Raw genomic sequence first — 72,089 nt, forward strand, 5'->3', positions numbered from 1 at the left:
AGAATATTTCTTTGAGGATTATTCGGTTCAAAGGCGTGGATTTTTAAAGAATATTTCTTTGAGGATTATTCGGTTCAAAGGCGTGGATTTTTAAAGAATATTTCTTTGAGGATTATTCGGTTCAAAGGCGTGGATTTTTAAAGAATATTTCTTTGAGGATTATTCGGTTCAAAGGCGTGGATTTTTAAAGAATATTTCTTTGAGGATTATTCGGTTCAAAGGCGTGGATTTTTAAAGAATATTTCTTTGAGGATTATTCGGTTCAAAGGCGTGGATTTTTAAAGAATATTTCTTTGAGGATTATTCGGTTCAAAGGCGTGGATTTTTAAAGAATATTTCTTTGAGGATTATTCGGTTCAAAGGCGTGGATTTTTAAAGAATATTTCTTTGAGGATTATTCGGTTCAAAGGCGTGGATTTTTAAAGAATATTTCTTTGAGGATTATTCGGTTCAAAGGCGTGGATTTTTAAAGAATATTTCTTTGAGGATTATTCGGTTCAAAGGCGTGGATTTTTAAAGAATATTTCTTTGAGGATTATTCGGTTCAAAGGCGTGGATTTTTAAAGAATATTTCTGAGAGCATTATTCGGCTCAAAGGCGTGGATTTTTAAAGAATATTTCTTTGAGAACTATTAGACCAAGAGGCGTGTATTTTTAAAGAACATTTCTTTCAGAATCATTCGGTTCAAAGGCGTGGATTTTTAAAGAATATTTCTTTGGGGATTATTCGGTTCAAAAGCGTGGATTTTTAAAGAATATTTCTTTGAGAACTATTAGACCAAGAGGCGTGTATTTTTAAAGAACATTTCTTTCAGAATCATTCGGTTCAAAGCGTGGATTTTTAAAGAATATTTCTTTGAGGATTATTCGGTTCAAAGGCGTGGATTTTTAAAGAATATTTCTTTGAGGATTATTCGGTTCAAAGGCGTGGATTTTTAAAGAATATTTCTTTGAGAACTATTAGACCAAGAGGCGTGTATTTTTAAAGAACATTTCTTTCAGAATTATTCGGTTCAAAGGCGTGGATTTTTAAACAATATTTCTTTGAGGATTATTCGGTTCAATGGTGTGGCTATTTAAAGAATATTTCTTTGAGGATTATTCGGCTCAAAGCCGTGGCTAGTTAAAGAATATTTCTTTGGGGATTATTCAGTTCAAAGCCGTGGCTATTTAAAGAATATTTCTTTGAGGATTATTCGGTTCAAAGGCGTGGATTTTTAAACACTATTTCTTTGAGGATTATTCGATTCAAAGGCGTGGATTTTTAAACAATATTTCTTTGAGGATTATTCGGTTCAAAGGCGTGGTTATTTAAAGAATATTTCTTTGGGGATTATTCGGTTCAAAGGCGTGGATTTTTAAAGAATATTTCTTTGGGGATTATTCGGTTCAAAGGCGTGGATTTTTAAAGAATATTTCTTTGGCAATTATTCGGTTCAAAGGCGTGGCTATTTAAAGAATATTTCTTTGAGGGCTGTTCGGTTCAAAGGCGTGGCTATTTAAAGAATATTTCTTTGAGGGTTGTTCGGTTCAAAGGCGTGGCTATTTAAAGAATATTTCTTTGAGGGTTGTTCGGTTCAAAGGCGTGGCTATTTAAAGAATATTTCTTTGAGGGTTGTTCGGTTCAAAGGCGTGGCTATTTAAAGAATATTTCTTTGAGGATTATATGTTCCAAATATTTTTAATGAATTCCCACAATTTTTATCCCATCCCTTTCTCATAGAGGTGGCCTGCGAATGCGTATAAATGTTGCGTTTGAACAAAATTATTAAGATTTCATGTTGGTACAAAGTAGACAAAGTGGTTTCATTATCGGCATAAATTACTCGTGTGCTACTGTTTCGGTTAAGACAACTTCCGTCCGCAGCCCGTTCATTTGTGTAACTAACCGATCGTCTGTGTTTCTTTCTTTTCATCGGACAGACGGACGAACGGTCCGACTGTCTGTCGGAGTCTGTGGCGTGTGTAAATACGTGGTTTATGCAAACAATTATCTTGGCAAGACGTTATTTGAGCCAGGCATGGCTTAGCCATCCGAAGTGTTGCTGATGGTGCTGTTTGGAAATTTGTCGGCCGGTCGGTCAGTCTCTTGGTAAGAATAAGAATGGTGATTAGTATCGGTGATTTGGCTACAATTCTGCCACAAAACATGTCTTCCTTGTAAATTTCAAAAGGTGAGGTGTAAATGTTATACAATATGGGTCTAGGCTAGAAGAAGGTACAAATGTTCTTACACATGTTGCCGGACACTTCATATAACAATTAATATTTTTCTTTTTTATTGTTGTTGTGCTTATAAACGTTTTTTTCAGCATCTTGTTACCATGGCCTGTGATCTTCATTACAAAGACGTCTGCATTTTATTATGATTTGCTACTGTTTTGTTTTGTACTGGTGGCCCAACCAGGGCCACCTTGACTTCCCTTTCCTTTTAGCTGATCCCTGGCTAAGGTTGGTTATTTAATACCAAATTGCAGTTAGCCCATTCATGTTTTGCATTTCACAGGCCATGAAGTGGAGATGCAGATTATAGAGTTTCCCTATCTTCTGTCATCTGTCAAATGTTAAAAAGGTATTTCCTTTTGTTTACTTAACGCCGCACTGCCGCTACTTCTGCTGCTACTGCGTACTGATGTTATGTTGCCACTTATGTAATCAAATCTCCAAATCGGTATCATAAATGAAGATCACTTTGCGTGTTATTTCTTCAAGAGGAATATTTGGGAGCGGTCTTTGTTATCTTAGATTTTCTGTTAATTCTCAAAATAGAATTTGACACTAAGCCAGCCCTCAGGGTATTCTAATTAACTGAAAATTTGATTTTAACTGTCAAAATATTTATCGACCCTTTTCATAAGAAAAGAGATCAGATACAGATAATCTTTTAATTATTGAAATGATAATATTAAATCTTGATATGTGAAAATTAGGTCAGGAGCTACAACTTAACTATCGACATCAGTAATGATTTTCATTAAAATTTTAAAAATAATCTGGGTTTTTTGATAAGAAGAAGGCTAGTAAGCATATAGTTATATTCTCTAAAAATCCACGCCTTTGAACCGAATAATCCTCAAAGAAATATTCTTTATAAATCCACGCCTTTGAACCGAATAATCCTCAAAGAAATATTCTTTATAAATCCACGCCTTTGAACCGAATAATCCTCAAAGAAATATTCTTTATAAATCCACGCCTTTGAACCGAATAATCCTCAAAGAAATATTCTTTATAAATCCACGCCTTTGAACCGAATAATCCTCAAAGAAATATTCTTTATAAATCCACGCCTTTGAACCGAATAATCCTCAAAGAAATATTCTTTATAAATCCACGCCTTTGAACCGAATAATCCTCAAAGAAATATTCTTTATAAATCCACGCCTTTGAACCGAATAATCCTCAAAGAAATATTCTTTATAAATCCACGCCTTTGAACCGAATAATCCTCAAAGAAATATTCTTTATAAATCCACGCCTTTGAACCGAATAATCCTCAAAGAAATATTCTTTATAAATCCACGCCTTTGAACCGAATAATCCTCAAAGAAATATTCTTTATAAATCCACGCCTTTGAACCGAATAATCCTCAAAGAAATATTCTTTAAAAATCCACGCCTTTGAACCGAATAATCCTCAAAGAAATATTCTTTAAAAATCCACGCCTTTGAACCGAATAATCCTCAAAGAAATATTCTTTAAAAATCCACGCCTTTGAACCGAATAATCCTCAAAGAAATATTCTTTAAAAATCCACGCCTTTGAACCGAATAATCCTCAAAGAAATATTCTTTAAAAATCCACGCCTTTGAACCGAATAATCCTCAAAGAAATATTCTTTAAAAATCCATGCCTTTGAACCGAATAATCCTCAAAGAAATATTCTTTAAAAATCCACGCCTTTGAACCGAATAATCCTCGAAGAAATATTCTTTAAAAATCCTCGACTCTTTGTCTAATAATTCTCGAAGAAATATTTTTTAAGAAATCCACGCCTCTGAAACTAATAATTCTCTATGAAATATTATTTAAAAATCTACGCCTTTGGATCTAAAATAAATCTGCGGGTCTTTTTTAAGCATTGGTAAATATTTAATATTTGTGAAAGCAAATCTGAATCCGAATTCAAGTGAATCGCATTGTTTCACTAATTATTTGCTTTAGCCATACATCGACCAATCCAATTAACCTTTTAAACACTTTCACACAATGCCAATACTGAGATTGTGAGATTCTGTTGCATTTGGAGGATGGAGATTTTCAGCAGATTTTTATTCCGTTGTAATTGTTTGGCTTGGCTGCAAAGCAAATGCAGCACAGTGGCTCTATAACGATTGCAGGTTGTCAGATGTTTGCAAAGAGAGAAACCGCTTAATATTTCAGATGCTGCACCCATTGTGCAGATCAAAAACTGCAGAATAATAGGCAGCCGCACACCAAGAAGTAATGAAAGAAAAAAATAAAAAATAAACAAAAAATCAAATGAAAGTATTAATCCAATTTTGTTCATTTGTATTTTTTTTTTGGGAGGCTGCTCTTAATGAGTTCGGTAAACAAAAACAAAAGGAAACCAAGCCACAAATTCTCAACACTTATTGCAAACTTTCAGATTTCGGAACGTTGTAATAATTGTTTGTGTGTGTGTGTTTTTCGCATGAAATGCTGCTGAAATGATTCACTCACGGAATTACATATCGACACTTAAAAACATCAGAGCTTGAGATGTAGTTGCGGTCCATCATAACGCCTTTTGCGGTGGTGTTGATTGACAAGGGTGCTTTGTTACCATTTTCTTTTTGGCAGATTAATTGCTGATGTTTGTAATTGTGAATGGATGTTATAAAATATTGGGTTACAAAAATGTCTTTTATGGAAATACATTACGAATTGGTGTTATTGCGGATGATTGCTGTCATGTTAATGTTGGGAATGCGATTTTGTCACCGCACTTGACATTCCAGTGAAAAGAGGCGATTCATTAATTCAACGCTGAATGCGGAAATGAATTACGAATTCAAATTAATTAAACAAATCTTAAACATTTGAAACTTTATGAACTCGAATAGTTTCGACATCGTTTTAAAAGACTTTCATTTCAAAAATAATATTAACATGCAAACAATTGAAAATGTCGTTAAGTTCGGCTGGATCAAACTATGTGTTGATTTGTCTTTATAAATAGCCTGTCAAATGTTTTTATCCTATAGAAAAAATCTGCTAAGACATTATACAAACCTAAAATAGTGATATACCCGGATCACGAAATTGCAGCCACATCGGTTGCGCCTAGTATCATGGCAATATCTAAAACAGGATTTTGGGCGTCACTTACAATGATGGACCGATATTGATGATGTCTAGCTTGAATTTGTCGCCAAAATATTCAATTAGAACCAGTTCGGCTAACAAACGTTTATGAAATCTTGGGGATATACCTAAAAACATACATGAGGGCTATACCTAAACGTACTCTGATATATCACATTTTCTATACCAATACAAAATGCCAACTCTCCATCTAAAATATTGCAAGATTTGTACTAGAACAAAAAATGGACTTAAACTACTTTTAAAATAAACAAATAATATAACTATCAGGATATTTTATCCTCTGAGTAAATTAAATACTAAATTGCAGACAATTAATTTTGAACTTTCAACAAGGACCTTTAAGATTCCAAAAGAAGGGCTGGGCTTTATATTAGGGTAATGATATATTTTGCCTCCAAGAATCTGGTCTAATGATTTATTGTCTCTTTGTTGAAAATATGGCTACAGCCTTCAAAATACCGAAATATTACCCGTGTCCAGTTCGGGCAAGATTCCAAATATCCAAAATGAGACACCTTCAAAAAATGTGGTTTTTAAAGTTTCGACAGCATGTTCTGGCGACGATAATCATTGGCCACGAATTTTCTTGATGTGCGGCAATTAAATGAAGTCATTGAGTGCCAAGTCAGAGCTGTCGTTTTGACCGATCAAAAAAGGAATTGGTTTGAACAAATGTTTGAGATCTCGCATTGTAATGGAGCGCAGTGATTTGACTTAGCCTCTTTGGTTTTCGAATATTTTTCTCAGCAAAACTTTAGGCAGTCAAATTCGTTGTAGTTGGATTTTTTGGGTTCTCATTGGGTGAACATTTTACTTTGAGGATTTTGGAGACATTTTTCATCGCAGTTGGTTGTAATTTCATATTTACATTCAGAGTTCTTGGAGGGTGAACAACTTCTCTGGAGAAAATTTTCCATATAGATTCATGGTTTTACATAGTCCCTATACAAAGTTCGCAGGGACGTAGCCGTGGGGGCCCGGATAACAATTCTGTGCTATGTAGGGTATCAACTGAGAATTTCGAGTACAGAATATCCCCCCTACTATGGTATATGGCTATATTGGAGGTTATATAGGGATTTTTGAAAGGGAGATTTGTTATCATATACGACTACAAAATACCAAATTACAATGATTTCAGTTGAAAGCCGAAAATTGGGGCGTACCCTTATATGGGGACTACAAAATACCAAATTACAGCGAATACGGTTGAAAGCCGAATATTGGGTCATACCCTTATATGGGGACTACCTATTTACCTTACATGGTCCTATATTTATAGTTTTTTTGTGGAGAGATTAGTTACCCAATAAAAACGCAAACTACCAAATTACAGGGAATTCGGTTGAAAAAAACTCTCAAAGTACCGAAAATTTGGTGGTACCGTTATATGGTGGATACCGAAAGTTCCAAATTTAATTGAAATTCGGTTGAAAAATGAACTCAAACCCCCCAAAATACTGAAAAATGGGGGCACTCATATATGAGGGTCACCCGAAAAATGGACCTATATTTACGTAAATTACCGAAAAATGGGGTACGGTTAAATGGAGGCTACCAAAAAAAGTGGACCTATATTTATATTTTTTAGTGGAGAAATGTAATACCCGACAAGAACCCAATCTATTAAATTTCAGCGAATTCGGTTGAAAAACACGTCTAAGAACGCCAAAAAACCAAAAATTTAAAGTGTAACCTTATATGAGGACTATGCCTTAACATGGATCGATGTAGCCCATCTACGACTTGACCTGCCTGAAGACAACATTATGCAAAATATTGGTTATATATCTCAGTTGGTTTAGAGGCTAGAGTGATTACAACAGGCAGACGAACCTATTTTAATCGTGGTGGAATCATCATCAACGCTGAATCAACGCTGATTATTTCGATGTGTTACAAGCGGAAAAAAAACTTAAAGTACCCTCCACACTATGGTGGAGGGTAAAAAAATCAAATAAGTTACTAGAGGACATTCGTGATAGTGTTCCGTTTGTCTGGCTTCAAGTATTTATAACGCCATGAAATATTGTTTCGAAATCCACCTTTTAGTTACGGAATGATTGCCAATGAATGAAAGAGGAATGATTGACTTTAATTTTATATTAATTCTATTGGAATAAGTACAAAAATGTGTGAAGCGGTCTACATATGTAAGGTATAGTGTCAACAATTCAGGAATCCTGATCTTAGCTATGCTACGACTACTCGTATTAGTTGCTTCTACTCAGCTGCTATAGGTGGTGGATGGTCTCTGAATATATAAATCATTATTCTACAGTCTGGGCTACTGTATCTGTAAAAATTCTCCTTCGCCATGTCACTCTCTACAAACTGCGTGGCAACTCTTGGGATCTGTCACATTTCCATACCATCCCTTGGTTCACTCGCCAATACTGTCGCGAACTGCAGCTGTTGTGACGAATAGTGTGGCATTCAGATATTATGAAGTCGGGATACAAGGGAGGGAGCATGATCCGAGGGAAATTACGAGTTGTCATATATTAGACCTGGTGCCAATATTGTGATGTTTGGCGAGCAGTGACAATCTCCCCTTATCCTTGTGGGAACATTCTCATTTACCGTGCAAAATGATGAGCTATAAATTTACTTGGCCAGCGCTGTAACCCTTTGGATATTACCTAGGTCAGAGTGGCATAATCAGTTACTTTCTAAAAGAGGACTAATATTTATTAAAATACGTTCGGTACAGATATGTATTCGGCGGTTTGTATTCATAAGGCACTTCTATTTTGACAGTATCGCACTTGACTACTACACCAATTAGATACTTTCATTGCAAAAGAGTGGTGTCCCCAGCTCCGCTTCTGGCAAAATCCTTCCGCACCACGTTGTAACCATGGCAACGCTGTGAGCAACAGTTCTTATAGAGACGTTGAAAAGCTATATGATGTGTGAGATACTGCGTATATTGTATTTGGGGAGACTGCAGGGGTGTCTCATATTCCGACGACAAGTCGGACAACTATCACAAACGAAATTTCTAGTCTATAATCATATTTTGTATTTTTTTAGTAATTTCCACTTATTTTCATTTTAATCCTCGTATACCTATATGCCTCAACTCATCCTACACACCTAGTTAATTTATCGCGCATTATCAAATTCAGCATATCCTTATAATTAGTATGTTCAAATAAAAGAACAACAATCGGCTAATTTGTTCATGTTGAACATTTTCATGTCGTCTTAGTTATGACTGCTACTGTCAGTCAGACAGTCATTCACTCACTTAAATCTTATGAGTTTTTTCTAGTTTGTCACGAATTAGTAGACAACAAGGTAACGTTTACAGTATTTAGACAATGAAGACGACCACGACGACGATTGCTAAGTCATAAAATTAGGCAGCACTCTGCGAACACCTTGTGCATGATTTCTGCAGATGGGAAAGTGCCATCATGTCTATGAGAATTTTACACCATGGGTGGTGGTGTTTTAAATTATTAAAATAATTATTATTGTGGTTTAATGGCGAAGAATGTTATGGTTTTCTTCGGTATGTCCTTCATGGCAACAGATTTGTAATTTAACAAGTATAAACTTCGTTAAGTTCGGTTTGACAGAATGTGATATACCCTCTAAGATCAAAATTCAACAATTAAAATAATATTTCGGATTGTTAAATAAATTCAGCGAGAACCTGTGGACCCATTCTGAAATGTTCACTTAGCTTTGGAAAATATGAGGTCAAAATATGTTTTCGTGGAGCTGTAGTACCACTTGCGAAATTTTAATGGTTATTTATAGGCACTTCGGTTTGGAAAATTCGGTTATTCAGAGAGATTTATATTTTAATATTTTTAAAATTTGGTGACTTTTTGTACCTCATAGAATTACGTTTATTATAAAAAATTCACCAAATTTTAAAAAAAAAGTGTCATTAAATGCACAGTTGCTTTTGTACTTGAAATTGGAAAGCGGTCAAAATGACCGCCTTCGGCGTTCTAGTGTTAATGCAAAAGTATATCTTAGATTCTGGAAAACATCCGAATTTTAGATGACTTCTCTTCTCATATAAACCAGACACATGTAGGATATACACAATTCGAATAGACCACCAAATTTGTTTCTGTATCGTGACCAATTAATAAATATAAAGGTTCTGCATATTTTTCTTAACTTTTCTGTGAGCAAAACTTTTAAAGCCATGCTTAAGCAGAGACTCAATTGAAATTGAAAACTTCTAAGTTTAGCCACGAACATTCATTGGCCAAGAAAAAAATCAGCAGAACAACAAAAAAGAGTTTAAAAATATTTTACTTATTATTTGCAGTATGTAATTAAATATGCATCAAATCTGCATTTGCAAGAAGTTGCTCAGACGTTGTTCAGAAGTAAAGCTACCAGATTTAGACGCCAGATATGCATGTTTCGAATGTTGAATGCAACAATTGTTTTTGTAATTTCTGTTGTTGTTTTTCTCTCACTCTCTTAATGGATGGCATTAAACTAATGTTGTCATTTGTGTAACAAGAATCTTGTTGAAATTTTTATCGCCGATTTTTTTAATTATTTTAATTTACACTTTGTGCGCGCACAGATAGGGAATAACCGCTATTCGACATTCTCCAATAATACATACGGGTATTTGATCAATGGTGTTATCGTGGTACGATTATTTTTTCATAAATGTAATCATTTATATCGGATTTCTAATGGGCCTGAACTTTATGCTAAAACCTTAAAAATACTGAAAATTGGATGGGTATGTGATATTGGAGCTGCACCAAAACATGCATTGATACATAGACGAAAGCACTCCTTGTCCCGATAATATAGAAGCACAATGACAAAGAATTGTCCACTCCCTACAAACTGCAGCAAAGCAACACTTGGGTACCAACACCATATATATATATATATATATATACTATATCAAAGTGTCCATATATATATATATATACTAGCAAAGTTCGTATGCGAAATTTAGTGCATTTGCTATTCTATTCACTATTCGAACAAATCAATTCGAGTTTTCATAGTTATCTCTAAAAACCAAATTGTACCAGATTTGCTACCATTCTATACTGTTCGTACCCATATGCCAAACTTTATCAAATCTACACTCCCAAAGTAACCTAAGTTGCAACTTTCGGGATTCGAATTCTACCTGTTCACCAATGTCCAATTTATACCAAATTTTGTGCTTTTCGTACCCATAAGTACGAATTTCCAAAACTACCCCAGTCATGTTCTCCAATAATAACCTTTAGTCCACATTTAAGGATTCCAGGTCTATCCGTTCACCACATTCCTACAATAATTTTAATCATAAATTTCAGGATTCCAGCCCTATCCGTTCACATAAATCCAAATTTTAGCATATTTAGTACCATTTAGTACTTGTCTCAATCCTGTACTCTAACAGTAATTTTATTTTCAAATATACGTTTTTTATCTCAATCTAAATAAACTTAGTACCATTTAGTACACATAATCATTCATTTTCAAAACTACCTCCATCCTACACTCCACCCTTAATTTTGATTCCAAATTTTAGGGTTCCTGCTCACACAAAACGAATTGTACCCTATTTAGTACCATTTAGTGCTTCTCGTATCCAACATTACGAAATTCCAATACTACCTTAATTCTGTGATTTGCATTCTAAATTTAAGTTTTCCATCTCTATCCATTCACTCTGATCTAAACTGTACCAAATTTTCAAAACTACCGACATATTTCAATCCTGCACTCCAACAGTAATATTAATTTAATGAAAATTTCAGGATCTCAACCAAGTTGTACCAAATATTGTACCATTTAGTACACATACGTACTATGCTTCCATACCTTAATTCTATATTCTAAAATCAACCATTATTCCAAATTTTAGGTTTCCAGCTCTCTGTACCATATCTAGTGCCGTTTAGTACTTTTCGTACACACAAATACAAATTTCCACAGATGTCTCTATAGCTCAATCTTCATCCGTTTAAGCAAAATCCAAAGTGTACTATATTTAGTACGATTTAGTACTTTTCGTACCAACAAGTGCGAATTTCCAAAACTACCTCAATTCTACTCTGCAACTGCCATTTTAATTCCCAATTTCAAGACTCCAGCTCTATATGTGAACCGAAATCCAACTTGCACCAAATTTAGTACCATTAAGTACTTTTCGTACACAAAGGTACAATTTTTTAAAGCTACCTTAATCCTGCATTCCAACAGTAGTCCTAATTGCGATTAGAACTAAATTTAGTACTTTTAGTACACTTATAGGTCGAATTTCCAAAAACCCTTTTGTACATCTTTCTAACTTTCCATCAGTGACCCACATTCCAAATTTTAGAATTCTAGCTCTTCCCGTTCGCCTAATACAAAGGGTATTTGGTACATTTTAGCACTTTTCGTACCCTTCTAGTACGAATCTCCAAAAACCCAGCCTTATCTCATGCCTACACACCAACAACAACCCACACTTCTGGCTTTAGTCGTTTCGTCTGGGCGATGATCTGTCAGTCAGTCACTCACTCACTTAACACTAAGCTCTTTTATATATATAGATATATAAGGTTAATTATCGACCTTATATTCTGGGGACGACCCCAAGAAGGGGGCGAATATTAATCATTTCTGGTAGGGAGATTTGTTACCATATACGACTACAAATTACCAAATTGCAGCAAATTCAGGTAACAACGCGCTCAAGACCCCCCAAAATACGAAAATTGGGGGTACCCCTATGTGGGGGCTATACGAAAAAATGGACCTATATTCATAATTTTTTGTGGGAAAATTTGGTACCTATTAACAACTCAAATTACTAAATTACAGCTAATTCGGCGGAAAAATACGATCAAACCCACCAAAATATTGAAAATTAGGGGTACCGTTATATGGGGACTACCAGAAAAAGTGGACCTATATTAATAATATTTTGTGGAGACATTTAGTACAAAATAAGAAGCCAATGTAGCAAATTCGGCTGAAAAACGCGTTAAAGAACCCCAAAATACCGAAAAATGAGGGGTACCGTTATATGGGGGGTACCAGAAAAAATTTACCTATATTTAAAATTTTTAGTAGGGAGATTTGCTACCCAATAAGTATCAAATTTTAGCGAATTTGGTTGAAAAACACGCCCAAGAACCCCAAAATACCGAAAATTGGGGGTATCATTATATGGGAGCTATGCCTAAACGTGGACCGATACATCCCATCTTCGAACTTGACCTACCTGCAGACAAAAGACAATTTTATGCAAAATTTCAGCACCCTATCTCAATTCCTTCAGAAGATAGCGTGATTACAACAGACGGACGGACATGGCTAGATCGTCCTAGAATTTTACCCTGATCAAGAATATATGTTACAAACGGAATGACAAAATTAATATATCATCCATACTATGGTGGAGGGTATAAAAAGAACAAGAAATGAAGTCCGGAAGTTTTAACAACGAATAAAACACCAAACAGAAGGCTTTGGTGCAGGCACATCCTCCTTAGAGATGAAGAAGGAAACCTGGTGACAGATATATATAGCTTGTTGAGGATCTGGAAGGTGCATTTTGCAAATCTTCTGATATCAAATAACAGCGATGGAGAAGATACCCTAGAACCAACAAGAGATACTGGTATATATTGTATACCACCTAGCCAATATGCAGTCAGTGTAGCAATTAATGAACAAATATAATGCAGCAGGTGCCGATGGATTACCAGGCAAACTATTTAAGACCGGTGGTCAGGTGCTGATCAGGAGCATGCTCCAGCTGATTAGTACAATTTGGCTAGAGGAACTCATGCCCAAACTCAATATAGACAAGTGTGTCCGTCCGTCCGTGTCCGTCCATTATAATTTGTAAACACGTTACAGGCCACAGTTATGGACCAATCTTCATGAAATTTTGCATGTAGGATGGGTTCTGCCCAATGAAGACCCTTATTGTTTTTGAAAACGATCAGTTAATATTTAGGGCATGAAATGGACCAAATACTTAATTTTTGTCTGATTTTCTGTCCGCTCCAGAGGCCGTAATTATGACCCGAACATCGCAAAGTTTTGCATGGAGAAGGGGGTCGGGCCAAAGAATAAGCATTGCTGTTTTGATAAAGATCGGTCAATATTTAGCGGGTCAAATGGACCCTGACTTTTGTGTGAAAAATTACAAAATTTTTACTCTATTGGGTATATATTTGCAGCTGAAGGTCCTAGACCCGAGAGTTGATAGTATGTTCAAGAGGAGTGGTTGACCTTTAAATTGATACGAATTATATTGTCGTATGTACTAGGATGCGGGACTTACACATACATATTTACAGTTGCTTACGTATTCATATATTATTTAGTAACCCATTACCATACTAGAGGGCGGAAATATAGCGCTGATCGCTTTGAAAGTTTCCATGAGGTTCAAGTTATGGTCACCGACAACGCCTATAATTTTCGGTGATGATCAGATAATAATTTGGGGATGAAGTGGACCGAAAACTTATTTTTTGGTGTTTTTTTTTTTGTGCCGATCTATAGGCCAAAATTGTAAGCCGAACATCACAACACAACCCACGGTGAAGATAATATGGACAAGTGATTAGAAGGGCTGTACGGAATATTTGTAATATTTGTTGACCTCTAGTCGGTCAAGAGGGTGCAAATATCGCGAAATATTGCCCAAGCTCAGAATATAGAACCACAGAAAGTTATAGTTTCGTGGAAGTTGTGTAGGGTATCATATGCTCCGCTCACTGGTTAAAATGATATTTTTACATAGACTCGAAGTCCTCAAGGCGTTGATTTTTTAAATAATATTTTGATATGGACAAGTAGACCTCAGGGCGTGGATTTTTTAAATAATAATTTGTACATGGACCAGTAGATCTCAAGGCAAGGATTTCGGAAGATTATTTTTATATAATATTTTTAGATGTGGATTTTTAAATAATATTTTAGTTGGAATAGTTGATCTCAAGGTGTAGATTTTTTAAGATTATAGTTTTAGAATCAGTTGACCTCAAGGCGTGTATTTAAAAAAAAATATTTTAATATGGACCTGTAGACCTCAATGCGTGAATTTTTTAAATAATCATTCCTACATGGACCCAAACACATCTAGGCGTGGATTTTTAAATAATAATTTTTACATGGACCAGTAGATTTCAAGGCGTAGATTTTTTAATGATAATTTTTACATGGACCAGTACAAATCCACCATAAGCCAGATTTCCACACTGCGCCAAATTCTGGAAAAGACCCACGAAAAACACATCAACACATTCCACCTATTCGTCGTCCATAAACCCACATCTGACAGCCCTATCAGCTCTAAGATGTTTAAAACCATGTCTTCGGCATTCCTATAAATTAATACGGCTATGCAGGATAACTTTAACTGACACAAGGTCAGCGGTTATAGTCGAAAAAGACCTCTCGGAGCCCTTCAATACCGAACGAGGGTTCAGACAAGGTAACAGTATGTCGTGTGAACTTTTTAACATCCTGCTGGTCAGATCAGGCTGTTCTTTGAATGTTTGAGAAAAAATTATCCGATCTACGCGTCGATCTGCGTCGACAGTAAATATTGGCGTCGAATTAACCACGTGGTATAACATCTATAGACATAAATGGCTAGGCCATGTTATAAGGATACGGATTCCCAAGCTCAAAAGGCATGTAAAACCGAGCAAACTGATGGAAATATTTTTTGGGAACAAATGTTCTGAATGGAATGGAAAATCTTAAGGGCTTCACTAAGAATATAGAATTCATAGAATTGCATAATTAATACTTAGTATGATATCCCTTATTATACTCAAGTTTTCCGTATAAGAAGTCAGAATTTTTCCCCATTCTTCTGGGTATACTCCATAGGATTTTCCTCTATAGGATTAAATTCCGGGGACTGTGGAGGTGTTTGAATCACTTTTGAGTAATGAATAATTCTCCAACGATCTGGGACATGTGTTTGGGATCATTATCATGATAATATTGAAATGTTGTCCCCAATCCCAATTTTCCAGCTCTTCATTTCAAATTATCTTTAAGAATGTTTAAATAATAAATCTTATCCATAATTTCTTTAACAAAAATGGGTTTTTATACTCTGGCAGCGCTCGTACTGCCCAATAGCAGTACAGAACCTACCCTAACCTTCAACCTAACAAAATCCGGTTCCTAAAATGTAGAGAACTTTAGTTTACCGCGGTTAAATAGTTCAGCAAGGATCGGGTCAAACTGGAAAAATACGATTAAAATATACGTATATCAATTTCTTTCTTTGAGGACCCTAAATGTAATCTATGGAGAAGATATGGATTCATCTTGTGGTATTTACTTTACTTTAATAAGGACAGAAGGGTCATAAAAGGTCTAGAGATAGACGGACTACATCTTCTACAAAAATAATCCTAATTCCATTTCACTGAAGAAATTCAATTTCAAAAATAGTCTGCAATAACCACGAACAATGGTATAAAGCTTTTTCTTCATGAACATTACAGTTAGCAGCAAAAACTTAACCTATGGCCAATTTTTCGGGGTCCATCCGCAAAATAAAAATACTTTCTGAAGATCATGAGTCTTATTTTTAATCATATTATATTCAATACACTTTAAACATATACCATATAAATTTTTTTTTTTGCAACAAATACTGCTCGATATGTTAGCATGATCGATTTCTCGTTTGTTATATTGACTTCCAATTAAATATTTTAAGAAGAATTTTGTTCTTCAAAATCGATATCCAAAACATAAATCAATTCAAGCTACAATGCTACTAAATTTAAAAATCAGTATGTGTTACTACCTGATTGATGATTTGATTAATCATAAATCAGAGAACGCCATTATCGATCAATGAAATTTGCATTAACACAATCTTAAAGACTACCAACTGAATCTGTTATTTCCAAAGAAATATATCAAAAATGGGGACACTTATTTCAGATGCCAGTTAGTTCATGCGAACGGACAAAATAATTTATTTTTTATTTCACCCACAAGTGTTTGTAGTTAAATTTGACAGTCTTTTGATTTTAAATGATCAGTCAATTTATTCAATCGAAATCAAGTTCTTAGATTCAGTGTTGACACAGTGCTGACAATTTTAGAATAGGTAGACCCCATGTAAATATTTACGTATAACATCCACATCAAAGTATGTACAAAAATATAATTGGTATCAATTTAAAGGGCAAATACTCATCTCTGATATATTTTCAATATCTCCGCTCGAAGTCCTCCAGGAGTAAATATATACCCCATAAAATTAAAAATTTGCATATTTTTCACGCTAAAGTCCATTTAAGCCATTAAATGTCGACCGATTATCATGCAAAATAACCAGGCTTTTTTAGTCATATCCCAATCTCCGTTTTAAATTTCGTGAAGTTCCGGCCATCATGAAAATAACTAGGCTTTTTTAGTCATATCCCTATCTCCGTTTTAAATTTCGCGAGGTTCCGGCCATAATTGTGACCTCTAGAGCGATAAAAAAACTGATGCAAATAATGTTTTTGGTCTATTTGACCCCCTAAATATTAACTGAACATTACCAAAAGTAGATTCCTTCTTTGATCCGAACGGAACCCATATGACGATTGGTACATAACTACGTCAAGTACTGTGTTTACAAATTATAAAGGACAGACAGACCGATGGACGGACACACATGTCTAGATTGACTCAGCTAGTGGAGATATGTCGATCGGTAAACTTTACAAACTCTTGGGGATGTGTAGGGTATAAATATTATATCCAAAACTAGAGAGATATGTATATTTTCTTACAAATATACCCAATGGAGGTCTTTTACCTATTAGAAAGAAATTGTTTTAAAAAATCCACGCCTTGAGATATACTGGTCCATAAAAAAATTTATTTCAAAAATGCACGCCTTGAGATCTACTGGTCTATAAAAAAATATTATTTCAAAAATGCACGCCTTGAGATCTACTGGTCTATAAAAAAATATTATTTCAAAAATCCACGCCTTGAGATCTGCTGGTCTATAAAAAATATTATTTCAAAAATCCACGCCTTAAGATCTACTGGTCTATAAAAAAATTTATTTAAAAAATCCACGCCTTGAGATCTACTGGTCCATAAAAAAATTTATTTCAAAAATCCACGCCTTGAGATCTACTGGTCCATGTAAAAATTATTATTTCAAAAATCCACGCCTTGAGATCTACTGGTCCATGTAAAAATTATTATTTCAAAAATCCACGCCTTGAGATCTACTGGTCTATAAAAAATATTATTTCAAAAATCCACGCCTTGAGATCTACTGTTCCATATTAAAATATTATTTAAAAAATCCACGCCTTGAGATCTACTGGTCTATAAAAAAAATTTATTTCAAAAATCCACGCCTTAAGATCTGCTGGTCTATAAAAAAATTTATTTCAAAAATCCACGCCTTGAGATCTACTGGTCTATAAAAAAATTTATTTCAAAAATACACGCCTTGAGATCTACTGGTCTATAAAAAAAATTATTTCAAAAATCCCCGCCTTGAGGTTTTTAGGTCCATGTAAAAATTATTATTTAAAAAATCCACGCCTTGAGATCTACTGGTCCACGTAAGAATTATTATTTAAAAAATCCCCGCCTTGAGGTTTTTGGGTCCATGTACAAATTATTATTTAAAAAATCCCCGCCTTGAGATCTACTGGTCCATGTAAAAATTATTATTTACAAAATCCACGACTTGAGCCATTTCGAGGTGTTGCAAACGGATGGATAAATTTAATATACCAGCTTCCTTATGGTGGGGGGTATAATCTATTTATACCTCAATGGCTATTTTAATTTTATATAAAAGTTGACACATTATGCCAATTTATATAACATGATTTATGATCATTATCCTCCATCCATAGCTTATATATTTGAAACAAATATATGTATGTCCGAAAAAATGTCAGATACAGTTTTTGAATTATTTAATAATAATTATAATGAATGATTCTTCTTTGTAGTATCAGTCAACCAAAACATAAACTAAACTGTAGTTCAGAATAAATTCATACATATTTCTTGGGTCAAAGATTTATTTACCAGCAAATATTCTAAAAACATACATACACACACATAATTGTACATTTGGTAATTAATGATAGTAAACATCCAAAAATGTGTTTAACTTTTCTTACATTGACCTTGGTTAAGTACAAGTATTTTGGACTTGTTGGTGAATAAACCACTGAACAAAAACATTGCTAAACTAAACACCCTCAACCCCGATACGAGATGAGGTACCCAAAAATAAATAAATAAAAACCCATCAAATTTAAAAGAAAAACAATTTAAGATGATCCAAACGAACGAACATCTTCTAAGTCAACACCCGTGCCACAGGGGATGTTTGCTTTCATGTTTATGTGCTTGTTAAAGAGATAGTCAAATGGTCAGACGGACATAGAGACAACCAGCTAAGTTGTGTGTGGCAAATAAATAAATGAATGCCTCCATACTCTCTATTACCTCATATTAGACCAGCAACTACATAACTACGAACACTACCTAATATCTACCGATCATCTAAGTGGCTGTCTGTCTATCTCGGCACTTGGCATGTAGATTGTCATCCACCGTGGCATATTGCGTTACGTACACCGTCAGGGAGGGAGCGATTGAGTGAGTGGTCAATAACCTTTTTTGTGAATAAATATTTCTATTTCGTTTGGTCAGTTCAGCTTCGTTTCAGTTCAATTTATTTGGTCACTTTGGTGCCTCCACATTCAAGCTAATAAAACTATCATGATCTAGGATGAGTTAGAAATTATAGAAGTATTAACACCAGCAGATTGATAAACCCCTAAAGTGAAGCAGTAGATGAACATGAAGGCGAACGAAATAAAATAAAATTGTTTAATTATTTTCGAAAGGCCTATTTATGTTCAGTTTTTATGGCAGTTTCTTCTTTGAAGATTGTTTTGGAGTAGTGCACTCCTCTAGAAAATGTGTAAAATATTTCAATATTTTTCTAAAGGAAATGAAATTCATATACGAGACCAGTTAAAAACCAGTAAGGAAAGTAGTAAAGTCGGACGGGGCCGACTATATGATACCCTTCACCACTATGGGTATATTAAGCAGGACTATTAACATGAAATTGGATGAAATAAAATATGTGATATTTATCTACATGTGAATCTACCTAGATCTATCCATAAAGTATGTAAATCGACTTCAAACAAATAAAAATAGGTCATCCGTTGGGCTATGTCTGTACTTCTACAAAACCCAACTACGTAATTCTATGCTCAAGTTTGTAAGTTGTGCAAAATTTACTTGAAATCGGGCAAAAAAATATATATGGAAGGTCTATCCAAATATTAAGCGATTTCAAACAAACTTGTCACAGGTTAGGTTATACTAATTTCAGAACGTTTGGTTCCTTGGTGCGTCAATTACTTAAAATCAATCTAAATTAAAAAGGAGCTATATCTAAATCTGAACCCATTTTCACGAAACAAGGCAGATATCACTCTAGGCTCAATTCAGTACGTTATGCCAAATTTCGTGCAAATCGAAAGACATAAGGGGACTTTGGGGCACCATTTACATGAAATCGGACGAAACTATATATGGGAGCTATATCTAAATCTGGACCGATTTTCTCGAAACTTGGCAGACATCATTCTAGGCTTAATTCAGTACGATATGTCAAATTTCGTGCAAATCGAAAGACATATGGGGACTTTGGGGCACCATTTAGATGAAATCGGACGAAACTATATATGGGAGCTATATCTAAATCTGGACCGATTTTCTCGAAATTTGGCAGACATCACTCTAGGCTTAATTGAATACGATATGCCAGATTTAGTGCAAATCGAAAGATATATAGGGACATTGGTGCACCATTAACATAAAAACGGACGCAAAAATATATGGGAGCTATATAGAAATCTGGACCGATTTTCTCGAAACTTGGCAGACATCACTCTAGGCTTAATTCAGTACGATATGTCAAATTTCGTGCAAATCGAAAGACATATGGGGACTTTGGTGCACCATTTACATGAAATCAGACGAAACTATATATGGGAGCTATATCTTAATCTGGACCGATTTTCACGAAACTTGGCAGACATAATTCTAGGCTCAATTCAGTACGTTATACCAAATTTGGTGCAAATCGAAAGATATATAGGGACTTTGGTGCACCATTTACATGAAATCGGACGAAACTATATATGGGAGCTATATCTAAATCTGGACCGATTTTCACGAAACTTGGCACATATCATTCTAGACCTAAATGATTAGGCTGTACCAAATTTCGTGCAAATCGAGAGATATATAGGGACCGTTTACATTAAATCGGTAAAATATATATATAGGAGCTATATCTAAATCTGAACCGATTTTTACCAATTTCATCCAATTCGGATCATAAATGCGACCTGTACTTTGTTTACAATTTAACATGCACAGACAGACGGACGGACGGGCGGACGGACATGCATAAATCGACTTAGAAAGTGATTCTATGCATATTCTCAAAAGGAACCATGGGTCTATCTCGATTATTTTTGCCTGTTACAAACATATGCACAAAGACATAATACTCTGTACCACAGTGTGGTGAAGGGTATAAAAAGCACAGATCTCTAGAAGTGGATTTTATGGACCGCCATACATTGTTATGTATATAATCAATTGTTATGTATATAATCAATCATAGTGCGACTAGAAAGATCAGGAGCAAACATAAAAACATGTATACCCTAGCCATCTGGGTGAATAATTTATCGACCTTTACCCAAATGACATGGGTGTTCATTTCTTTTAAATTGTCTCCAACTCTTATCAGTCGATACTCACAGCAGGTTCAAAAGAAAATTCAATAACTGTTGCACCGAGATAGCAATATTTTTCCATGAACCACCAGACCTCAAGGCGTGGAATTTTACGTAAGCGATAAACATTTTATATGGACCTAAGCGTGTTATAATATTATATTTTTATATGAGCCAGCTGCAGATATCAAGGCTTGGTTTTTTAATATTTTTATATGGACCAGCAGCAGCTTTCAAGGCGTGAATAATACTTTTTCAAAGACCTCAAGGCGAGGCTTTTTAAATAATATTTTTCGAAAGACCTCAAGGCATGTTGATGATTTTTAAATTAAATTTATATGTTTGGACCAGTTAATCTAAAGGCTTGGATATTTAAAATTATATTTTTACATAGACTCGAAGTCCTCAAGGCGTTGATTTTTTAAATAATATTTTGATATGGACAAGTAGACCTCAAAGCGTGGATTTTTCAAATAATAAATTGTACATGGACCAGTAGATCTCAAGGCGAGGATTTCGGAAGATTATTTTTATATAATAGATTTTTAAATAATATTTTAGTTGGAATAGTTGATCTCAAGGTGTAGATTTTTTAGATTACAGCTTTATGTGGACTAGTAGACCTCAAAGCGTAAATTTTAACATATTTTTAAAAGAATCAGTTGACCTCAAGGCGTGTATTAAATAATCATTTTTACATGGACCCAAACACCTCAAGGCGTGGACTTTTTAAATAATCATTTTTACATGGACCCAAACACCTGAAGGCGTGGACTTTTTAAATAATAATTTTTACATGGACCCAAACACCTCAAGGCGTGGACTTTTTAAATAATAATTTTTACATGGACCACAAGATCTCAGGCGTGGATTTTTTAAATAATCATTTTTGCATGGACCAGTAGATCTCAAGGCGTGGATTTTTTAAATAATAATTTTTACATGGACCAGTAGATCCCAAGGCGTGGATTTTTTAAATAATAATTTTTACATGGACCAGTAGATCTCAAGGCGTGTATTTTTTAAATAATCATTTTTACATGGACCAGTAGATCTCAAGGCGTGGATTTTTTAAATAATAATTTTTACATAGACCAGTAGATCTCAAGGCGTGGATTTTTTAAATAATCATTTTTACATGGACCAGTAGATCTCAAGGCGTGGATTTTTTAAATAATCATTTTTACATGGACCAGTAGATCTCAAGGCGTGGATTTTTTAAATAATAATTTTTACATGGACCAGTAGATCTCAAGGCGTGGATTATTTTTAATAATCATTTTTGCATGGACCAGTAGATCTCAAGGCGTGGATTTTTTAAATAATAATTTTTACATGGACCAGTAGATCTCAAGGCGTGGATTTTTTAAATAATCATTTTTACATGGACCAGTAGATCTCAAGGCGTGGATTTTTTTAAATAATAATTTTTACATGGACCAGTAGATCTCAAGGCGTGGTTTTTTTAAATAATAATTTTTACATGGACCAGTAGATCTCAAGGCGTGGATTATTTTTAATAATCATTTTTGCATGGACCAGTAGATCTCAAGGCGTGGTCTTTTTAAATAATAATTTTTACATGGACCAGTAGATCTCAAGGCGTGGATTTTTTAAATAATCATTTTTACATGGACCAGTAGATCTCAAGGCGTGGATTTTTTAAATAATCATTTTTACATGGACCAGTAGATCTCAAGGTGTAGACTTTTTAAATAATAATTTTTACATGGACCAGTAGATGTCAAGGCGTGGATTTTTTAAATAATCATTTTTACATGGACCCAAACACCTCAAGGCGTGGACTTTTTAAATAATCATTTTTAGATGGACCACAAGATCTCAGGCGTGGATTTTTTAAATAATCATTTCTGCATGGACCAGTAGATCTCAAGGCGTGGATTTTTAAATAATAATTTTTACATGGACCAGTAGATCTCAAGGCGTGGATTTTTAAATAATAATTTTTACATGGACCAGTAGATCTCAAGGCGTGGATTTTTTAAATAATCATTTTTACATGGACCCAAACACCTCAAGGCGTGGACTTTTTAAATAATAATTTTTACATGGACCAGTAGATCTCAAGGCGTGGATTTTTTAAATAATCATTTTTGCATGGACCAGTAGATCTCAAGGCGTGGTCTTTTTAAATAATAATTTTTACATGGACCAGTAGATCTCAAGGCGTGGATTTTTTAAATAATCATTTTTACATGGACCAGTAGATCTCAAGGCGTGGATTTTTTAAATAATCATTTTTACATGGACCAGTAGATCTCAAGGCGTGGATTTTTTAAATAATCATTTTTACATGGACCAGTAGATCTCAAGGCGTATATGTTTATACCCTTCACCACACTGTGGTACAGGGTATTATGTCTTTGTGCATATGTTTGTAACAGGCAGAAGGAAACGAGATAGACACATGGTTCCCTTTGAGAATATGCATAGAATCACTTTCGGAGTCGATTTACGCATGTCCGTCTATCCGTCTGTCCATTGATTTTTGTGAACAAAGTATAGGTTGCATTTATGATCCGATTTGGATGAAATTTGGCATATGTCACTTATTTGTCCCAAGGACGAACCCTATGGAAATTGGTTCAGATTTAGATATAGCTCCCATATATATTTTCGTCCGATTTAATGTAAATGGTGCACCAAAGTTCCTATATATCTTTCGATATGCACGAAATTTGGCACAGCGTAAAGAATTAGGCCTAGAATGATGTGTGCTGAGTTTCATGAAAATCGGTTCAGATTTAGATAAAGCTCCCATATATAGTTTCGTCCGATTTTATGTAAATGGTGCACCAAAGACCCTATATATTCTTCGATTTGCACGAAATTTGGCACAGCGTACCGAATTGAGTCTAGAATGATGTGTGCTATGTTTCTTGAAAATCGAAACTCTGAAAATCGACTCTAAATCGGCCTGAATCAAAAATTAAATTTATCATAGGTTGCAGAAAGACATGAGTATGTTCCTTCGAGGGAACATTGACATACAATTGTAAGGATATATATGCACAATATACGTAAAGTGGTGAAGGATATAATATAGTCGGCCCAGTTCGACTTTACTACTTTCTTTACTGGTTTAAGGGAACCCCCCATTCTCGATTTTAATTTTTCAAGATTTTCAATGGGCTGGTAAATCAATACCAATGCTTGTTAAGGTTTGTAACTTTACACATATATAAATGAAGATTTAGAAGAGAAGAAAAATAATTTACAAAAAAATGTTGTTGTTGTTTTTTGTAATTAAAGAAAAGTCCTTATTTTCGATGGCGGGCATGATAACTCCTCACTGGAACATCGGAATCCGAAAATTCCAACGGTGTTAGAAAGAGTAGATGTCTGGCTCTCGTATGAACTAGGATTATTGACTTCGCTCTAAAATTAACAAAATGGTGGACCTCTGAAAAAATATTTTTGGAAAATCGCCGATTTTTTACCAAAACCCAAGTCAAAAAATAAGGAAGACCTCCACCGATTGGCTTTATCCTAGTTCATACGATAGCTACACACTCACAGAGAAACGTGTAAAAATTTGAAGTCGGTTGGGTTATTAGTTTTTGAGTTATCGTGCCCGCCATTCGCAAAAAAATGTTTAGAGAAAAACGCGTTTAAAGTTTGAGAAGCCCTTTAGTCGTCACTTGATGCTGACACAATAAATCGGCTATATCCTCAAGACTTCTTGAGATTTTCATTTGAAATTTTGTAGGGAGATTATTTAATTAGTGTAGATTCGAATTATATCAACAAAATTTTTGACCCCGAGAATGGAGGGGGTCCCCTTAAATAATAATTGTTACACGGTAATACACCCCTAATAATTCTCAAGGTGTGGATTTTGGATGTACCTCTAATAATTTCTAAATCAATGCAATCATAAAATAGAAAAACCTATTTTTTGTAAAGACAAAAAGGGAAACTTTAAAAGTCCACATTTATCCTAGCCATGTGTCATCTAATAAAATCATGCTGGATAAATTGGCCAAAAACTTCTTTTCACTTTACCACGGATTTGTCATTGGCTAAAGTGTGTTATAACCTAACGCCATGCAGAAATGCACTATAAATGTCAATGCACCACATAATTGGTCATCCAACTAATTTTCTTTAGCAAATATTTTCCTCAATAAGTTATTTTTATAAATAACTGTGTGCGTGCATTCACTTCATCATTAAGTTGCTAAAATACACAGTAAAAAATACAGAACGTTGAATGAAATGGAATTTAAGCTTGTCGCAAAAAAACCCCCGCCAATCAGTAAAATATTTGACACAATTCTTTGAAAATAAAGTAATTTCACGAATAAAAAAAAACTAATACCACTTTCCTACTGATCGTCATTGTTTGTACGGTTTTGTGAGAGTGTGTAAGTTATTTTTTTAAGTTTCATCTTTATCGGATAGAAGCTCCAATTAATTGATGAAAGATGATTTTCCTCGCTTATGTCCAATGCTGTTGTTGTTGGTTTGCAATGAGTCCGCCAATAAAAGAAACTAAATTATTTCAAAGTGAAATAGTTGCAGCGATAGTGAGTGGGACTGCGTTTGGCTGGCATTTTAGAAACGCAATAAGAAAATTTTTTGTCAATGAAAAAGCGAAGAACAAAAACTTTTCCATTGTCATTGAAATTTACGGAACTGTTGTTTTCGTAGCAATGGTATTGCTCTCTAATTGTCCGCAAATGATGACTAAGCCACTGTGATGTTGTACGTTTGCAATAGAAGTGAAGGAGTTTGTTACAATTTAAAAATTTAATCTGCATTTTAAACCATAAATGCAGTTAGTATTTCGGTCCCTTGTATTGATGATCCCGATTTTTATATAACATCTGTAATTTTGTCATGATATAAAAGTGAGCGGAGCATTATAGTCGGATGGACGGGGCCCATCATAAGAATTTTATGTAGATGGGGGTCGATTTGAAGGAAAAATGGCATGTGTACAGCCTTTGGACAAATTTCGTGCAAATCGAAAAATATATAGGGGAGCTATATCTAAATCTGAATTGATTTTTCCCAATTTCAATAGGGTTCGTCCTTGGGCCAAATAAGTTACCTATGCCAAATTTCATCCAAATCGGAAAATAAATGCGACCTGTACTTTGTTCACAAAAATACATGGACGGACGGACATGCGTAAATCGACTCAGAAATTGATTCTATGCAAATTCTCAAAAGATATACATGCGTAAATCGACTCAGAAATGGATTCTATGCTTATTCTGAAAAGGAACCATGTGTCTATTTCGTTTCGTTTTGCCTTTTACAAACATATGCACAAAGACATAATACCCTGTACCACAATGTGGTGAAGGGTATAAATATGGGCTTTGGCGCACTAATTACAAAAAAATGTAACGCATATCATTCATAATAGGTTCAATACGGTATGGCATTCCAATTTTAGTCTTTATCGGACAAGCATTGGAACTTTAGAGTACTATTGACATAAAATCGGACGAACATATACATATATATATATATCGAAAACTATATATCAATTTAAAGGTCAAGCACTCTTCTGTCAACTTCTCAGTTCTATGTCTTTCTAGAGTAAATTGATACACCTTAAAATTTAGTCCTTTTTCACACAAAAGTCCCGGTCCATTTTACCCGCTAAATATTTACCGATTAGGGTATATTAGTGTAAAAAATCAATAATTAATGCATAATTTGGCTCCTCAATAATAACTACCTTAACTTCAGCCCATCTATAAAGATGTCTGGACTTTGAATCGTATATACAAACCGCCTGCATAGTTATAGGATTGTAGAACTCGTGATTTTGCTTCGTTTAGTGTATATCTCATGAATGTGCTCACCGTAGCTTCTTTGCAATCGGGTTCCAAAGACGAAAATTTGGTGCGTAAATTTTTATAAAAAACATATTTTTTTGGGTCTAAAATTAAGAAAGTCCGTTCAAATTCCGTGGAACCCCGCGTGATTTTAGTTTTTTTTACGTGCCGGATCTAATAAGCCCATCCATGTTCAATTCCGCCCAATAAAACGGCGGTTATGGGTACCTTGAATGTGGGAAAAACTGCAAAACCTTATTTTGACAAATTCGCGTAAATAATCGCGGTTTTCTTCGAATTAATTTTACATGCATTTATGCTTGTATTGTCAAATTCGCGAATCTGTGTGGAAATAGGTCAAAAATACATCGATACGCGAATAATATGAGTATTTTATCCAAAATTGATTGTGGAGGCACATCCGCGGTTCTTAACCGATCCTTTTAAAATAGGTGTCCTTTTGCATATTTTCATAGGAGATTACTTAAATCGGATGCGCATAAAAATCGTGTGCACGTTGCGTGATTTTTAGCCATTTTTATGGTTTTTGCATAATAAAGTGTATCGAGTGGCACACTTTGACCGCTAAATTAAACTTCGAAAAATTAATAATTATTGAAAGACATTGATTCGGTTTATACGAAAATCGCATGCGCATCAACTGATTTCAACTAATTCGCGAATTGCATGCTTCTAAATATTGGTAATTTGTATGTATTGTAACTGCAATATATTTAGCCATTAATGACGTCGAAACTGTTATCAGATGAATATACCGATATTTAACAATCATCTAAAAGAATTTGAAGAAAAAAGCGTCAGATATTTTAGAAGATTAAGGCAAAACCGTACTCCCTTAACCATACTAAAAAATCGAAAATTCAAAAAAACATTTCGATTTAATTAAAATTTTAATTTATTTTATTTTCAGATATCTTCATGCTTCGATTTGTTTTTCGCGACAATTTAACCGGAATTCAATGTATGCAAAGAAAAGAAATGTGTTTAACCATTTGTGAAGAATATCGCGAATTACAACAAATAGGAATTAATTTAATTTATATTTGAAATACAAGATTTAAAATCGCTATAACTTTTGTGCGCAGCATCCGAATTTGTGAACGCGAACATATTTCTAATCAGCATATGTTTCTTAACCTATGTGCCAAAAATCATGAACGTGCTCGCAAAAAAAAATTTTCAATTTTTTTTTTATGGAATTTTAAAAGAATTTTGAAATTTCCCGCATATAGAGCTTGTCTTTAAATATTTCCTTACACTCAGTACGTCTATATGGACTTCTTACCTCAAATTTAAAAATTCCTTTTAATTTACTTTCAGTTCACCTAAAAATTCTCTCTGCTGCTCTTCTTCTTCTTTATCTTTAAATACTCCCTGCTTCATTTATTCTGCAAAGACTCACTGGCCTACAGCTCGTCTTTAACGATTTTCGGCCCTGGGCTTAGCTCCTCTCTGTTTCAAGTCTTCGATAACGAATTTATGCCCTTCAGTCTTTATAGATTTCTTGGTCTTTAGATCGTCTTTAAAAAATTCAAGGGTTTTAGCTCTCGTATAAAGAATCGTTTAATCCCCATATAAAAATTGTGTGTCTTCATTTCGTCAATAAAAATCGTTGATTTCAGAACATCTTTGAAGATCTGTCTATCAAAAATTCGGGCATCTCAGCTCATCTATAAAGTTTTCTTGGTCTTCAGTTCGTTATTATGATTGTATTGTTTATCGTTGGTCCCTTCTTTATATAATATTCTTACGTCTTCGAGTTAAATAATTTTTAAAAGATTTCATAGCGACATCTGCACACAATTCACAGAAGATATTTTGAAAATATTCTATGTTGGCAATTCCATTCACAACAATGGACTGCATTATCACCTTTATTACTATGTTATCGACACTCCAACATGGCGTGGTGGATATCGGTTAATTGCGATAATAGCGTTGCCTTGTAACAAAACACACCTTGGTAACAACCTACGGATATGACGAGGTGGCCGAGTGGTTAAGGCGTTGGACTGCTAATCCAATGTGCTCTGCACGCGTGGGTTCGAATCCCATCCTCGTCGAAGAGTTTTTTGTTTGAAAACATATTTTAATAAAATTCCTTTTTAGTCTAATTAAAAATTAATTTGAAGTTTTTGATTCTTCCATTGTAATAGGACTACTATTTCGAATCACGCGTATTTCACTCCGAGAAAATGCAGTACACATTGGAACAAACATTTGATACAACACCCCTTTTTTGATTACATAAAAACCTGGATAAATTATATTACGTAGAACTTCGATAATTCGTAATTCAATGGACCAGCCAATTTTTACGAATTATCGAGATTACGAATTAACGAGGTTAAAACAATAAAAATAAAATATTTACAATCGGTTCATCGGATACATTGTAGATCACATCCTTAACAAAACCGCAAGCTCGGAAGCAATTTTGAATACACGATTGGCTTATATTCATCCAAGCTTTATAAGCCATAAGCATAGATGTATGTAGTGTAAATACAAATTCTCTTTTCTCATCTATACAACTTACTAGGTTTGTAACCATATCTTTGCGGTATAATGTTTTAAAATTTTTAATTATACCCTTATCCAAAGGCTGCAGGACGGAAGTAGTGTTAGGCGGTAAGAACTCTACCTTAAAGCCTTTTCTACATCGGGATACTCTGGTAATTTTTGCCGTTTTGCTTTGCTGCTAGGAGAAGATTGCAAAATGAAATCTCTCTTTTTTAATATTGAAGTAAGCGTTCATGGATCGATTTCAAATTGTTTAGCCACGTCAATTGTTTTGCTACTATGAACTGCTTCAATAATGTTTTGTTTTTGCGACAAAGACAAAGTTTTGTTCGTACGTTTGCTTGCCATTCTATGTTTCGCTCTCCTTCTTGTCACACCACCAATGAGTCTGCGAACAAACTGACAATGAAACACACACACACAGCATCATAAAGAAAAACTAACGGTAAAAGCCGTTGACTGCTCTAAGTGATTGTGTAATTTCGCAAGAATTGTTGACGGTATCCATTTGGTGCGTTAACAGTTGTAATAAAAAGATATTAACAACAAAATTATAACATTTTTATAAAATTATAATTTGTTTTGAGATGAAAAATTTACGAATTATCGAGGGGACCGAAATGCGTGTAAATTTTACGACATATCGAAATTTTTTTCAAGGGACCGACAGTTTGTTACGAATTATCGAAGATTACGAATTATCGAGGTACGAATTATCGAAGTTCTACTGTATATCGTGCATCAGTAAACGCCCATTATTTGAAAATGTATAGAAATGTAGAAATGTATATGTAGGATTAAATCAGGAATGTCGTGGTAAAAATGCCCCGAACATTATACAGTGAACTGCGATAATGTGAATATCCAAAATAGTGAACATTCGAAAATGTGAACTATTTAATTAATGTCGGGGTAGTTCATATTTTCAAATTTGTTCACAAGTTCGATTCGACCAGCTTATTTAAAGTTAATTCCCTGATTTTTTAATACTTTTATGCCAGTTTGAGTGGGTTGACTGTATGCTTTATTCTCTATCTATGTTTATCTGTTTTACCTGACAATCTATACTAATATATTGACTGACTTACATAACGATTCATCAATGCCCAGACGAAACGGTTGAAGATCGAATCTTGAAATTTTGGGGTGAGGGTCACTCTTAATCCGAAGGTCCCAGATAAGGCTGGGTTTTAGAAATTCGAACTAGAATGGCACTAAAAGTACTAAATACGGTAACATTTGTATCCGAAAAGTACTAAAATGTACTATAGCTAAATACTTGAAATTTGAAATGCGATGCTAGGTTGAGAAGTAGGATCGATATAAGGAGGCGGTTTTGAAAGTGTGTACTTATGTATACGAAAAGTACTATATGGTACTATTTGAATTTGGAGAAATAGTTGGAGCTGGAATCTTGAAAGTTGATATTACCATTACGGTGGGCGTGTAGAAGAGCGTATGTAGGTAGTTTTAGTTTAAGAGTATTAAATGGTACAATATTTGGTACAATTTGGATTTGGATGAACCGATAGAGCTGGAACACTGAAATTTGGAAACAACATTACTACTGCATTGTAGAATTGAGTTAGGTTAGTAGTTTGGGAAGTTTTGGGAACTTCGTACTAATGTGTACTAAATTTAGTACAACTTGGATGAAGCGATTGGGCTGGAATCCTGATTGTAGTAGTATGTAGTTTTGAAAATTCGTACTTATGTGTTGGGGAGAGGGGGCACCTTTAAACGTGGGGCACCTTTGAACAGCGCTCTTAAAATCTCGGTTTAAATTTTTTCCGACCCGCAACCAGATTTTTGTATATGGCAATTTTGTTCTCTATCTGCGTAAACCACTTTGGCTAGCTTTTTCAGTTGTCGACAAATTGTAAATGGGTGGCCATGTTTTCGCAGTGCAATTGTAAACTCTCAATCTTTTGGTTGTAGGAAGAATTCGGTGATGGTTTTCTTTCGATAAACAATTTTTTTTGCATTCCAACAATCATTTCAAACATAACTAATGTATTTTCTTTCATATATATTTTCTACAAAAAAATTATTACACATTTCCGTAAAATGCCACAGGTGGGGCACCTTTGAACATGCTCAGTAAAAAACTGAGTTTTTTAACTTTTGGCTTCGAATTTCAAATGGGCTAATAAGATTACGAAATTGACTGTATTTTTTACCATATTAATTTTTGTTTTTAAGTCATATAGTACCATTTAATACTTTTGACTTCGTCCATTAAAACAGTAATAAAATATGTTCATTGTATTCATTGTAAAGGTAACATATGTACCTATTAGTTAAAACTTATAATAAACTAAAAAATTTTAAAATAAAAAATTTTATGAAGCCTGAAAGAAAAAAGTGTTCAAATGTGCCCCCCTCTCCACTACTTAATTTGGTACAATTATAATTTTGGATGAATGAAATGGTATCAAAATTAGTACAGAGCTAGATTTGTGTTCCTGTCAAGGTTGGTGTGTAGTGTTGTTTGGAAATACGTACTATAAGAGAACAAATGAACTAAATATGAAAGAGGTTTCGGATTTAATGTTATTCCATCCCGTTAATTCCATTGGCTTCAAATTAAATTTAGAATTTTATAAAATATTGACTTTTTGTTGTGGAGGTACCAGAAGGAAATGGTCGATGGGCCTCACCTTACACAAGTTTGTTTGAACTTGATATATGTTTGGAATAAATATAACGATGTGCAAAGTTTGGTTCAAATCAGTTACATTCATAAATATTGAAATGTTATCTTTGTACCGGCCAGACAGAAGGACTTTTGTAAATCGACCAATGTTGAAAGAATTTATTTAAAGAAAATCAATATTTCGAAGAGGCACATTTTTGGTATCAAAGTATGTATATACATGGGTTTTTACAAAGTTTAATTAAAAAAGACCGTGTAAAAAAAGACATTGATCTTATACATAAATTAGTGCTATTCACATTGATGCTTTGACCAGTAAAAATTGATTTTCAGCCAAATGTTGACCATTTTGTGGGGGAGGTACCAGAAGGAGTGTACTAATATCCTCCATGTTTGTACTTATTAGTTTGGAATATACATAAAGATGTGCAAAGTTTGAATGAAATCAGTTACTCCCAAAAATTAAATTTGTGAAAAAAAAATTAAGTACATAAAATTTCAAATCGTGCTAAATTGTAAAAAAAAATTTTCAATTTTCAAAGCATGTGGTCTAAAACCAATAGTTCGAAGAGGCACTTCTTTCCATATCAAAGTTAACTTTTTTGTTAACTCATTCTCATGAAAGATCTTTTGGAGTTAGACCTTGTTGCCCGCAAAATCGAAAATTCCCATTCAATTATTGAAGACAGTATACCTCAATAAAATCGAAAACTAACACACTTCTTACTTTTTTGCTTTATCAACGTTCCTTATCGATTATTATGTCCCACATTTTCATATCAATAAATAAATACAACTGTCTATCTATGCACAAACAACAAAAACTGATTTTGCACAATTTCATAAACAACAATAGTTTCAAATTCAAAACTGAACTTCGACCAAACCTCCACATATGACGAGGTGGCCGAGTGGTTAAGGCGTTGGACTGCTAATCCAATGTGCTCTGCACGCGTGGGTTCGAATCCCATCCTCGTCGAATAGCTTTTTTCTTCAAATAATTTGTTGTGAATTTATGTTGCAAAAGCAAGCAATTTTGCAAAAAAATTCTAAAATGCCGCCAAGTTATTTAAAAATTTCTCTAAAAATAAAAAAAAAATCATAAATCGCAACCAAAAAAGTAACCCGACGAGGATGGGATTCGAACCCACGCGTGCAGAGCACATTGGATTAGCAGTCCAACGCCTTAACCACTCGGCCACCTCGTCTGTGACGGCCCTGGGCAGAGAAATGCTTACATGAAAGCATTCACACACCATTTGCATAGCTAATGAAGATAGATGGACGGCATTATCAATGGGGAACCACAAAAAAAGCTTTTTCACAATGGGAGATGATGAGAATGATTTGTTGTATTTGTAATTTTGTAAAAATCATAATTTATTCAAGTTGAGTTCTTTGGTTTTTTTTGGGTTCTTAAAATAAGATTTTGATATTAATGTCCATACACAAATTCGATCCAATTTGCCAAACTCAAGTGAGGGTGTTATAGTCTTGTGTGGCCCCCAAGAAATTGTAACACAGCGAAATATTAATCCTAGGCCCACTTTTTTACACCCTCAGCCTTATGCCTAAAGAGGGTATATACACTTTGATAAGATGAAAATGTGCCTCATCGAACTATGGTTTTTAGACCCCATGTTTCTTTGGACCCAATCCGTTTCAGAAAATTTGGAGTCGATTTAAGCATGTCCGTCCGTTCGTTGTCCGTCTGTCTGACTGGCTGCCTGCCTGCTGCGCACGATAATCTCGAAGGGAATAATCGATTTCATGCAAACATTGCACATCTAAATATTTCATCCAAACGTAGTTTAATTTCGAATATGGGGAATATCGGACCACTCCTTCTGGTACCTCCCCCACAAAACGGTAAAAATTATGCTAAAAATTAATTTCATAATAACATGCAAACAGAATATCCGATTTTAAGGAAACTTTGTACAACTTATTATCATTACCAAGCCTAGACTAAGTATTGGTCCATTCCTTCTTGTACCTCCACCACAGAGGGTCAAAATTTTTAATATTTATAAATACAATATCAGGCGAATAGAATTTCCTATTTGAACCAAACTTTACCCACCCTATAACCTTTGCCAAGCCTAGATCAAGTTTAAAGATGGGACCCATTGGTTCACTCCTACTCGTACCTCCCCCTCAAAATGGTCAAAATTGTGCTAAAAATTAATTTTATAATAACACTCAAACGGACTATCCAATTTTAACGAAACTCTGTACAACCTATTATCTTTACCAAGCCTACATCAAGTGGGAAGATGAGACCCATTGGTCCACTCCTTGTGGTACCTCCCCCACAGAGAGACAAAATTTTTAATATTTATAAATCCAATATCAGGCGAATGGATTGTCTGATTTGAACCTAACTTTGCACAACCTATTATTTTTACCAAGCCTAGATCAAGTTTGAAGATGGCACCCATTGGTCCACTCCTTCTGGTACCTCCACCAACAACATTTTCAATATTAATAAATCCAATATCAGTCGAATTGAATGTATAATTTCAACAAAGCTTTGCTTTGTTATCTTTACCAAGCCTAGATCATGTCCGAATGTGAGACCCGTCTACTTGTTGTATTCGGATTATGTTGTTCTAGACATGTGTGTCTTTCAGTCCGTCTGTCCATTATAATTTGAAACGAAATTTTGCGTGTAGGACCGACTCCGGCCAAAGAAGGCCCCTATAATTTTTGATAATGACCCGTTAATATTTAGGGGATGAAATGGGCCAACACGTTTCGAATACTACGAAAATTTACACGAGGAAGATAAACTAGTCAAAGAATAGAAATCTTTGTTCTGTGAAAGATTCGTCAATATTTATTGGGTTCATACTTAAGTGTGAAAACTGACAAAATTTGTACTCTATGGCGTTTATATTTAGTCCTGAAGGACATAGGTGCCTGAAGTTGATAGTATATACAAGAGGAGTGGTTGAGACTTAAATGTATACCAATTAAATTATATTGTTGAATGTCATCGAATGAGGGAGTTATACGCAAATATTTACTGGTGTCTTCGTATTCCGATATTGATTAATATTGGACACTAGAGGGTGAAAATTAACGCCCTCTAGTGTCCAGAACTTTAGGATCGATAACTTTATTTTCGTCTGTTTTTCTTGTCACTTTAGAGGCCACAATTATAAGCCGCAAATCACTGGAGCTGGAATGACTGTTGTATGAAATATGATAAAAAGTGCATTTTATGGTGTAAATTCTCACATACCAGCATCTGACCACTGGTCTTGAATAGTTCGGCTTGTAACCCATCGGCACCTGCTGCTTTATTATTCTTCAGCCGATTGATTGCTATTCTGACCACATCTTGTCTAGGCGGTATACACTCTATACCGTCACCTATTATTGGTTCTGGGGTATCCTCTTCCCCGCTACTATTTGATACCAGAAGTTTTTCAAAATGCTCTTTCAGATCCTCAGCACGCTGTCTGTATCTGTCACCAGGTTTCCTTCTTCATCTCTACAGGAGGATGTGCCTGCCTTCGGTTTGGTGTTTTACTCGTTGGACCAAAATTGATCATTTTTGGTTTTTTTTTTGTGCTACACAATGCGAACTTAAAATACCAAATTACTGCTAATATGGTTGAAGGTGGGACAATATATTCCATGTTATGTAAGTAAGAGTCAATTTATTACATTTTGATATTCAATTTTTAACGACTATTTTTATATCATTGGCAATAACTCTTAACTTCATTAACGGTCGCAAAATTCTGCACAGAGAACATATAAAGTAGCCGGTTAGTAATATAACCATTAAAATATCCTCTGGCATTGCTTGGCACAAGGTTCTGAAACTCAAATTTAAAAAAATGAACATATTTATGAGTATTATATGCGTAATTTTTGAACTTTGAAATTTTACCGTAATTTCAGGTTAATATTTTGACACATGTCAATGTTATATAAGATTTTTCAAATATAATTTATATTCGCAAAAATGTGAAATTTTGACTTTGTAAACCGTGATCCACAATGCTATGTTACTGCTGTAGAAGTCTCCAGATGGCTCTACCTAAAATGGACTTTTTCCCAAAATAAAAGAATAGTATTCCTGGCCCAGTTATTTATCTGACATTTTTTAATTACTTTAAAATATAAAAAATATAAAATTTTATGTATAAAAATACAAAAAAGTTGTCGACGAGGATGGGATTCGAACCCACGCGTGCAGAGCACATTGGATTAGCAGTCCAACGCCTTAACCACTCGGCCACCTCGTCTTGTTGCCAAAGTGGTGTTAGTAAGCCGACATTTGGTTGTGGCAACATTTTGTTTGCAACTTCAATGTTGCTGCAACATGTTGAACCATTGGAAATATGATTCCATATCACATTAAAATAATATTCTGGTAATAGATAACTATTATCTTTATTAGAAATAATTTGAAAGAAGTTAACATTGATAATAAGAATAAATCATATTTTGGAAAAATTCCAATTGGAATTTACGCAGCGATTAGATACATTTCTAGTGAAACATGCGCCGAGAGAATATTATTCATTTCAAATCATATTCTTTTTTGCGACCAAATAGAACAGCAAATGAACCTCGCGAATATAACTCAAAAAATTCGGAGTTATTAAGTTCAATGACCTTTTCACTTGTTTACTTTTAAAATACTCCATCAGAACCTCCTGACATTTAACACTGAGTGTACGTATGTGCATTTCCATTTTTATTATAGGAAATCACATAATCGCATTCGCTCCAAACCGAATATCCTTTCGTGTTCAAGAATCAATCAACTGGCTGGCTGGCCACAAAACAGTGCTTTGCAATTTAATCACCTCTACATTAAAGTGAAATAATTGTAGTCCAGAAAATTTACAATCTACCTCCGCCCAGTAACCAAGAATTCTCTAAAACGAAATGGAAAGCCATGCCAAAGAGGAAAAACAAATCAAAAGAAATTAAAAATTATGATTATTTTTATGACCACAATAACGGTAAGCCATAATTTATGTCTTACAAAAAGGAATCATTAGGCGGAGCAACAGCAGCAGGAGCAAATAGAAATAGTAGCGGCGGCAGCATTAGTGACGATAGGGTAATTTGTAGTACGACCTTCTTTCTTGCATCTGTCGTTTTGGGCGGATATGTACGGAAAAACAATAACAATAACTGTTAGTTGTTGATGGGCCCATAAAAATTCCATTTCCATCATTGGGGAATCATTGCCTAGGCTGGCACTAGACATGCGATCTTCTATATTAATAAATATTGTCTTTAACGAAGGTGAAAGGATTTATGGAAATTCGATAGGCATTTTAGTTCGTTAGAAGGTATGCAAGGCTTTAGAAATAAAATTACTAACGTGTGTATAAAACCTAGAAAATATTGAAAAATTTATGGTCAAAAAAATGTTTATCACTTTTGGGCAGGATCTTCAACATAATTAACTGTAATTTGATATTTTGCGTTTTCACTGGGTAGAAAATTATCAGTAGTAATTCACCTTTCGGGTTGTCCCATATTCGGCAGTTTGAAGCCTTTTTTAGGTTCTCATGTGATCATGTGATATCAAATTTCCCCTACAAAAAGTTTTCTATATTGGTTTATTTTAGCTGCATGGAACTAATGGTGTAATTTGGCATTCCGGTTTCATGGAGGTTGAAAGACATCTTTGCAGAAACGTTCCTATATAGTCCCATGTTTGTCACAGGCCTCATATTCAGCTCACGGCCCGTTTTCGATATTTTATAGTGGTAGCTCCATTTTTCAAACGAAAGAACTGAATTTTGACATTTGAAGTTTATGAAGATCGAACAAAATGTTTGTAGAAAAAAATCTATATAGTACCACTTTTTGGTTAGCCCCCCATCTAAAGATCATTTTCGGCCTTTTTAAGGTCTTGGACTAACGAAGTAGTTATAATTTGGCATATTTTGAAACCCTCCACCATAGTATGGAGGGTATTTTGTTTTTCCGTTTGTAACTCATCGAAATAATAATTTCCGACCCTATAAAGTATATATATACTTGATCAGCGTAGAATTCTATGAGGATTTACCCATGCCCTTCTGTCTGTTGTAATCAATCTAGCGTTTAAAATTTAGCATAGGTTCGTATTTTGTCTGCAGGCTGGTCAAGTTCGAAGATGGGATATATCGGTCCACGTTTAGGCATGGCTCCCATCTAAGGATACCCCAAATTTTCGGTATTTTGGGGTTCTTGAGCACGTTTTTCAACCGAATTCGCTGAAATTCGGTACATTGGGTTCTTACTGGATACCAACTATCCCCACTAAATATTATAAATATCCACTTTTTCTGGTAGGCCCCAGTTTTTGCTGGGTTTTGACCGGATTTTTTCCATCGAATGGGCTGTAATTTTGTATTTTGAATTCTTAATAGGTACCGAATCTTTCCACAAAAAATTATATATATAGGTCCATTTTTTCGGGTAGCCCCCATATAAGGGTATCCTCCAATATATTCGTTTTTTTTTTGAGCGCCGTTTTCAGCAAAATTCGTTGTAATTTGGTACAGTGTTACCGTTGGGAATTTTAAAAAAGTTGCACAAAAAGTTGTTCGCTTGAAAATAATATTAATAATTATCCCCATCCCCATATAATCCTTTATATATTAAAATAGTTATCCGATTTGCTCCGTTTTTGGGTTTGGTTCTAAGATTCTGTAATCATTTCACCTGCGGAGAATATCAAGATAAAAAACTAGAACGTAAGGTTCGATAATAAACTATAGCCCGCATTAAGGCCTAGCTCCCAAATAATGATAACTACAGATTTTCAGTAGTTTTAATATTAAGCGTAAAGAAATGTATTCTGATGCAAAAATGTTGGTTTCGAAATAGAGGACTGATATACTTACTCAATTAGGCATAGCACCTCACATAATGATAACTAAAAATTTTCGGTAATTCCTACACGATGCAATCAACATTGGTCTCGCCACAAACATCATCTAAACACACTACAAAGTTTTCATTCTCCTCTGGCAAGAAACCAGTTTTTGCAGTTTTATGAATTAAATTCGTAAAATGCAGAAATCCTGACATTAGCAACTCTTTCTGAGCACCATTCATGCAATATATGAATTATTTTTATTCTGTGTATGTGTGAAAGCTCACATTGTCATGGCGCGCGATGTCTTTCTTTTTTTTCGAATTTCTTCGAAGACTTCAGACAAACAAATTATGGTGTACCATACAAAATTGATCTCCTATGAAATGCAAATAATATATATCTACTAGCTGCGTATTAAATATAAGCTCTAAAACATTTTATTGCCTGTGGGCAACATTGTGCCACAAAGGGTTAAATTGATTCTTTATGGACCCTCAGGGTTTGTTATTTCGGGTCTCTTGTAACGAGTACGCTTATGCCAAAATTGTGAAATATGCTCCATAGGAAATGTCAGATGGCGCCAGAAACCAGTCTCTTCTTTATTATTAGATGTAAGAGATCTTATTCTACAGTGGCCATTTATGATCCCAATATCTATTTATTACTAGAAACTACCAGTCAGATGGAGTTTGTTGTTCTGTATACAACTTCCTCACGCAACCTAAAAATCCTCAAATCCTGAAATTATTTACATGAGCTTTGGAGCTCATGTATGCTCCTCGACGTTCTTCTAATGGCAAGTCAAGGATAGTTCCAAAGTACTTCGCTCCCAGATATAGAGATAGAGCTCCAGAGCTAATTTGTCTAATATAGGTAGAGGGAACATTAGAAACCTACTGTAGGATTTCTACAAATCTGTCGTAGTGGGATTTACACCAATGCTTTTGAATTAGGTATTGGAGCTCTCAACATTTTTCTATACAACTACCTCGTGTAAGGCAGTATCGACCGATTTGGCCGCCGTGAATTGCTAATTTTATTTAACTCTAATACACTTTTTATCTCAAGGCCCAATAAAAAAGTTATCCCCTTAAGAAAAATTTCCTATTTTTTACCACAAACCAAGTGAAAAATAAGGAAAATCATGACCGATTGGATTTATCCTAGCTATAGACTCACAGAGAAACGTCGCAAAATCGCTGTTTGATGCTAGCACAATAAATCGGCTATATCTTCAAGAGTTGTTAAGATTTTCACTTGAAATTTCATAGGGACATTCTTGAATTAGTATAGATTCCAATTAAATCAAAATATAAAATTAAATTTTTTGAAACCGAAAATGGGGTTGGTGGTCCCCTTAAGCAAGCTCTAAAATATCATTAATTATGTTTAAGGGCTGCGTTCTGCAACATCGCTGTTCCTGGAGATTTGAAGGGGTGAAAAGTATTTATCGTACATAGTAGTTTTGGATAGGTTATTACACCATTTTCCAGAGATGTATCGCTGCTAGTTTAAGTCTGAAGTCTCTGTAAACCGGAAAAAGTTTTCCGGGAAAACTCCATTATTCGTTGAACGGCTGTATTTTGTTTTGGTATCATACACTCCCCACCCCTCACTTGGTGGTTGTTACTTTTGCAGCAGTTTGTTTGACTACTCTTTCACTTGATAACAACCACCGTCTCTGTACTCGATTGTGGTTACTTTTGTATACTGCAGTGTTGTTATAAAATTCACATATGTATTTTCCAAATTATTTCGATATAAATTCTCACATTGAAGTTGTTCCACTCAGTCCCTCTAGGGTTTAGAAAAATTCAAAGCGAATATATCATCCAAAAACTGTCAGAAGATTTAAAATGTTATAAGAAAAAAATTCCACATAGGGAATAAACTATTCGACCCAAATCGACTATAGCCTCTATTTATGAATTAATACATCCATCCATAGCTCATCAAATAAGATTATCATGGGCACATTAGTTCATCTTAATTTCAATCTTTGATATTAAATTACACCTTTCTGCCGGTTTTATTACTATCATCCGAAAAAAAAAACAAATATGGGGCTGGGTTTAAATTACATAATGTGATGGGTACGCATATTCATTTCACTTGCTCGCCACATAAACTTCAGCGCAATCCCATTTCTTGGCGGCCAGTCAGGCAGATGATAGGCCTTAAAAGCAATCCAGCTGGGGAAACACCATGCTAATGCCTTCCTTCCTTGGTTCGTTCGTTCAATCCACATAAACAACCAACTGCCAAACGAACAACACGTTTGACTTTAATTGTCCAAGTTGTGGAGGAATTTCTTTAAACAAATGCCAAGATGCAGCCAAGGAACAATTGGACCCCAATCAACATCGACACAAATGGTCTTGTTTTACAAATTACCAATGACATTGCAGTGCCACCGTTGTTGTTCCTACAACACATTGTGATTCTTCCTGAAAGGAATTGGCAATTAGTTGGTGTTTGGTGAACAACAACAAAAAGAGAAAAGCTACTCGTGTGAACTTATTGAGATACACGACCTGTGATTAGTATTAATTTAACGCCGGTGTTTACAGGCGCTTAGGCAGTGGTAAATTTAGTAGTGACCTGTAGCGAATAAAAAATGAGAAATTTAATTGGTTGAATCGGTTCATGGAGGACGCTATAATTTATATTTAATATAGGTGCGTTTGTTTGTATTTTCACGAATATTTACACACTAACAGGTTACTAAGATTAATTCACAAATATTTACTCAATAAAATAGTACATTTTTGGCTCCCCGTAGTTCATCGAACGTCGGTGATGTTGTGGAAGTAAAAATAAATAAAAGTGGCTTGCGAAGTAGGTTTTATTTTATAGACTTGGAGGTTTGTGCTTGCCACTCGAGTGATGGAACGAAATTCAATTGTAAGCTAAAAACTGTCAAGAAATTTACAAAATTTCCAATAAGTATTCATTACTTGTAATATTCATGTAAGTGGATACTAAGTATTTTTAAGTACTTAAACTGCATTACAAATTTGAATATAAAACCGTTAAATTCAAATTATGTTATAAATTTATATGGATTTCATGAGGCTAAAATTGATAAAAATAAGTCTAAAGAATTACTTTAGACATGCCGCCGGGCCGGAAAACAAACAAAGCACAGACGCTAGAGCCCGTATTGACTCGGACAAGATTTGCTTGTGAGGTCGGAGCCTTGGCTGTTGTTTTGAATTGTTTGCGTTAGATTTTTGTTTGATCGATTGTTTCTTCGGTTGGTATTATGTTCTTGGGCTTTCCTCGGCCTTATCTCAGGGTACATCGAATGCAAGAGTGTGTGGTGAGGTCTTTGGCAACGACGACACATGTTTGATGATCGACAATCTCGGAAACGATGACTTCTAGCTAGACAGTTCACGCAGTACATCTCCTTTAATATAAATTTATTTCTTTGGAAATTATTTTTTAAAAATTGTGTAAATTCTCGTAGCAGGATTCTACTGGCTCCAACGAAATTGCGACCATTATCGGAAAATTACCTGTGGGGGAGCCCCCGCCTCCCAACGAAGCGAGCGAAGGCAGTTGAAGACAAAGCGGAGCAGGGTTCTAAGGGTATTGCTTTTGTTGCAAAACACATGGCCTTTTATATATGGAGCCTTTCGAAGGGATTAACTTTTGAGTTCGAAAGGGCCTGCGGAAACCACACCAGTGACATCAAAAGGGGGAGAAAGAGTACATCTGTCAATGGGTAATGGGACAAGTATTTGCGAAGTGGGCTTATATTTGTAAATAATACATGGTTTGCATTTGTGTATTATACTTTACACTCTTGGTTTTAAACGCGAAATATAAAATTCAGTTTATACCAACCTACACATTAAGATACATTCGGCGTGAGCTGCAAATGACTTAACCTGAGTTGCCAGGAAGAATTATCGGATGGCGTTCTCTATAAGGAAGATGAGATTCAGATAGTCTTCCAATAATAATTTGATATTTTGGATTCTCTTTACGTAAAAATGTCCCTACCAAAAATTATCAAAGTGGGTTCCGAGGACCTAGATAACGGACTTTTAGGTATATCGGTCTCGTTTTGTTCATCATATTGACTATAATTTGAAACTTTTGATTTCAATGGTGTTTCAAATGTTCCCACTAAAAAGTATTAATACCGTTTTTGTGGGGTTTTGGAGAATGGCATTTATATATGCAGAAAATTTCCAATGTTAAGGTTTGCATATAGTCCTCATTTGAAAGTACTGCTCTATCTTCTTTATTTTGAAGATGTTAGGCCCATTCTCTGGGTCCTTGTAGATTAAGAAATATTTATGCGGAAAAAATTTCTACATATAGCATTTCCAGATTAAATGAAACCTTTTCCAAATTAAATGAAACCTTTTCCAATTTGAATGAAACTTTTTAAAAATGGAATGAAACCTTTTACAAATAGAATGAAACTTTTTCCAAATTAAATGAAAACCTTTGGACATGGCTTTGAATATACCACAAGCTGCAAGTCGGAAACCTCTTCATTAAGATAAGCAGTTACCTTATCATCAACAATTTTTTAAATCAAATATGTATTTCGCATTTAGGAACGGGTATTCAATACTTGTTCTAAAATATTTATTTAATAAAATGTCAAGAAATACCCCAGTTTGTATTACTATTTTTTTAGTTTTATTTAGATATAAAAGAAAATCGCACCGAATTAAAGAATATTTATGTTAATTACATAGCCATACGACTATAGTTGTTAATATTCTTTGATTTAATTTTCAAATATTGAATTAAAATTACTGGAAATATTATATTTCCTTGGATAAGAATAAAGGTTTCATTTAATTTGGAAAAAGTTTCATTCTATTTGTAAAAGGTTTCATTCCATTTGTAAAAAGTTGCATTCCATTTGTAAAAGGTTTCATTCAAATTGGAAAAGGTTTCATTTAATTTGGAAAAGGTTTCATTTAACTTGTAAAAGGTTTCATTTAATCTTTATTTAATCTGGAAATGCTATATATAGGTCTATGTTTGGACATATCCCCCTTATAAACGTTCCATCCCATTCATCATAACCTTTTCCCGCCAAAGTGGCTATAATTCAAAAATGTTCGATGTAGGTCTATATTTTGACATAACCCTATTACAAAGTAGGACACAACCCATTTTCGGTACTCTGAAATCGAATTCCGGATTCCCGGTGAATAAAAAAACTTCTTTCCAGAAAGTTTCCTACTAGCAGGCGATGCTATAGTAACCATATGAAGTACCCGGCCATTTTTTGAGAAATTTTTAATTTAATGGTGCAGGGTATAAAAAGTTCTGACCGGCCTAAAGTTAACCATTTCAGTGTTTTTGTCGAATATATTCGACATTTAAAAGTACTCTCTTTGCGATTTTTCGGTTATCCTATGTACCGTTACTATTGATGTTTTTGTGTTTGCTGGAAGGCAGAGGCTGGAAGTGTTTGCTGGAATGAACATTGCTATTTTTTCTAAACTCTGTGCCTTTATATGATCATAAATACCATGTACTACTAACTCTTTTTGAACATTGGAAAATCAAACGCATAGCATAGGGATAGGGATTCTCATTGACGCATTAAAATCGTCAATGGGAAATGGAAATAATACCCAAAATTTTAACAAATTGCCCAAAAAAATGCTTAAAAGGTGCTAGGTGCTAGACCATTCTTTGGTGCTAAACGAGTTTGCAAAGTGCTAAATCTAACACTAAAAAGTGATCGCACTAAATCGATCTAACACTAAAAAGTGATCGTAGGCATCTCTCAGGTCAAAACCGTGTGTTCCCCAAACTCGAAATGGCGAACATATATCCTTTAATTATGTACCTAAAATTACAACTTTGGTATCTATCACCATATATTACTTGATCCATTTAAAAATTAGTCTTGTGTCGTTCGTGAACGACCTACTTCAATTGAATGAGTCAGTCCACTGAACGACGTAGTTCAATGTTTATTATTGTCGTTCATTGAACGATTTTGTTTACCAAACGTCATCGGTCACTGAACGACGTTGCTCACTGAACGACACAGCATTTTATTCTACACCTTCAGTGTCGTTCAGGGGTGCTCTGGCTTTGACCAACTGAACAGCGTCATGTAAAATCTGAGAAATTATAAAAATATACTCGGAAAATTAGTCCATTGCGGTGTTCAAAAGACCAAAGGACAGTAAATAACTTGAAGCAACATTTAAAAGGATAGTCCTTATTAGCTTTAATTAACTTCCAACGACAGCCGGTAGAAGAGAGCTGAAACCACAGTAGAAGTGGCACAGGTGTCCGGAGCACAACTCTAGTGCAAACAAGTGTGCTGCCGATAGTCAAGTTCTTCGAATGATTGGGAAAGGTCATCATTCTTTGCGGTGGATGGAACTGACAGCTTAAATGCAATACTGAGTGACTATTTGAACGATATAAAGCAACTGAACGAGATGAACGACCTACTTCAATTTTAAAAAATGACCTATGTAGTTCGTTCGATCACTGTACTGAACGAGATTGCCCAAGATTAATCGCCCTCAAGAAAGCCCTGTTATTTCTGAAAAGAAAAACTAATATCAATTCGGATCCGTTTCAGTGGAGAAATACTATGTTCTCGGATGAATTAAAGTTCTATATTTAAGGCTCTGACGAAAAAAAATTTTCAGTGAGAAGGCCTAAAAATGAAAGACTCAAGCCTCAGTATTGCAAGGGTACAGGGAAGTATGTAGGCGGTTTAGAAATGGTATTAGGCTATTTTCTTTTTATGGTGTTCGATATATTTACGAGCTTTATGAAATAATGAATATATTGTTTATAAATATGTCAAAAGTAGGTTGCTGGAGATAAAAATCAGAGTTTTATAATGATCCGCACCAACGACGCAGCCTGAGGGGGCCCTTTTTTGAATTTTCTTAGAGAAACTCGGTTCAGAGTTAGATATAGGCCCATATATATTCTTGTCGATTTCATTTAAATCATGGACCAAACTCCCAAGTGTTGTCCTATTAAGACAAAATTTGGCAGAACATATGGAATTGAGTCTAAAAGAGAGTGTTTAGTTTCATGGAAATCAGTTCAGATTTAGATATATATTTTGGTCCGACTTTAAGTTAAATTTTGTTTCGATCTGGCAACGCATTCATATAGAAACATGTGTTCAAAAAACATGCATCCGCAATTTGTTTACAATGAAAGCACGCATTTCTAATTTTTCCATTGCGAATGCCTCTTTTTTGAACACTTGTTTCTATATGAAGGAGTTGCCAGATCGAAACCAAATTTAACATGTGTTCCAAAACACATAATTTTTTCTGTTTATAGCGCGCTTTTTGTGCTAGGCTAAGAACTTTCCGAACTGCCCTAGTATTGTAAAATGTATTGCGAAGAACCCTAAATGTCAAATTACATTCGATTCGGTTGGCAAATGCGTTTCGTCCATTTGACTCCCTAAATATTGGGCGATCATCATTAAAACAGTCGTTGCTATTCATTGATCAGAAGACCTTTCCTGTGTAATAATTGATGAAGGTTGGATCATAATAACAATTGTGGATCATAATAACAGACAAAAATTAAGTTTTTGATTCCAATGCAAATTACCTATTATATTATACAGAGGGACGGACACACAAAGCTAGACTGATTCAATAAACCGACAAATTTAGTGGCTTTACATACACTTGGGCTAAGACTTTCCAAGTACTAAAAAATGGGTCGATCTATATACTGCTATCCACTTTCAGCTGTAACGACGGTATCCAAAATTGCGGCAAACAGTTCTGCCTTTGGTCGTTATATTATATACATATAACGACATATCGTCTCAGGTCATTTGACCATCATTGTAAGCGATTGCGACTGTAATACCATTATATGAAAAATCTGTCTGATTGTGGTCCGATTTTCATTTGTGGGGGATATACCAAAGATGATGGACCTATATAGCCGATAATTGGTACCAGAAGGAATAGACCGTTGGGTCCCATATTCCGACTTGATCTAGGTTTCGTAATATTATTATTTGCAATGTTTTTATCAAATCGGTCATTCAATTCGCTTTATACTGGATTTATAAATATTGAACATTTACCAGACCAATAAGTCCTAATTCGGATTTGATACACATAGGTTTGGTAAACATTTTATGATGTGCAAAGTTTGGATGTAATTGAATATTTCGTCCGCATCATGAGAGATTTGTGAGTTTTTTAAAATATTGTCCCATTGTGGGGAGGTACTAGAAGGAGTTGACCGATAAATTATATCTTTGAACAATTTCGTTAAATTTTCAGCAAACTCTGCCTTTTGAGGGGGAGGTACAATAAGGAGAGGATCGATTTACTCTAAATATTTAAACGGTATATTTGGTAAGAAGGAAAATGGAATCTAAAAACCAATATTATGATGTTGCACATTTTTGCCATAGCTATATTAGATTCATGACTTTTTTACAACCTCCTATCCCTGAGATTGGATAAAATCGTAATGATTAGGTAATTCTAAAAAAAAAACTCACGCCGAAAATCACTTGAAATTTTTAATGAGAACTTATGAGAATTTTCCCTTCAAAAAAGGCAATCGATATAGCGTAGTAGTGTAGGGTAAAACTATACTCCCATATGACCACAGTCCCCACAACCAATCATCAATTAAATTAGCACTTGCTCGAACATATGTTATGCCCACATACCAGCTAAACACCAGCAATTACTAACTTAGTAGTAGCCTGCTGCTCAAAGTCCTCCTCTTTGCTGAACTCATTCCATTGTCACTGCTAGCATGCAGTTTGCCCATATCCACGATGTGTGCTGCCAACATTGCAGCGAACGCTGTCACCGCATCTAATAGGCATGCGCACGCGTTTGTTTCTGTTTGTTTACAAGCATTCTTATCTAATTAGCCGTTGCTGTTGCCTTGAATGTCCTTGTCCACGTGATATGTGATTCGCTGGCCCCCACTAAATTACTCCACAGTTAGCGATCTAAAAATAAACAACGGACGGAGGATGGAGCAGACTACTACATTTTTTTATGTTAACGGCGACTAGCACAAAAGAGTTTCCCCAATGAAGTCACTGGAGTTGTACACATTCTTAAGATGTGTAGAAGATATTGCTAAAACACACAGTCATACATACCAATCCGCATATATATGTGAGAATGCCCAGTTTTTTCCCATAGCCACGACTGAGGCAGGCAGACCACTTTAAAAGAAATTTGTTAACAACTTGCCAAATGGTTTAAAGCCCTTTGGCTTAATAGTTTGTTTACAAACAACTCTCAACATATTTCCAAAAATAAATGGTATTTGTTCGTAGGTAGGGAAATTCTTTATACCAACCTTTTTAAAAATGAAGATGGCATGTTTGGTATGGGATTCTGTTTGTAACATTTCAATGTATAACTGCAAAATATTCAAGATAGGCAACAATGCAGGGTGAGAATTTGACATAGTAGCGGTTCGATGAATATGATTAGTAGTGTAAAGCTTCGACCTAGATTCAGTCCAATATCCAATAATAGTCATGGAGAAATAAGAAATACTTCTCATAGTACGGACTATGGTGCGACGTGGAGATATGCTACTATAGGCCACTATCAATAAACATTACATCTTCCCACACAAGGACATTCTTCAATAGCACGCAAAAAATCCTTCGAATCAAAGAGCGTACCAAACAGTGACTTATTCGGATATAATGACCTCCCTTCAATAACTTGGGGAAATTTTGTTTATTAACATACCCACCGAGCGAGAAAGCATCGATGAAGAAAATTTTGTTGGAAACATTGCCGTCCAGTGCAGTATAGTCGGACCATATGATATCCTTTCACAGAGCTCTTAGTTTCTGCGGATATATATTCCAAACCTGATATTTGCACTCTCTTTCCCGATTAGAGGTCAACAGCTCCCTAAATATGATATAAGATAAGTTAGACTCTAACTCCCACATCCGAATTGGTATCAATTTAAAGGCCAAGCATAATTCATCCCCTTATCGGTTAATATGATCATTACCAAAAACAATTAGGTTCATTGACCTGAACCGAACCTACATGCAAAATTTCATGACAATTCGTCCATAACTGTGGTCTGTATCGTGTTCACAAATTATAATGGACAGACGGATACACATGTATCGATCGACTCAGCAAGTAGAGATATGACGATTGGTATACTATCGGCCTAGGGTTGATATTTCTCTGTCCACATAAAGCTAAAATACCCCTACAAGTCAGGTAGAAAACATTGTAAGCGGTTAACAAGCTGGCTTCAGACCAAATAGAAGTTGCATGGAACAGGATGACGAAATCGAGGTCGATCACAACTTTGAACAAATTAGCATACAAAATTCAGGATAACTATACATATATAATAGGTTGGGGAAAAATAAAAATAAATGCAATATTTGTATATAAACTATAAGACTTTATTTAACATGCTTCGGAATGTCCGATTTGGACATATGCATCGTATTGTTGTATGATTTTAAAGGTAACTTCATAATGCCTCTCTCATAGAATTCCTGCTCTTTATTTGCAAAAGTAGCCGATTTTCACAATCCTCTCTAGATAGCAGTTTTTTATTATTAAAGAAATTTTGCAATGCAAAACCAGTAAGGAAAGTAGGAAAGTCGGACGGGGCCGACTATATGATACCCTTCACCACTATGGGTATATTAAACAGGACTATTAACATGAAATTGGATGAACTAAAAAATGTGATATTTATCTAAATGTGAATCGACTTGTCATGTCATTCGTTTGTTACAATGGGACAAACGTGTTTAAATCGACTTTAAACAAGTATCACTAGGACATCCTTTGGGATATGTATGTACTTCTAGAACTACGTAATTTAGATGTTGTGCAAAATTTCACGTCAATCTGACAGACATGAGGAGTTTGATTCGGTACGTTATGCCAAATTTCGTGCAAATCGAAAGATATGTAGGGACTTTGGTGCACCATTTGCGTAAAATCGGACGAAACTATATATGGAAACTATATCTAAATCTGGACCGATCTTCACGAAACTTGGCAGACATCACATTAGGCACAATTCAGTACGTTATGTCAAATTCCGTGCAAATCGAAAGATATATAAGGACTTTGGTGCACCATTTGCATAAAATCGGACGAAAATATATATGGGAGCTATATCTAAATCTGAACCGATTTTTCCCAATTTCAATAGGGTTCGTCCTTGGGCCAAATGAGTGACCTATGCCAAATTTCATCCAAATCGGATCATAAATGCGACCTGCACTTTGTTAACAAAAATACATGGACGGACAGACCGACATGCGTAAATCGACTCAGAAAGTGATTCTATGGATATTCTCAAAAGGAACCATGGGTCTATCTCGATTCCTTTTGCCTGTTACAAACATATGCACGAAGACATAATACCCTGTACCACAGTGTGGTGAAGGGTATAAAAAAGTATAATCGCTTGGTCCGGACTGTATGGCAGATACATTACAACTTCCCAACCAAGCTCCCGAAGTTTCTGGCCAGTCACTGTAGATGTTTGTGGCCTAGCGTTGTTCTGGTGGAACACGACACCTCTCATGTTGGCCAATTCTGGGCGTTTCTAGTCAATTGCTATCTTCAAACGGTCCAGTTGTTGAGTAAAGATCAGAATTTAGCGTTTGGCCATATGGAAGCAACTCATAATATAATCCCCTTCCAGTCCCACCAAATGCATAGCAGAACCTTTCTGGCCGTTAGTCCTGGTTCGGTCACGGTTTGAGGTGCTTCATCGCTCCTTAACCACGATCGTTTTCGCACAGTGTTATCATATGTGATCCATTTACCATCTCCAGTCACCATCCGTTTATGGAAGGCTTCACAGATGGAAATTCGATCCATCCTATTATTTTTCGATTAATTGGTGTGACACCCAAACATCGAGCTTTTTTTGAATACAGCTTTGTGTAAATGGTTTAAAACAGTTTAATGGCTGATTTTTAACTCCTGGGCGACTACTAACATGCCGTTCATCTTCGAGCATTTCTCCGATTTCATCGACATATTCGACGACCGGCCTAATGGATTTCTTTTTCCCCAACCTAATATTTGGAAAAGAAATGTAACCGTGAAATAATACGAAGATTTTTATGTAAGCATGGTCTTCATGGTAGAGTTGTACTGAAAAAGCCATTCCTAAACCCCAAAAACCGGAAAATTCTATTGGCACGAAAACGAAAAAATGGATTTTGTATTTTGGAAATCTGTTATTTTTGCTGACGAAATCAAATTTAACTTCTTTAGATCGGTTGGACCAAGTAAGGTATGGCGCAGGGAGAATAAAGCCGTGGACCATAAGCAATAACAATTCCGACCGTATAGCACGGAGGAGACTATGTAATGGTATGGGGCTGCATGAGCGCTACCGGTGTAAGAAATCTCGGAATTATGGATAAGATTTATTAGATAATTGGTATATGTCCGCTACTAAATCATATTTCCCAGCCCGATATATAAATTTAGTACACATAAGTACACATTTTCAAAAGTACCTATATAATACAACCAATAGAAATCTTATTTCCCGATTTCAGGATTCCGGCTCTATCGGATCACCCAAAATTAAAATTTTACTAAATTTAGTACACATTAGTATGAATTTCTAAAATTCTCTACATACCCCAATCTTGCAATGATCCTAACACCAGATTTCAGGATTTCAGCTCTAGGTTCACCCAAACTTAGTACACATTAGAACGAGTTTCCAAAACCACCTATAAATCCCCATCCTACAACCCAACAATGGTCCCAACTCCAAATTTCAGGATTCCAACGGTTCATCAAAAATTCAAATTGTACCAAATTTAGTAGTATTTAGTACACATTAGTACGAATTTAAAAAAAAAAACCTCCTACATACCCAAATCCTAGGGTTAAAAATTAAGATTGGGGACAACATTCCAATTTTATGACCCCCAAACACAAGTCCCACATGAATGAATGCTTTATAATTGTTCAATAGTAATTCAAACACCTCCTCAGTTCCCGGATTTGAATCATATGGAGAACTAGTGGTGTATTTTTGAGAAAAATATTAGAAGCCATAACATCTCAAGCTTTACAAATAGAATGGGAAAATCCAGACATCATGTCCGGAAAAATTATTAGCAATCTAAAAAATCTGTTTGTTTATCTGTTCAACTATATCCGCCGGTACTGAGCTATTTAGGCTTCGCACTAAAACTGGTTTTTGGTTTTTTTAGGGCAACATCTCCGTAATTAGTTTTGGTTAAATTTTTCTAACAAAAAAACCAACATTGGTCCATATGACTTTTTAAGGATTTTGGAGACTTTTTCCAGCCGAATTGTTCGTAAGTTGCAACAACAATAGAAATCGCAATATTTTAGATTGAGCATTGATATTTAGATCAACATATGTCCATGTTTTAACATAAACCCCATTAAAAAATTTCCCTCCTGATGATACCCTACATCAACTTCGACACCTATGTTTTCGCAGTCGACAAAATACCTTATACAGTTCTTGTGGTCCAACAGACAATCCCCCTAAACGCCACTTAATTTACCATCTCCCCAGAAATTCCAGGTCCATAATTTTATTGTTTTTAAATTAACACATCAACTAAGATAATTTGACGCATAATCATTATGCCTGTCTGTCATCTTGTGCTGCGGACTTTTCTTAACGTCATGAGAGGTATTCCATTTGCAAATGACTTCATTTCATCTATGAGAAGAACATCGAGACCTACCTACTTCCAATTTGACTGGCTGACTGACATACAAAGAATCAAAAACAGAAAGATGAAGAAGATTCACTTCACTCCAACAAAAAACGCCTTGAAGGGATATTTTGTTCCTAAATATGATGATGATGATGTTGTTGTTTGTTTATTTAGTGGCAGCTAATGTCGTGACAAGCATTTATGCTACTGTTTCCGCTTCAAGTACTCTGCCAACACACACTCACACACCTTAACACTTTAAAAAGGGGGGCAAGTCATAACAATGATCTGTCTCTGATCGTCAATGAAATGTCTATTTTAGTAAAGCAACGTTGCTGCTGCTGAGGATGATGATGACAAAAGGAGTCCAGCCCCATATAGTCACCACCACCGCCACCACCTGTCCACATTCATTGTGGATAATGGGGTCTCAACTTCAAAAAGCTTCAATCTACTCATACACATACATATAAACAATCTTGGCTTTAAGCCTCTCTTGTGGGCCATTCTGCCAACACTCGTGTGTGTGTGTGTTAACCATATTTACGCTTTCTTCTGCGCATACTTACCTCTTCTAGCCAACAAAAACAAAAGCGAAATACTCCACTACAAACATTTCTGCTGCAGGAGTAATTCGTGTAAAGAGCTACACCAGCCAGCCAGCAATGATGTTAAGACTCCAATTGAGCTCCTCCATACGTGCGGCTATATAAAGTTTTAGCACATTTGCAATTTGAAGTTATTTACCATTCATCTGTTGATGGATCTGGACAGTGTCAGTTGAAAAAGTTCTGAAGAAAATTTGTTTTTGTGAATAAAAAAAATAAATATTGAAGTGTGCTGAAATTGTAAGAATTTCGAAATTTTATATACAGAAAGTGTAAGTTCTGTTTGGAAATAAGATTTAAGGAGAAAGCGCTTCTAATTGATTTTGTAAATAAATGGAAATCATTGTGAAAAATATCGAAAATGCAAACTTTGTGAGAACGAAAAATAATATACGACTCCGTCAAACATCCCAGAAGGACAAAAAATACACCAAAAATAAATTTAGAATTGAAATTGTTGTATATATGTATATAAAAAATATAATAATAAATCTCAATCAATTAAATTGACTGTATTATTAAATATAGTGAGAGGACAAAAAGAATGGAAAGTGTTATCCGATCAAAGATTCAAATGAGACAATGAGACGTCTAATGTTTAAATAATTTTCCAAAGAACAACCTACGCATTTTTAATAAATGGTATTTTTAATAAGTGGTTGCGTACTACAATACCCACCTTCTCACCTTTATAGGTCCTTGCATAGTTGGGTAATAAACTACGCAAGGACCTTATTTACATGTGTGTCAATTGAAAACGGTGAAAATGGATGCAATAATTTTAATAATTAATAATTTTAATTAATCGAAAATATTTACTTTAAAGAAACGCACATTTTTCAATGGCTGGAATACTATTTTCAAACCAGTGAGCGGAGCAGTATAGTCAGACGGGGCCGATCATATGATACCCCAAAAACAACTTCCACGAAAATCTAACTTTCTGTGGTTCTATATTCTGAGCATGGAAAATATTTCGCTAAATTTTCACGCTCTTGACCGACTAGAGATGAACAAATACTACTAATATTCAGTACAGCCCTTCTAAGTACTTGTCCTTATTCCCCTCACCGTGGGTTGTATTGTGATGATCGGCTTTCAATTGTGGCCTATAGATCGACTCGAAAAAATACAAAAAATTAAGTTTTCTGTCCACTTCATCCCAATATTATTATCTGATCATCACTGAAAATTATAGGCGTTATCCTTGACCATATATGGAAACTTATGGAAATTTTCAAAGCGATCAGCGCTATATTTCCCCCTTCTAGTGTGGTAATGGGTTACTAACTAATATCTGAATACGTAAGCACCTGTAAATATTTAAGTGTAACTCTCACATCCGAGTACATATAACAATATAATTGGTATCAATTTACAGGTCAACCACTTCTCTTGGATATACTCTCAACTTTTTGGGTATATATCCATCAGGGGAAAATATATACGCTATGAAATAAACATTTTTTTTAATTGTTCACAAAGCCAGGGACCCACTAGATATTGACCGATCTTTATCCAAACAGGCATGGTTATTATTTGGCCCGATCCTCTTTTCTATGTAAAAATTCGCGATGTTTGGACCATAATTGCTTCCTCTGGAGCGACCAGAAAATCAGACAAAAATAAAGTTTTTGGCCCATTTCATCCCCTAAATATTAACCGATCTTTGCCAAAAAGAATAGGGGTCTTCATTGACCAAAATGTTGACTCTCTGTGAGGGAGGTATCAGAAGGAAAGGACCGTCGGGTTCCATCTTTAATTCAAACCGGACATTCCTTTCGCCTGATCTTGGATTTAAAAATATTGGAAATTTCGACCATTTGTTGTGTAAGTACCAGAAGGAGTGGATGGGTCTCATCGGACTTGATCTAGACGTGGTCAAGATAATAGGTTGTTTAAAGTTTTATTTAAATCGGATAGCCCGCTCCTATGATATTATTATATTATATTATAAAATAACATTTCAGCAAAAATTTTGATCATTTTGTGTGGGAGGACCGATGACAAGAGTGGACCGATATTCACCATTTTCGAACTTGATTATAGTTTGAAAAAAAATTACGATATAAAATGTTTGGATAAAATTGGTTACTACATTCGAGAATTATTGTGCACACCAGCCGGCTAGACAGACAGACGGACGGGCGTTTGTAAATCGACTACAAATTGTCTGAAACGGATTTGGTCCAATTGACAGATTCTGTCAAATGAAGATCCCTATTGTTGTTGGTAATGATCCGTTACTATTTAAGGTATGAAATGTACCAACAATTTTATTAAAGATTTGTATTCTATGGCGTATATACCTGGATATACTATCCAAAATTGTTAGTCGAACATCACAAATCCATGGGGAAGGGAATCTGGCCAACTAATAAGATGGTCTGTTTTGATAATTATCGGTCAATATTCAGCCAAAAAATCAACCAAGACCAAAGATCCAATAACCAAGACCAAAGATCCAATAACCAAGACCTTCTTATGTAAAAAAAATCCCGGGGTAAACATTTACGTTACGTTGTAATTCGGAAAATATGCCAGAGTAAGAAAGATGAGATGTTGGTCGGTCAATAGGGTGCAAATATCACAAAATATTGTCCATGCTCGGAATATAAATGTGCAGAAAGTTGATGTTCCGTGTAAGTTGTGTAGGTCGACCTCGTCCGACTATACTGCTTCGCCGCGTCCTACTATACTTCTCCGCTCACTGGTTTAAACATATTTTTCCAAATGTCACCATAGGCTTGGATTTAAAGAAATGCTCTTCCAAAGATCGCCATTGGAGTTCTGCTGGAGTTCAAGATAACTCTCGGAAGGACTAACCGATTTGATACAACCTTTGCACATCGTAATATTTCTTCCAAACTCCGTTTGAATCCAAAATTTGCCTATTTTATCCAAGCATGTATAATGTTTAGTGAAGGCGAACATCTACTTGCATCACCTACAGTTCAAGTTTACAAAGAGAACGTCATTTTATTTCGTGTTCTCTTAAATTTGGTTAGAAGTTTTACTATTTTCTATGGGTTGAGGAACGATTTTGGAGTAAAAAGTTGCGAAACATGTAAATTTAGTAGATTCATGCAGGTTCAGGGACGAAACTATTATTAGTGAAAAAATTACTTTGTCTAATTTTGTAAGTCTCATTGGGTGTCGAATATTCCTACTTAACATATTCCTACATAACAGTAATGGTATCTTCACAGGTTTTGTATTGTTAAGGCCCACCGATGGGCCCCTTATGTAGCATTGTGCATTGTTGAAAGATGAAAAACATATGTGATATATATCCATGTTTTGACATAGTCTCCATATAGCGGTTGCTCCTCATTTTCGGTTTTTAGAGGTTTTAGTTACTTTTTTAACCGAAGTGGTTGTAATTTGAATTTCGGGTTCTTGAAAGACATAAATTTTTATAAAAAATTTCGATATAGGTCCATGTTTTATCTTATTCCCCTATATAAAGTCCTACCCTAAAAAATAATCAATATAGGTCTAGGTTTGTTTGTCCCGCTTTCCCATCCGTGTGTCGGATTTTAATTTTCCAATGGATAAACAATTTACTAACAATCAACAATGACATAACTTGATTTTGAGGTCACGACAGATCTTAGGCATTTTTAATATTCTGCGTTATAGAGAAAATCGTTAAATTATTTTGTGTGAGAATTTTTAGAAAGTCTACAATATAAGGACTTTTTGGTGTAGATATTAGGTTTTCGGAGCAACGATCGCGTAATGTCTTTGGTAACCCTATCTAATATTGGTTTAGCGTAATTTTAGTAGAGTATTTCAAGGCCAAAAATATTTTCTTGTGGACTTGAGATATAAAGACGAACTTTTCTACAAAAAATGCTTTATTTGATTTGACTGAAGATATGTTATCTCAAAAATAACATGGAAAAGCAGCACATTTCTGTATTAATACTAGGGTCACCAGGAAAAAATCTCATCCTCATAACTTGACCTATAGCGAATGTTTCCCTTTGGTTTCATAAAATAATCGCTGAAGGCTTTCATAACTAATATAAATGTCTCACTTTTCAATTCGTTTGCACCGTATTATTGATGATTTCATTTCAAGCGAATGTTTTGCAACTATTTGAAACAAAAAGTAATATGCACCCCTTTATCATGCAGAAAAAAAATCTCCAGAATGAGTTGTTTTAAAGAATGTTATTATTTTTTATAAGTCATGCAATTCCTTTTTCAACATAAATAATGCAATAAATTATAACAACACTTACATGCCGAACATAAACGATGCAGCACAGCAACAAATAAATTTGTATGTATGCCAAAAATGTTCATTTAAAATTTCACTTTTATGCCAATTCCACCGCAACGATGGCATAGATCCAAACTTTTTCGCCAAGCTTAAATAATGACATATTAAATGTTCGGCTAGTCGAACACAATGTTTACGCTTGACTCAGTTGACAATTGCAATTATCACACCAAATGGCGTGGTAGCTGCGCACCAGCACCGAAGTATGAAAAATTGGTGTCTTCAAAGTAAAATGCTTGGCGATGTTTGATTGATCCACTTTTTTGATTTCTAGCCAAATTGTGGTGGCATACAATTGGTCGCAATGTTGTCTTAATTTCTTTTCGTTCGCTGTAAATATTTGTTTGCAAATATTGTCTTGAGAAGATACTGTTTTGGGTGAAATACATGAGAATTGTGAAGTGCAAATAATGACAGGAGAATTTTCCAATAACATAAAATGTCTAAGAAATATTTCTAAAAATAAGTGACCCTATTAGTTGCTTCCCTGACTGGTACTGCTTCCTGTGACGAGAGAAATCGTTATCCCAATCGATTCATCATAATTCCTGTTGACAAGTTTCTTTCCGTTAGACAAACATTAAAATTTCTTGGGATCTTGTCCTGATCACAAAAATGTCATTGAACGTACCTGATAGTGTTCCGCATCTAGGTCAGTGAGGCTAAACACAAAAATAGCGTAAGCATATTACAGTTAAATGTACTACAAATCCAAAAAGACATTTCAAAACAAAAAATAAAAGAATAAAAACTGTTGCTGCTAAAAAAATAGTCCAGTGCAACAATCACATCATAACATGGCCTCCATCCATTTGCGGAACGTATTGATACTACATTGAAATGGATTAAATTGAATATCGATCATTAGCCCAGCACGATTAGATAAGTGGAGCATACGGCAAAGCCATAGAAAAGATCAATGGGGATATGAACATGACCATTGATCATAATGGATGAAATGCTGACAGACAGACACACAAATAAAATTGAAATGATCGAAATGCAGATGATGAAGAAGAAGCAAATATTTTACATGTGGAAATGCAAAATGGCAATAGGGGTATTCACTGTTATTGGACCTCTAAAAAAATTGTTTTAAAAATCCACGCCTGTTAGTGGACCTCTAAAAAAATTGTTTTAAAAATCCACGCCTGATAGTGGACCTCTAAAAAATTATTTTAAAAATCCTCGCCTGTTATTGGACCTCTAAAAAAGTATTCTAAAATCCACGACTCTTCTAAGGCATTTAAAAAATAATTTCAAAAAATCCACGCCTGTTATTTAATTTCTAAAAACTGTTCTTAGGCCCCTAAAAAATAATTTTAAAAAATCCACGCCTGTTATTTAATTTCTAAAAACTGTTCTTAGGCCCCTACAAAATATTTTTAAAAAATCCACGCCTGTTAGGCCCATAAAAAATAATTTTAAAAAATCCACGCCTGTTAGGCCCATAAAAAATAATTTTAAAAAATCCACGCCTGTTAGGCCCATAAAAAATAATTTTAAAAAATCCACGCCTGTTCTTAGGCCCATAAAAAATAATTTAAAAAAATCCACGCCTGTTAGGCCCATAAAAAATAATTTTAAAAAATCCACGCCTGTTCTTAGGCCCATAAAAAATAATTTAAAAAAATCCACGCCTGTTCTTAGGCCCCTAAAAAATAATTTTAAAAAATTTATTTAATTTCTAAAAACTGTTCTTAGGCCCCTACAAAATATTTTTAAAAAATCCACGCCTGTTCTTAGGCCCCTAAAAAATAATTTTAAAAAATCCACGCCTGTTCTTAGGCCCCTAAAAAATAATTTTAAAAAATCCACGCCTGTTCTTAGGCCCCTAAAAAATAATTTTAAAAAATCCACGCCTGTTCTTAGGCCCCTAAAAAATAATTTTAAAAAATCCACGCCTGTTCTTAGGCCCCTAAAAAATAATTTTAAAAAATCCACGCCTGTTCTTAGGCCCCTAAAAAATAATTTTAAAAAATCCACGCCTGTTCTTAGGCCTCTAAAAAATATTTTTAAAAAATCCACGCCTGTTCTTAGGCCTCTAAAAAATATTTTTAAAAAATCCACGCCTGTTCTTAGGCCTCTAAAAAATATTTTTAAAAAATCCACGCCTGTTCTTAGGCCTCTAAAAAATATTTTTAAAAAATCCACGCCTGTTCTTAGGCCTCTAAAAAATATTTTTAAAAAATCCACGCCTATTCTTAGGCCTCTAAAAAATATTTTTAAAAAATCCACGCCTGTTCGTAGGCCTCTAAAAAATAATTTTAAAAAATCCACGCCTGTTCTTAGGCCCCTAAAAAATAATTTTAAAAAATCCACGCCTGTTCTTAGGCCCCTAAAAAATAATTTTAAAAAATACACGCCTGTTCTTAGGCCCCTAAAAAATAATTTTAAAAAATCCACGCCTGTTCTTAGGCCCCTAAAAAATAATTTTAAAAAATCCACGCCTGTTCTTAGGCCTCTAAAAAATAATTTTAAAAAATCCACGCCTGTTCTTAGGCCTCTAAAAAATATTTTTAAAAAATCCACGCCTGTTCTTAGGCCTCTAAAAAATATTTTTAAAAAATCCACGCCTGTTCTTAGGCCTCTAAAAAATATTTTTAAAAAATCCACGCCTGTTCTTAGGCCTCTAAAAAATATTTTTAAAAAATCCACGCCTATTCTTAGGCCTCTAAAAAATATTTTTAAAAAATCCACGCCTGTTCTTAGGCCTCTAAAAAATAATTTTAAAAAATCCACGCCTGTTCTTAGGCCTCTAAAAAATATTTTTAAAAAATCCACGCCTATTCATAGGCCTCTAAAAAAATAATTTTAAAAAATCCACGCCTGTTCTTAGGCCTCTAAAAAATAATTTTAAAAAATCCACGCCTGTTCTTAGGCCTCTAAAAAATAATTTTAAAAAATCCACGCCTGTTCTTAGGCCTCTAAAAAATATTTTTAAAAAATCCACGCCTATTCTTAGGCCTCTAAAAAAATAATTTTAAAAAATCCACGCCTGTTCTTAGGACTCTAAAAAATAATTTTAAAAAATCCACGCCTGTTCTTAGGCCTCTAAAAAATAATTTTAAAAAATCCACGCCTGTTCTTAGGCCTCTAAAAAATATTTTTAAAAAATCCACGCCTGTTCTTAGGCCTCTAAAAAATATTTGTAAAAAATCCACGCCTGTTCTTAGGCCTCTAAAAAATATTTTTAAAAAATCCACGCCTGTTCTTAGGCCTCTAAAAAATATTTTTAAAAAATCCACGCCTGTTCTTAGGCCTCTAAAAAATATTTTTAAAAAATCCACGCCTCTAAAATATTTTTAAAAAATCCACGCCTGTTCTTAGGCCTCTAAAAAATATTTTTAAAAAATCCACGCCTGTTCTTAGGCCTCTAAAAAATATTTTTAAAAAATCCACGCCTGTTCTTAGGCCTCTAAAAAATATTTTTAAAAAATCCACGCCTGTTCTTAGGCCTCTAAAAAATATTTTTAAAAAAATCCACGCCTGTTCTTAGGCCTCTAAAAAATATTTTTAAAAAATCCACGCCTGTTCTTAGGCCTCTAAAAAATAATTTTAAAAAATCCACGCCTGTTCTTAGGCCTCTAAAAAATAATTTTAAAAAATCCACGCCTGTTCTTTGGCCTCTAAAAAATATTTTTAAAAAATCCACGCCTGTTCTTAGGCCCCTAAAAAATATTTTTAAAAAATCCACGCCTGTTCTTAGGCCTCTAAAAAATATTTTTAAAAAATCCACGCCTATTCTTAGGCCTCTAAAAAAATAATTTTAAAAAATCCACGCCTGTTCTTAGGACTCTAAAAAATAATTTTAAAAAATCCACGCCTGTTCTTAGGCCTCTAAATAATAATTTTAAAAAATCCACGCCTGTTCTTAGGCCTCTAAAAAATAATTTTAAAAAATCCACGCCTGTTCTTAGGCCTCTAAAAAATAATTTTAAAAAATCCACGCCTGTCCTTAGGCCTCTAAAAATAATTTTAAAAAATCCACGCCTGTTCTTAGGCCTCTAAAAATAATTTTAAAAATCCACGCCTGCTCTTAGGCCCCAAAAAAATAATTTTAAAAAATCCACGCCTCTTCTTAGGCCCCAAAAAAATAATTTTAAAAAATCCACGCCTGTTCTTAGGCCTCTAAAAAATAATTTTGAAAAATCCACGCCTGTTCTTAGGCCTCTCAAAAATAATTTTGAAAAATCCACGCCTGTTCTTAGGCTTCTAAAAAATAATTTTGAAAAATCCACGCCGGTTCTTAGGCCTCTAAAAACTAATTTTAAAAAATCCACGCCTGTCCTTAGGCCTCTAAAAATAATTTTAAAAAATCCACGCCTGTTCTTAGGCCTCTAAAAAATATTTTTAAAAAATCCACGCCTATTCTTAGGCCTCTAAAAAAATAATTTTAAAAAATCCACGCCTGTTCTTAGGACTCTAAAAAATAATTTTAAAAAATCCACGCCTGTTCTTAGGCCTCTAAAAAATAATTTTAAAAAATCCACGCCTGTTCTTAGGCCTCTAAAAAATAATTTTAAAAAATCCACGCCTGTTCTTAGGCCTCTAAAAAATAATTTTAAAAAATCCACGCCTGTCCTTAGGCCTCTAAAAATAATTTTAAAAAATCCACGCCTGTTCTTAGGCCTCTAAAAATAATTTTAAAAATCCACGCCTGCTCTTAGGCCCCAAAAAAATAATTTTAAAAAATCCACGCCTGTTCTTAGGCCCCAAAAAAATAATTTTAAAAAATCCACGCCTGTTCTTAGGCCTCTAAAAAATAATTTTGAAAAATCCACGCCTGTTCTTAGGCCTCTCAAAAATAATTTTGAAAAATCCACGCCTGTTCTTAGGCTTCTAAAAAATAATTTTGAAAAATCCACGCCGGTTCTTAGGCCTCTAAAAACTAATTTTAAAAAATCCACGCCTGTCCTTAGGCCTCTAAAAATAATTTTAAAAAATCCACGCCTGTTCTTAGGCCTCTAAAAAATATTTTTAAAAAATCCACGCCTATTCTTAGGCCTCTAAAAAAATAATTTTAAAAAATCCACGCCTGTTCTTAGGACTCTAAAAAATAATTTTAAAAAATCCACGCCTGTTCTTAGGCCTCTAAAAAATAATTTTAAAAAATCCACGCCTGTTCTTAGGCCTCTAAAAAATAATTTTAAAAAATCCACGCCTGTTCTTAGGCCTCTAAAAAATAATTTTAAAAAATCCACGCCTGTCCTTAGGCCTCTAAAAATAATTTTAAAAAATCCACGCCTGTTCTTAGGCCTCTAAAAATAATTTTAAAAATCTACGCCTGTTCTTAGGCCCCAAAAAAATAATTTTAAAAAATCCACGCCTGTTCTTAGGCCCCAAAAAAATAATTTTAAAAAATCCACGCCTGTTCTTAGGCCTCTAAAAAATAATTTTGAAAAATCCACGCCTGTTCTTAGGCCTCTAAAAAATAATTTTGAAAAATCCACGCCGGTTCTTAGGCCTCTAAAAAATAATTTTAAAAAATCCACGCCTGTTCTTAGGCCTCTAAAAATAATTTAAAAAAAATCCACGCCTGTTCTTAGGCCTCTGAAAAATAATTTCAAAAAATCCACGCCTGTTCTTAGGCCTCTAAAAAATAATTTTAAAAAATAAACGCCTATTCTTAGGCCTCTAAAAAATAATTTTAAAAAATCCACGCCTGTTCTTAGGCCCCAAAAAATAATTTTAAAAAATCCACGCCTGTTCTTAGGCCTCTAAAAAATAATTTCAAGAAATCCACGCCTGTTCTTAGGCCTCTAAAAAATAATTTCAAGAAATCCACGCCTGTTCTTAGGCCCCAAAAAATAATTTTAAAAAATTCACGCCTCTCATTTAAAAAAACATGCCTTCTACTATACGTTTTTTTAAAGAATCCATCCCTCTTCTAAGGCCTTTAAAAAATAATTTTCAAAAATCCACGCCTCTCATTTAAAAAATATGTCTTCTATTATGCATTTTGTAATACCCCTAATAATACGATTTTCCTTTTTTCTCTCTTTTCCAACCTAGAATCATCATTTATAGCCGTAACCAAAACACAATCATCAAAAGCCAATAAGACAAAATGTGGCCAAAGTGGAGATTTGCATTCACCCGGCTATTTTTGTTGTTAGTGTTTGTGGGGCTACTACAACGAAATGTGGCGATAGCAGCACAGACCACCAATATGGCACAAATGCAACAACCAACGCTACAACAACAACATCAGCAGCAACAACAACAATCGCAACAACAGCAGCAGACATCAACATCACAACAACATATCCACCATGCACCAGCTCCCATTCACTCCAAATCGAATCGACAATCAGCAGCGACACACCCAGGCAGCAGTTCTGGAAGTTCAAATGGTGGCCATAATTTGGGCCTCTCACCAGCCTCATCAACGATACCACACAGTGTAAACACCGCAACATTGTTGTCGAATGCAGTTAGCCCATCAACATCATCGTCATCCTCGGTGGGAACAGCTCATTTGCCTACGGCCCAATTTGTGGTTAACGACAAGGATGCTGCTGTTCAAGAAGTTCTAAAACATTTCTCAGCCGCAGCTGCTGCTGCAGCGGCATCCGTTGTGGATGATGATTTAGGAGATTCTTATCAAATTATAAATGATTTGAAGCGGGAAGTGAATCCCTCAATTGGACAAGGGCCACAGACTCTACCCACACCACCACCTCCGCCATCCTCCTCTTCCCCTGGAAATGTCAATTACCCTTGGAATATGTTCGAGCGACCATCATACTACAATCCCATGCCATTACCACCCATGTCACCAATGGCAGCCCTATTTCCTCACCTCTTCAATCCCTTTGAAAGCTATCACCCTTCTCCGTTTCCGGTGACACCACGTTTTATGCCCTTTATGAGTTATGCCCAACCGATATTGGTACCCTATCCCTTCTATATGGCACCGGAGATGTTTTATCCAGGCTATTCAGCTCCCTCTACACCCTTGCCCTCTGAATATGAAGATTCCATGTCTCGTGGTGCCGGCTCCGGCAGAAGACCTTCAGCTTCTTCATCCACCTCTCACCCATCCTCTTCTAACTACCCACGTAATTCACCCATATACTATGTACGTTTACCTCCCACACCCTACATGTTTTTGCCAAGTTTGGGTTTAGGTGCTGCCACCTCACCCGGATATTCGGCTATGTTACCCTATCAATCGCTACCCTCATTCCCACCCTTCTCGCCGGTATTCAATGTCCCTATCAACTTTTTGGCAAACGGAAAACCGGGTAATGTCTATCAAATTGGTGGGTCACCCAATGATTTGCAGTATCCCAATGTACCACCAAATTATCCTAGCCGTGTATCTGCCGCACCAGCACCACCTCCTCCACCACCACCCGCACATTCATTTGCCAATGGATATAGGCCCACAACTTCGACTCATAATTATTTTAATATACCACCCAGCTCTGGATCATCACATAATTATGCTTCATATTCACCACCAGCATCGCAGGCTCAGTCTCCCGGGCCCGCCGTTCAGCATCAACCGGATTCGAAATTAACGTCATTGAAGCGTCCATATTTGTTTAATGGCCGCCCTGAGGATATCTACATTTTACCAAATAATTTCAATCCATTGTACTCTTCGGAAAATAGTTATTATTAAAACGGGGGATGAGTATTTACGGAAAAGGGATACGATTTCTAGATATTGAATTATTAGTAGACCTCGGATTTTTGCATATTTTTTATGCTTTATCCGATTGGACTCAAATTTTGTATTTAGGCGTTTCATGCTTTAATTCATCGATATTTGGGGTCATGTCAAAAATATGCAAAATATATGCAAAAAATATGCAAAATATGCAAAAAATATGCAAAGTATGCAAAAATATGCAAAATATGCAAAAAATATGCACGGTATGCTAGGTCGATGTGCGATAAATATATGCAAAAAATATACAAAATATGCATTGTCGATATGCAAAAATATGCAAAATATATGCAAAATATGCAAAATATATGCAAAATATGCGAAATATGCAAAAATATGCAAAATATGCAAAATATGCAAAAATATGCAAAAAATATGCACAGTATGCTAGGTCGCAATATTAAACATAGAACTTTGAAATTTTGCACATATATTATTATTACTCCTAGGATGTTTGGTATTGGAAATGGGATATATCGGTCCACGTTTTAGTATATCGCCATATAACGGTTATATATGTTTGCATGTTTTATACATATATTTAGCAAATTTTTCATAATGCCCCAAAAATCTAACAGTTGAACCATGAAACGCATACATACACAATTAGATTTCTATAGGTTAAAAATAAAGAAAGCACACAAATTCGAAAACTACCATGATTTTTTTTTTTTTTTTTTTTATTAAAATGATTGCATATGTGAAATATGTTGCTCATATTTGCACATATTTTTGCATATATTTTTCATATTTTTTGCATATTTCTCGCATATCGACCTAGTATACCGTGCATATTTTTTTTGTATATTTTGCATATTTTGCATATGTTTGCATATTTTGCATATTTTTGCATATTTTGCATATTTTTGCATATTTTGCATATGTTTGCATATATTTTGCATATTTTTGCATATATTTTTGCATATGTTTGCATATATTTTTGCATATGTTTGCATATATTTTACATATTTTTGCATATTTTGCATATTTTTGCATATTTTGCATATTTTTGCATATTTTGCATATTTTTGCATATTTTGCATATGTTTGCATATTTTGCATATGTTTGCATATTTTGCATATTTTTGCATATTTTGCATATTTTTTGCATATTTGCATATTTTTTGCATATTTTGCATATTTTTTGCATATCTCCTGCATATGCAAAATATGCAAATATGCAAAAAATTAAAAAATATGAACCCTTCAAATAATTCTAAATCCTTTGAAACGAATTTGTGTCCAATCAGAATTTCGATATCTTCATTATTAAAAAATATGCAAATATGCAAAATCCGAGGTCTAATTATTAGTTTATAAGTGTATTCGGTGTGAATAAAGCCGAATAAAGCTGAATTTTAGTTAATTGGCAATACTGGTTTTTATTTCAGGATCAATAAGGGAAGAATGAACCAGTAAGGAAAGCAGTAAAGTCGGACGGGGCCGACTATATGATACCCTTCACCACTTTGGGTATATTCAACAGATGAATTCCTAACAGACGTCACATTTTTTAAGGACCATTAACATGAAGTTAAACATGAGATTCTCCAACCTATACTAAATTTTGGTCAGATATAGAGTTGCTTCTTACAATGGGACAAAATTATGTAAATAAATTTAAAGCAAAATATCGAAATCTAAACCGATTTCATCAAAACTTGTCACATGTTAGGTTACACTTATTTCAGTATGTTCTGCCACATTTTGAGTTCTTCATTTACTTATAAATCCAAATTTCGTGCAAATCGAAGGATATATAGGGACTTTAGTGCATCATTTACATAAAATCGGACCAAAATATATATGGGAACTATATCTAAATCTGAACCGATTTTCACGAAATTTAACACACATCGTTCTACACTTAATTCAGTACGCTATCCCAAATTTCGTGCAAATCGAAGGATATATAGGTACTTTGGTGCACCATTTACATATATCTAAATCTGAACCGATTTTCACGAAATTTAACACACTTCGTTTTAGACTTAATTCAGAACGCTATGCCAAATTTCGTGCAAATCGAAGCATATATAGGGGTTTGGTGCACAATTTACATAAAATCGAACGAAAATATATATGGGAGCTATATCTAAATCTCAACCGATTTTTCCCAATTTCAATAAGGTTCGTCCTTGGGCCAAATAAATGAGCTGTGCCAAATTTCATCCAATTCGAATCAAAAATGCGACCGGTACTTTGTTTTCAATTTAACATGGACAGACAGACGGGCGGACGGACATGCATAAATCGACTTAAAAAGTTGTTTCCTTTTGCCTATTACAAACATATGCACAAAGACATAATACCCTGTACCACAGTGTGGAGAAGAGTATAAAAAGGAGGGAGTCTGCCAATGATCAGAAGAGGATCTTCGGTTTACAGAACACCTGAAGCAGAGTAAAATTATTTTTCAAGTTTTTAAAATATTTTTTATAGGCCCTATAACAGGTGTGGATTTTTTAAAACTATTTTTAAAAGGCCTTAGAACAGGCGTGAATTTTTATACCCTACACAACTATGTTGTCAGGGTATTATAGCTTTCTGCAGCCCCAAGAGTTTGTAACGCCGCGAAATATTGGTCCTAGACCCACCTTTAAGTATACCGATAGTCATATTACGACTAGCTGAGTCGATCTAGACATGTGTGTCCGTCCGTCTGCCCATTATAATTTGTAAACACGATACAGGCTCACGAAATTTTGCATGTAGGATGGGTTCGAGCCAGTGAAGACCCCTATTGTTTTTGGTAAAGATCGGTTAATATTTAGGGGATGAAATGGACCAAAAACTTTTTTTTTGCCCGATTTTCAGATCGCTCTAGAGACCGCAATTATGGCCCAAACATCGCGAATTTTTCCATGGAGATGGGCATCGGGCCAAAGAATAAGCATGTCGGTATTGAAAAAGATCGGTCAATAATTAATCTGAAAAATTACAAAATTTATATTCTATAGCATATAGATTTACACCTGAAGGGCCGAGACCCGAGAAGTTGATAGCATATCCAAGAGGAGTGGTTGACCTTTAAATAGATCGCAATTATATTGTCGTATGTACTCGGATGTGGGAGTTACACTTAAATATTTACAGGTGCTTACGTATTCAGATATTTTTTAGTAACCCATTACTACACTGGAGGGCGGAAATATAGCGCTGATCGCTTTGAAGTGTTCCATGAAGATCCACTTATAGCCAAGGACAACGCCTATAATTTTCGGTGATGATCAGATAATAATTTTGAGATGAAGTGGACCGAAAACTTAAATTTTTTGTATTTTTTCGAGTCGATATATAGGCCACAATTGAAAGCCGAATATTACAACACAACCCACGGTGAAGGGAATCTGGACAAGTAATTAGAAGAGCTGTACTGACTATTAGTAATATTCGGAAATATGTCAGTGTAAGGGAGATGTGCTGTTGACCTCTAATCGGGAAAGAGGGTGCAAAAATCACGAAATATTGCCCATGCTCGGAATAAACATCCGCAGAAAGTTAGAGTTCCGTGGTAGTTGTGTAGGGTATCGTATGGTCGGCCCTGTCCGACTATACTGCTTCGCTCACTGGTTTAAAGTTATTTTTGAAGGATTAGGAATAGGCGTGGATTTTTTTAAATTATTTCTAAAGGCCTTAGAACAGGCGTGGATTTTTAAAATTTATTTGATAAAAGGCCTTACAACAGCGGTGGATTTGTATACCCTCAGTCTTTAGGCTAATGAGGGTATATACACTTTGATGTCGTCATCGAAATATTAGTTTTAGACCACATGTTTCTTTGGACCAAATCCGTTTCAGAAAATTTGGCGTCGATTTAGCCATATCCGTCCGTCCGTGCGTTGTCCGTCTGTCTGGCTGTCTGGTGCGCACGATAACTCTCGAAGGCAGCAACCGATTTCATTCATTTTGAACCAAAATTTGCACAACCTATTATCTTTACCAAGCCTATATCAAGTAGGAAGTTGGTATCCATTGGTCAACTCCTTCTAGTACCTCCCCCACAAATGGTCAAAATTTTCAATATTTGTAAGTCCAATATCAGGCGAATGGCACAACCCATTAGCCTTACGAAATCTAGATTAAGTCCGAAGATGGGACCCATTCATCCACTCCTTCTTGTATCTCCCCCACAAATGGTCAAAATTTTCAATATTTGTAAATCCAATATCAGGCGAATGAATGTCCGATATGAACCAAACATTGCATAACCTATTACCTTTACCAAGAATAGATCAAGTTTGAAGATTGGACCCATTGGTCCACTCCTTCTGGTACCTCCCCCACAAATGGTAAAAATTTTCAATATTCGTAAATCCAGTATCAGGCGAATGGAAGGTACGATGTGAACCAAACTTTGAACAGCCCATTATCCTTACGAAGTCTAGATTAAGTCCGAAGATGAGACCCTTTGGTCCACTCCTTCTGGGGAGGCACCAGAAGGAGTGGACCAATGGGTAAAAGTGTTCAATATTTGTAAATCCAATATCAGGCGAATGGAATGAACCAAACTTTGCGATATGAACCCAACTTTGCACAACCCATTATCTTTACGATGTCTAGGTTAAGTCCAAATATGGGACCCAGTAGTCCCCGCATTCCAATATTTTTTTCATTTCCCTCAATCGTTGAAGAGATTGTCACCCAAATCTCTTCCGTTCCTTGCACCAGATCCGCCAACATCTCAGTGCAACGCTGATCACAACTAAACCTAGTACCATTTGAGTTAGCAAGGGACCTGACGGATAGCGTGCCAAACGTCTTCGAATTTACTGATAGCCCCTCAAGGTAAATCGTGTACAGCTCATTCTCAGACCTGCCTTGAGGACTGGAATTCACGCAAGTTCATCAGATTAACGCAAGTAGATCGGATTTAAAGTAGATGGTCTCTGACCTTCCCCTGGTATCGACCTCGGCTCCACCTCCAATAAGGATGCTTCGTGTTTAGGTCTCCACCAACTACCAGATCGCCACTGCTGCGTAAATCAAGAATTGGGTCTATCTCAAAGGACCCACAGGGAGCTGATAAACTGAAGCAAAGGCAGATATAAATATTCTCTCTGAATGAACCCCTTTTAAAAAAATTTATCAACATTAAATCCGAAACCTCTTTGATAAAAACATATTTCTTATGTAAAGCTAATAATAAAATCTGTGTCTAATTCCGAAGACCTCCGCAAACCATAGGCTGGGGGTATATACATATCTGTCGGCAACACCGACTGACACTTTTTATACCCTTCACCACACTGTGGTACAGGGTATTATGTCTTTGTGCATATGTTTGTAACAGGCAAAAGGAAACGAGATAGGCACATGGTTCCTTTTGAGAATATGCATAGAATCACTTTCTAAGTCGATTTATGCATGTCCGTCCGTCCGTCTGTCTGTACATGTTAAATTGTAAACAAAGTACAGGTCGCATTTATGATCCGAATTGGATGAAATTTGGCACATATCACTTATTCGGCCCAAGGACGAACCCTATTGAAATTGGGAAAAATCGGTTCAGATTTAGATATAGCTCCCATATATATATATATATATATATATATTTAACCGATTTAATGTAAACGGTCCCTATATATCTTTCGATTTGCACGAAATTTGGTACAGCCTAATCATTTAGGTCTAGAATGATGTCTGCCAAGTTTCGAGAAAATCGGTCCAGATTTAGATATAGCTCCCATTTATAGTTTCGTCCGATTTAATGTAAATGGTGCCCCAAAGTCCCGATATATCTTTCGATTTGCACGAAATTTGGCATAACGTACTGAATTGAGCCTAGAATGGTGTCTGCCATGTTTCGTGAAAATCGGTCCTGATTTAGATATAGCTCCCATATATAGTTTCGTCCGATTTCATGTAAATGGTACACCAAAGTCGCATATATCTTTCGATTTGCACGAAATTTGGCATAACGTACTGAATTGAGCCTAGAATTATGTCTGCCTTGTTTCGTGAAAATCGGCCCAGATTTAGATATAGCTCCCTTTTATTATAGATTTATTTTAAGTAATTGACGCACCAAGGAACCAATATGCTAATTGGAACAAAACGTTCTGAAATTAGTATAACCTAACCTGTGACAAGTTTGTTTGAAATCGCTTAATATTTGGATAGAGGTTCCATATATATTTTCGCCAGATTTCAAGTTAATTGGGCATCAAACTCCTCATGTTAGTCAGATTGACATCAAATTTTGCACAACTTACAAAATTGAGCATAGAACTACGTAGTTGCGTTTTCTAGAAGTACAGAAATAGCCCAACGGATGACCTATTTATATTTGTTTGAAGTCGATTTACATAGTTTATGGATAGATCTAGGTAGATTCACATTTAAATAAATATCACATATTTTATTTTATCCAATTTCATGTTAATAGTCCTGTTTAATATACCCATAGTGGTGAAGGGTATCATATAGTCGGCCCCGTCCGACTTTACTACTTTCCTTACTGGTTTACTTATTTTAAATTATTTTTAAATGCCTTACATCAAGCATGGATTTTTTAAAATTATTTTTGAAGTCGCAAATATGGTCCTCTACGTATTTTGACCTTTTCCGTGGAATTCCCTAAAATTCTAGAAATTCCATTTATTCATATTATTTGTATGTACGTAGTACATAGATACAAAATATTGAAATGTAAACAAATTTGAAAATTTCGCAAAACTCGTGCCTTTTAATTCTTAAGAAAAAATATTTAAATATACAAATTCCACATGATGCAAAATATGAGCAGAACAGAAACGATCTTGTGCCAAAAAATCTCGTGATGTTGATGGACCAGTTGGCGTCTAGCCAAATATTTTTTTAGT

The 72,089-nt window shown here is 35.0% G+C and overlaps 1 protein-coding gene and 4 non-coding genes across 5 annotated transcripts; 3 read left to right on the top strand and 2 right to left on the bottom strand.

Moving 5' to 3' along the window:
* Window positions 1-28,932: 28,932 nt before the first annotated feature.
* On the top strand, window positions 28,933-29,014 carry Trnas-gcu (transfer RNA serine (anticodon GCU)). The gene has a single exon. It is a non-coding gene; the product is annotated as a tRNA-Ser (tRNA).
* A 4,013-nt stretch (window positions 29,015-33,027) lies between these two features.
* Trnas-gcu (transfer RNA serine (anticodon GCU)) lies at window positions 33,028-33,109 on the top strand. The gene has a single exon. It is a non-coding gene; the product is annotated as a tRNA-Ser (tRNA).
* Window positions 33,110-33,256: 147 nt separating this feature from the next.
* On the bottom strand, window positions 33,257-33,338 carry Trnas-gcu (transfer RNA serine (anticodon GCU)). Its single transcript has one exon. It is a non-coding gene; the product is annotated as a tRNA-Ser (tRNA).
* Window positions 33,339-36,310: 2,972 nt separating this feature from the next.
* Trnas-gcu (transfer RNA serine (anticodon GCU)) lies at window positions 36,311-36,392 on the bottom strand. Its single transcript has one exon. It is a non-coding gene; the product is annotated as a tRNA-Ser (tRNA).
* Window positions 36,393-58,199: 21,807 nt separating this feature from the next.
* On the top strand, window positions 58,200-65,217 carry LOC133328199 (uncharacterized). The gene is made up of 2 exons (XM_061536752.1): window positions 58,200-58,236; window positions 63,869-65,217. The coding sequence occupies exons 1-2, from the start codon at window positions 58,200-58,202 to the stop codon at window positions 65,215-65,217; spliced, it is 1,386 nt and encodes a 461-aa protein (XP_061392736.1).
* Window positions 65,218-72,089: the final 6,872 nt, after the last annotated feature.

This window comes from Musca vetustissima, unplaced genomic scaffold, assembly GCF_032173495.1.
Source record: "Musca vetustissima isolate MV318-11 ecotype Yass unplaced genomic scaffold, APGP_CSIRO_Mvet_v1 utg327, whole genome shotgun sequence".
NCBI classification, from domain to species: domain Eukaryota; kingdom Metazoa; phylum Arthropoda; class Insecta; order Diptera; family Muscidae; genus Musca; species Musca vetustissima.

What these genes read in the sequence shown, in the direction of transcription:
- LOC133328199 (XM_061536752.1), top strand. Translation starts at nt 58,200, where the DNA reads ATGTCATTGAACGTACCTGATAGTGTTCCGCATCTAG. An exon ending in TGATAGTGTTCCGCATCTAG is followed by an intron (nt 58,237 to 63,868) that starts GTCAGTGAGGCT and finishes ACCATGCACCAG; the next exon opens with CTCCCATTCACTCCAAATCG.